This window comes from Eleutherodactylus coqui, chromosome 8 (assembly GCF_035609145.1).
Source record: "Eleutherodactylus coqui strain aEleCoq1 chromosome 8, aEleCoq1.hap1, whole genome shotgun sequence".
NCBI lineage: Eukaryota > Metazoa > Chordata > Amphibia > Anura > Eleutherodactylidae > Eleutherodactylus > Eleutherodactylus coqui.
Genome location: NC_089844.1, coordinates 39,025,341 through 39,097,429, shown reverse-complemented (window position 1 = coordinate 39,097,429; position 72,089 = coordinate 39,025,341). Strand labels below are relative to the sequence as shown.

Here is a 72,089-nt window from a genome sequence, read left to right as displayed (position 1 = left end):
TGTACAAGAATATAACTACTATAATACTGCTCTCTTTGTACAAGAATATAACTACTATAATACTGCCCCCTATGTACAAGAATATAACTACTATAATACTGCCCACTATGTACAAGAATATAACTACTATAATACTGTCTCCTATGTACAAGAATATAACTACTATAATACTGCCCACTATGTACAGGAATATAACTACTATAATACTGCCTCCTATGTACAAGAATATAACTACTATAATACTGCCCCCTAAGTACAGGAATATAACTACTATAATACTGCCCCCTATGTACAAGAATACAATTACTATAATACTGCTGCCAATGTACAAGAATATAACTATTATAATACTGCCTCCTATGTACAAGAATATAACTACTATAATACTGCCCCCTATGTACAAGAATATAACTACTATAATACTGCCCCCTATGTACAAGAATATAACTACTATAATACTGCCCCTTTGTACAAGAATATAACTACTACAATACTGCCCCCTATGTACAAGAATATAACTACTATAATACTGCCCCCTATGTACAAGAATATAACTACTATAATACTGCTCCTATATACAAGAATATAACTACTATAATACTGCTCTCTTTGTACAAGAATATAACTACTATAATACTGCCCCCTATGTAGAAGAATATAACTACTATAATACTGCCCCTATGTACAAGAATATAACTACTATAATACTGCCCTCTATGTACAAGAATATAACTACTATAATACTGCCCCTTTGTACAAGAATATAACTACTACAATACTGCCCCCTATGTACAAGAATATAACTACTATAATACTGCCCCCTATGTACAAGAATATAACTACTATAATACTGCTCCTATGTACAAGAATATAACTACTATAATACTGCTCTCTTTGTAAAAGAATATAACTACTATAATACTGCCCCCTTTGTACAAGAATATAACTACTATAATACTGCCCCCTATGTACAAGAATATAACTACTATAATACTGCCCACTATGTACAAGAATATAACTACTATAATACTGTCTCCTATGTACAAGAATATAACTACTATAATACTGCCCCCTAAGTGCATGAATATAACTATTATAATACTGCCCCCTATGTACAAGAATATGACTACTATAATACTGCTCCCCTACGTACAAGAATATAACTATTATAATACTGCCCCCTATGTACAAGAATATAACTACTATAATACTGCCTCCTATGTACAAGAATATAACTACTATAATACTGCCCCCTATGTACAAGAATATAGCTACTATAATACTACCTCCTATGTACAAGAATATAACTACTATTATACTGCCCCCTATGTACAAGAATATAGCTACTATAATACTACCTCCTATGTACAAGAATATAACTACTATAATACTGCCCCCTATGTAAAAGAATATAACTACTATAACACTGCCCCCTATGTACAAGGATATAACTACTATAATACTGCTCCTATGTACAAAAATATAACTACTATAATACTGCCCCCTATGTACAAGAATATAACTACTATAATACTGCTCCTATGTACAAGAATATAACTACTATAATACTGCTCTCTTTGTACAAGAATATAACTACTATAATACTGCCCCCTATGTACAAGAATATAACTACTATAATACTGCCCACTATGTACAAGAATATAACTACTATAATACTGCTCCTATGTACAAAAATATAACTACTATAATACTGCCCACTATGTACAAGAATATAACTACTATAATACTGCCTCCTATGTACAAGAATATAACTACTATAATACTGCCCCCTAAGTACAGGAATATAACTACTATAATACTGCCCCCTATGTACAAGAATACAATTACTATAATACTGCTTCCTATGTACAAGAATATAACTATTATAATACTGCCTCCTATGTACAAGAATATAACTACTATAATACTGCCCCCTATGTACAAGAATATAACTACTATAATACTGCCCCTATGTACAAGAATATAACTACTATAATACTGCCCTCTATGTACAAGAATATAACTACTATAATACTGCCCCTTTGTACAAGAATATAACTACTACAATACTGCCCCCTATGTACAAGAATATAACTACTATAATACTGCCCCCTATGTACAAGAATATAACTACTATAATACTGCTCCTATGTACAAGAATATAACTACTATAATACTGCCCCTTTGTACAAGAATATAACTACTACAATACTGCCCCCTATGTACAAGAATATAACTACTATAATACTGCCCCCTATGTACAAGAATATAACTACTATAATACTGCTCCTATGTACAAGAATATAACTACTATAATACTGCTCTCTTTGTACAAGAATATAACTACTATAATACTGCCCCCTATGTACAAGAATATAACTACTATAATACTGTCCACTATGTACAAGAATATAACTACTATAATACTGTCTCCTATGTACAAGAATATAACTACTATAATACTGCCCACTATGTACAGGAATATAACTACTATAATACTGCCTCCTATGTACAAGAATATAACTACTATAATACTTCCCCCTAAGTACAGGAATATAACTACTATAATACTGCCCCCTATGTACAAGAATACAATTAACATAATACTGCTTCCTATGTACAAGAATATAACTATTATAATACTGCCTCCTATGTACAAGAATATAACTACTATAATACTGCCCCCTATGTACAAGAATATAACTACTATAATACTGCCCCCTATGTACAAGAATATAACTACTATAATACTGCCCTCTATGTACAAGAATATAACTACTATAATACTGCCCCTTTGTACAAGAATATAACTACTACAATACTGCCCCCTATGTACAAGAATATAACTACTATAATACTGCCCCCTATGTACAAGAATATAACTACTATAATACTGCTCCTATGTACAAGAATATAACTACTATAATACTGCTCTCTTTGAACAAGAATATAACTACTATAATACTGCCCCCTATGTACAAGAATATAACTACTATAATACTGCCCACTATGTACAAGAATATAACTACTATAATACTGTCTCCTATGTACAAGAATATAACTACTATAATACTGCCCACTATGTACAGGAATATAACTACTATAATACTGCCTCCTATGTACAAGAATATAACTACTATAATACTGCCCCCTAAGTACAGGAATATAACTACTATAATACTGCCCCCTATGTACAAGAATACAATTACTATAATACTGCTGCCAATGTACAAGAATATAACTATTATAATACTGCCTCCTATGTACAAGAATATAACTACTATAATACTGCCCCCTATGTACAAGAATATAACTACTATAATACTGCCCCCTATGTACAAGAATATAACTACTATAATACTGCCCCTTTGTACAAGAATATAACTACTACAATACTGCCCCCTATGTACAAGAATATAACTACTATAATACTGCCCCCTATGTACAAGAATATAACTACTATAATACTGCTCCTATATACAAGAATATAACTACTATAATACTGCTCTCTTTGTACAAGAATATAACTACTATAATACTGCCCCCTATGTAGAAGAATATAACTACTATAATACTGCCCCTATGTACAAGAATATAACTACTATAATACTGCCCTCTATGTACAAGAATATAACTACTATAATACTGCCCCTTTGTACAAGAATATAACTACTACAATACTGCCCCCTATGTACAAGAATATAACTACTATAATACTGCCCCCTATGTACAAGAATATAACTACTATAATACTGCTCCTATGTACAAGAATATAACTACTATAATACTGCTCTCTTTGTAAAAGAATATAACTACTATAATACTGCCCCCTATGTACAAGAATATAACTACTATAATACTGCCCACTATGTACAAGAATATAACTACTATAATACTGTCTCCTATGTACAAGAATATAACTACTATAATACTGCCCACTATGTACAGGAATATAACTACTATAATACTGCCTCCTATGTACAAGAATATAACTACTATAATACTGCCCCCTAAGTACAGGAATATAACTACTATAATACTGCCCCCTATGTACAAGAATACAATTACTATAATACTGCTTCCAATGTACAAGAATATAACTACTATAATACTGCCCCCTATGTACAAGAATATAACTACTATAATACTGCCCCCTATGTACAAGAATATAACTACTATAATACTGCCCCTTTGTACAAGAATATAACTACTACAATACTGCCCCCTATGTACAAGAATATAACTACTATAATACTGCCCCCTATGTACAAGAATATAACTACTATAATACTGCCCCCTATGTACAAGAATATAACTACTATAATACTGCCCCTTTGTACAAGAATATAACTACTACAATACTGCCCCCTATGTACAAGAATATAACTACTATAATACTGCCCCCTATGTACAAGAATATAACTACTATAATACTGCTCCTATGTACAAGAATATAACTACTATAATACTGCTCTCTTTGTAAAAGAATATAACTACTATAATACTGCCCCCCTATGTACAAGAATATAACTACTATAATACTGCCCACTATGTACAAGAATATAACTACTATAATACTGTCTCCTATGTACAAGAATATAACTACTATAATACTGCCCCCTAAGTGCATGAATATAACTATTATAATACTGCCCCCTATGTACAAGAATATGACTACTATAATACTGCTCCCCTACGTACAAGAATATAACTATTATAATACTGCCCCCTATGTACAAGAATATAACTACTATAATACTGCCTCCTATGTACAAGAATATAACTACTATAATACTGCCCCCTATGTACAAGAATATAGCTACTATAATACTACCTCCTATGTACAAGAATATAACTACTATTATACTGCCCCCTATGTACAAGAATATAGCTACTATAATACTACCTCCTATGTACAAGAATATAACTACTATAATACTGCCCCCTATGTAAAAGAATATAACTACTATAACACTGCCCCCTATGTACAAGGATATAACTACTATAATACTGCTCCTATGTACAAAAATATAACTACTATAATACTGCCCCCTATGTACAAGAATATAACTACTATAATACTGCTCCTATGTACAAGAATATAACTACTATAATACTGCTCTCTTTGTACAAGAATATAACTACTATAATACTGCCCCCTATGTACAAGAATATAACTACTATAATACTGCCCACTATGTACAAGAATATAACTACTATAATACTGCTCCTATGTACAAAAATATAACTACTATAATACTGCCCACTATGTACAAGAATATAACTACTATAATACTGCCTCCTATGTACAAGAATATAACTACTATAATACTGCCCCCTAAGTACAGGAATATAACTACTATAATACTGCCCCCTATGTACAAGAATACAATTACTATAATACTGCTTCCTATGTACAAGAATATAACTATTATAATACTGCCTCCTATGTACAAGAATATAACTACTATAATACTGCCCCCTATGTACAAGAATATAACTACTATAATACTGCCCCTATGTACAAGAATATAACTACTATAATACTGCCCTCTATGTACAAGAATATAACTACTATAATACTGCCCCTTTGTACAAGAATATAACTACTACAATACTGCCCCCTATGTACAAGAATATAACTACTATAATACTGCCCCCTATGTACAAGAATATAACTACTATAATACTGCTCCTATGTACAAGAATATAACTACTATAATACTGCCCCTTTGTACAAGAATATAACTACTACAATACTGCCCCCTATGTACAAGAATATAACTACTATAATACTGCCCCCTATGTACAAGAATATAACTACTATAATACTGCTCCTATGTACAAGAATATAACTACTATAATACTGCTCTTATTGTACAAGAATATAACTACTATAATACTGCCCCCTATGTACAAGAATATAACTACTATAATACTGTCCACTATGTACAAGAATATAACTACTATAATACTGTCTCCTATGTACAAGAATATAACTACTATAATACTGCCCACTATGTACAGGAATATAACTACTATAATACTGCCTCCTATGTACAAGAATATAACTACTATAATACTGCCCCCTAAGTACAGGAATATAACTACTATAATACTGCCCCCTATGTACAAGAATACAATTAACATAATACTGCTTCCTATGTACAAGAATATAACTATTATAATACTGCCTCCTATGTACAAGAATATAACTACTATAATACTGCCCCCTATGTACAAGAATATAACTACTATAATACTGCCCCCTATGTACAAGAATATAACTACTATAATACTGCCCTCTATGTACAAGAATATAACTACTATAATACTGCCCCTTTGTACAAGAATATAACTACTACAATACTGCCCCCTATGTACAAGAATATAACTACTATAATACTGCCCCCTATGTACAAGAATATAACTACTATAATACTGCTCCTATGTACAAGAATATAACTACTATAATACTGCTCTCTTTGTACAAGAATATAACTACTATAATACTGCCCCCTATGTACAAGAATATAACTACTATAATACTGCCCACTATGTACAAGAATATAACTACTATAATACTGTCTCCTATGTACAAGAATATAACTACTATAATACTGCCCACTATGTACAGGAATATAACTACTATAATACTGCCTCCTATGTACAAGAATATAACTACTATAATACTGCCCCCTAAGTACAGGAATATAACTACTATAATACTGCCCCCTATGTACAAGAATACAATTACTATAATACTGCTGCCAATGTACAAGAATATAACTATTATAATACTGCCTCCTATGTACAAGAATATAACTACTATAATACTGCCCCCTATGTACAAGAATATAACTACTATAATACTGCCCCCTATGTACAAGAATATAACTACTATAATACTGCCCCTTTGTACAAGAATATAACTACTACAATACTGCCCCCTATGTACAAGAATATAACTACTATAATACTGCCCCCTATGTACAAGAATATAACTACTATAATACTGCTCCTATATACAAGAATATAACTACTATAATACTGCTCTCTTTGTACAAGAATATAACTACTATAATACTGCCCCCTATGTAGAAGAATATAACTACTATAATACTGCCCCTATGTACAAGAATATAACTACTATAATACTGCCCTCTATGTACAAGAATATAACTACTATAATACTGCCCCTTTGTACAAGAATATAACTACTACAATACTGCCCCCTATGTACAAGAATATAACTACTATAATACTGCCCCCTATGTACAAGAATATAACTACTATAATACTGCTCCTATGTACAAGAATATAACTACTATAATACTGCTCTCTTTGTAAAAGAATATAACTACTATAATACTGCCCCCTTTGTACAAGAATATAACTACTATAATACTGCCCCCTATGTACAAGAATATAACTACTATAATACTGCCCACTATGTACAAGAATATAACTACTATAATACTGTCTCCTATGTACAAGAATATAACTACTATAATACTGCCCCCTAAGTGCATGAATATAACTATTATAATACTGCCCCCTATGTACAAGAATATGACTACTATAATACTGCTCCCCTACGTACAAGAATATAACTATTATAATACTGCCCCCTATGTACAAGAATATAACTACTATAATACTGCCTCCTATGTACAATAATATAACTACTATAATACTGCCCCCTATGTACAAGAATATAGCTACTATAATACTACCTCCTATGTACAAGAATATAACTACTATTATACTGCCCCCTATGTACAAGAATATAGCTACTATAATACTACCTCCTATGTACAAGAATATAACTACTATAATACTGCCCCCTATGTAAAAGAATATAACTACTATAACACTGCCCCCTATGTACAAGGATATAACTACTATAATACTGCTCCTATGTACAAAAATATAACTACTATAATACTGCCCCCTATGTACAAGAATATAACTACTATAATACTGCTCCTATGTACAAGAATATAACTACTATAATACTGCTCTCTTTGTACAAGAATATAACTACTATAATACTGCCCCCTATGTACAAGAATATAACTACTATAATACTGCCCACTATGTACAAGAATATAACTACTATAATACTGCTCCTATGTACAAAAATATAACTACTATAATACTGCCCACTATGTACAAGAATATAACTACTATAATACTGCCTCCTATGTACAAGAATATAACTACTATAATACTGCCCCCTAAGTACAGGAATATAACTACTATAATACTGCCCCCTATGTACAAGAATACAATTACTATAATACTGCTTCCTATGTACAAGAATATAACTATTATAATACTGCCTCCTATGTACAAGAATATAACTACTATAATACTGCCCCCTATGTACAAGAATATAACTACTATAATACTGCCCCTATGTACAAGAATATAACTACTATAATACTGCCCTCTATGTACAAGAATATAACTACTATAATACTGCCCCTTTGTACAAGAATATAACTACTACAATACTGCCCCCTATGTACAAGAATATAACTACTATAATACTGCCCCCTATGTACAAGAATATAACTACTATAATACTGCTCCTATGTACAAGAATATAACTACTATAATACTGCCCCTTTGTACAAGAATATAACTACTACAATACTGCCCCCTATGTACAAGAATATAACTACTATAATACTGCCCCCTATGTACAAGAATATAACTACTATAATACTGTCCACTATGTACAAGAATATAACTACTATAATACTGTCTCCTATGTACAAGAATATAACTACTATAATACTGCCCACTATGTACAGGAATATAACTACTATAATACTGCCTCCTATGTACAAGAATATAACTACTATAATACTGCCCCCTAAGTACAGGAATATAACTACTATAATACTGCCCCCTATGTACAAGAATACAATTAACATAATACTGCTTCCTATGTACAAGAATATAACTATTAAAATACTGCCTCCTATGTACAAGAATATAACTACTATAATACTGCCCCCTATGTACAAGAATATAACTACTATAATACTGCCCCCTATGTACAAGAATATAACTACTATAATACTGCCCTCTATGTACAAGAATATAACTACTATAATACTGCCCCTTTGTACAAGAATATAACTACTACAATACTGCCCCCTATGTACAAGAATATAACTACTATAATACTGCCCCCTATGTACAAGAATATAACTACTATAATACTGCTCCTATGTACAAGAATATAACTACTATAATACTGCTCTCTTTGAACAAGAATATAACTACTATAATACTGCCCCCTATGTACAAGAATATAACTACTATAATACTGCCCACTATGTACAAGAATATAACTACTATAATACTGTCTCCTATGTACAAGAATATAACTACTATAATACTGCCCACTATGTACAGGAATATAACTACTATAATACTGCCTCCTATGTACAAGAATATAACTACTATAATACTGCCCCCTAAGTACAGGAATATAACTACTATAATACTGCCCCCTATGTACAAGAATACAATTACTATAATACTGCTGCCAATGTACAAGAATATAACTATTATAATACTGCCTCCTATGTACAAGAATATAACTACTATAATACTGCCCCCTATGTACAAGAATATAACTACTATAATACTGCCCCCTATGTACAAGAATATAACTACTATAATACTGCCCCTTTGTACAAGAATATAACTACTACAATACTGCCCCCTATGTACAAGAATATAACTACTATAATACTGCCCCCTATGTACAAGAATATAACTACTATAATACTGCTCCTATATACAAGAATATAACTACTATAATACTGCTCTCTTTGTACAAGAATATAACTACTATAATACTGCCCCCTATGTAGAAGAATATAACTACTATAATACTGCCCCTATGTACAAGAATATAACTACTATAATACTGCCCTCTATGTACAAGAATATAACTACTATAATACTGCCCCTTTGTACAAGAATATAACTACTACAATACTGCCCCCTATGTACAAGAATATAACTACTATAATACTGCCCCCTATGTACAAGAATATAACTACTATAATACTGCTCCTATGTACAAGAATATAACTACTATAATACTGCTCTCTTTGTAAAAGAATATAACTACTATAATACTGCCCCCTATGTACAAGAATATAACTACTATAATACTGCCCACTATGTACAAGAATATAACTACTATAATACTGTCTCCTATGTACAAGAATATAACTACTATAATACTGCCCACTATGTACAGGAATATAACTACTATAATACTGCCTCCTATGTACAAGAATATAACTACTATAATACTGCCCCCTAAGTACAGGAATATAACTACTATAATACTGCCCCCTATGTACAAGAATACAATTACTATAATACTGCTTCCAATGTACAAGAATATAACTACTATAATACTGCCCCCTATGTACAAGAATATAACTACTATAATACTGCCCCCTATGTACAAGAATATAACTACTATAATACTGCCCCTTTGTACAAGAATATAACTACTACAATACTGCCCCCTATGTACAAGAATATAACTACTCTAATACTGCCCCCTATGTACAAGAATATAACTACTATAATACTGCTCCTATGTACAAGAATATAACTACTATAATACTGCTCTCTTTGTACAAGAATATAACTACTATAATACTGCCCCCTATGTACAAGAATATAACTACTATAATACTGCCCACTATGTACAAGAATATAACTACTATAATACTGCTCCTACGTACAAAAATATAACTACTATAATACTGACCACTATGTACAAGAATATAACTACTATAATACTGCCTCCTATGTACAAGAATATAACTACTATAATACTGCCCCCTAAGTACAGGAATATAACTACTATAATACTGCCCCCTATGTACAAGAATACAATTACTATAATACTGCATCCTATGTACAAGAATATAACTATTATAATACTGCCTCCTATGTACAAGAATATAACTACTATAATACTGCCCCCTATGTACAAGAATATAACTACTATAATACTGCCCCCTATGTACAAGAATATAACTACTATAATACTGCCCTCTATGTACAAGAATATAACTACTATAATACTGCCCATTTGTACAAGAATATAACTACTACAATACTGCCCCCTATGTACAAGAATATAACTACTATAATACTGCCCCCTATGTACAAGAATATAACTACTATAATACTGCCCACTATGTACAAGAATATAACTACTATAATACTGCTCCTATGTACAAGAATATAACTACTATAATACTGCCCACTATGTACAAGAATATAACTACTATAATACTGCCCCCTATGTACAAGAATATAACTACTATAATACTGCCCCCTAAGTACAGGAATATAACTACTATAATACTGCCCCCTATGTACAAGAATACAATTACTATAATACTGCTTCCTATGTACAAGAATATAACTATTATAATACTGCCTCCTATGTACAAGAATATAACTACTATAATACTGCCCCCTATGTACAAGAATATAACTACTATAATACTGCCCCCTATGTACAAGAATATAACTACTATAATACTGCCCTCTATGTACAAGAATATAACTACTATAATACTGCCCCTTTGTACAAGAATATAACTACTACAATACTGCCCCCTATGTACAAGAATATAACTACTATAATACTGCCCCCTATGTACAAGAATATAACTACTATAATACTGCTCCTATGTAAAAGAATATAACTACTATAATACTGCTCTCTTTGTACAAGAATATAACTACTATAATACTGCCCCCTATGTACAAGAATATAACTACTATAATACTGCCCACTATGTACAAGAATATAACTACTATAATACTGTCTCCTATGTACAAGAATATAACTACTATAATACTGCCCGCTATGTACAGGAATATAACTACTATAATACTACCTCCTATGTACAAGAATATAACTACTATAATACTACTCCTATGTACAAGAATATAACTACTAGAATACTGCTCCTATGTACAAGAATATAACTACTATAATACTGCCTCTATGTACAAGAATATAACTACTATAATACTGTCCCCTATGTACAAGAATATAACTACTATAATACTGCTCCTATGTACAAGAATATAACTACTATAATACTGCTCCTATGTACAAGAATATAACTACTATAATACTGCCTCTATGTACAAGAATATAACTACTATAATACTGTCCCCTATGTACAAGAATATAACTACTATAATACTGCTCCTATGTACAAGAATATAACTACTATAATACTGCTCTCTTTGTACAAGAATATAACTACTATAATACTGCCCCCTATGTACAAGAATATAACTACTATAATACTGCCTCCTATGTACAAGAATATAACTACTATAATACTGCCCCCTATGTACAAGAATATAACTACTATAATACTGCCTCCTATGTACAAGAATATAACTACTATAATACTGTCCCGTATGTACAAGAATATAACTACTATAATACTGCCCCCTATGCACAAGAATATAACTACTATAATACTGCCTCCTATGTACAAGAATATAACTACTATAATATTGCCTCCTATGTACAAGAATATAACTACTATAATACTGCCCCCTATGTACAAGAATATAACTACTATAATACTGCTCCTATGTACAAGAATATAACTACTATAATACTGCCTCCTATGTACAAGATTATAACTACTATAATACTGCCTCTATGTACAAGAATATAACTACTATAATACTGCCCCCTATGTACAAGAATATAACTACTATAATACTGCCCCCTATGTGCATGAATATAACGATTATAATACTGCCCCCTATGTACAAGAATATGACTACTATAATACTGCTCCCCTACGTACAAGAATATAACTTCTATAATACTGCCCCCTATGTACAAGTATATAACTACTATAATACTGCCTCCTATGTACAAGAATATAAGTACTGTAATACTGCCCCCTATGTACAAGAATATAACTACTATAATACTGCCTCCTATGTACAAGAATATAACTACTATAATACTGCCCCCTATGTGCATGAATATAACTATTATAATTCTGCCCCCTATGTACAAGAATATGACTACTATAATACTGCTCCCCTACGTACAAGAATATAACTACTATAATACTGCCCCCTATGTACAAGAATATAACTACTATAATACTGCCTCCTATGTACAAGAATATAACTACTATAATACTGCTTCCTATGTGCATGAATATAACTACTATAATACTGCCCCCTATGTACAAGAATATAGCTACTATAATACTACCTCCTATGTACAAGAATATAACTACTATTATACTGCCCCCTATGTACAAGAATATAGCTACTATAATACTACCTCCTATGTACAAGAATATAACTACTATAATACTGCCCCCTATGTACAAGAATATAACTACTATAATACTGCCTCCTATGTACAAGAATATAACTACTATAATACTGCCTCTATGTACAAGAATATAACTACTATAATACTGTCCCCTATGTACAAGAATATAACTACTATAATACTGCTCCTATGTACAAGAATATAACTACTATAATACTGCTCCTATGTACAAGAATATAACTACTATAATACTGCCTCTATGTACAAGAATATAACTACTATAATACTGTCCCCTATGTACAAGAATATAACTACTATAATACTGCTCCTATGTACAAGAATATAACTACTATAATACTGCTCTCTTTGTACAAGAATATAACTACTATAATACTGCCTCCTATGTACAAGAATATAACTACTATAATACTGCCCCCTATGTACAAGAATATAACTACTATAATACTGCCCCCTATGTACAAGAATATAACTACTATAATACTGTCCCCTATGTACAAGAATATAACTACTATAATACTGCCCCCTATGTACAAGAATATAACTACTATAATACTGCCTCCTATGTACAAGAATATAACTACTATAATACTGCCCCCTATGTACAAGAATATAACTACTATAATACTGCCTCCTATGTACAAGAATATAACTACTATAATACTGTCCCGTATGTACAAGAATATAACTACTATAATACTGCCCCCTATGCACAAGAATATAACTACTATAATACTGCCTCCTATGTACAAGAATATAACTACTATAATATTGCCTCCTATGTACAAGAATATAACTACTATAATACTGCCCCCTATGTACAAGAATATAACTACTATAATACTGCTCCTATGTACAAGAATATAACTACTATAATACTGCCTCCTATGTACAAGATTATAACTACTATAATACTGCCTCTATGTACAAGAATATAACTACTATAATACTGCCCCCTATGTACAAGAATATAACTACTATAATACTGCCCCCTATGTGCATGAATATAACTATTATAATACTGCCCCCTATGTACAAGAATATGACTACTATAATACTGCTCCCCTACGTACAAGAATATAACTACTATAATACTGCCCCCTATGTACAAGTATATAACTACTATAATACTGCCTCCTATGTACAAGAATATAAGTACTGTAATACTGCCCCCTATGTACAAGAATATAACTACTATAATACTGCCTCCTATGTACAAGAATATAACTACTATAATACTGCCCCCTATGTGCATGAATATAACTATTATAATTCTGCCCCCTATGTACAAGAATATGACTACTATAATACTGCTCCCCTACGTACAAGAATATAACTACTATAATACTGCCCCCTATGTACAAGAATATAACTACTATAATACTGCCTCCTATGTACAAGAATATAACTACTATAATACTGCTTCCTATGTGCATGAATATAACTACTATAATACTGCCCCCTATGTACAAGAATATAGCTACTATAATACTACCTCCTATGTACAAGAATATAACTACTATTATACTGCCCCCTATGTACAAGAATATAGCTACTATAATACTACCTCCTATGTACAAGAATATAACTACTATAATACTGCCCCCTATGTACAAGAATATAACTACTATAATACTGCCTCCTATGTACAAGAATATAACTACTATAATACTGCCCCCTAAGTGCATGAATATAACTATTATAATACTGCCCCCTATGTACAAGAATATGACTACTATAATACTGCTCCCCTACGTACAAGAATATAACTATTATAATACTGCCCCCTATGTACAAGAATATAACTACTATAATACTGCCTCCTATGTACAAGAATATAACTACTATAATACTGCCCCCTATGTACAAGAATATAGCTACTATAATACTACCTCCTATGTACAAGAATATAACTACTATTATACTGCCCCCTATGTACAAGAATATAGCTACTATAATACTACCTCCTATGTACAAGAATATAACTACTATAATACTGCCCCCTATGTACAAGAATATAACTACTATAATACTGCCTCCTATGTACAAGAATATAACTACTATAATACTGCCCCCTAAGTGCATGAATATAACTATTATAATACTGCCCCCTATGTACAAGAATATGACTACTATAATACTGCTCCCCTACGTACAAGAATATAACTATTATAATACTGCCCCCTATGTACAAGAATATAACTACTATAATACTGCCTCCTATGTACAAGAATATAACTACTATAATACTGCTCCCTATGTACAAGAATATAACTACTATAATACTGCCCCTAATGTACAAGAATATAATTACCATAATACTGCCCCCCATGTACAAGAATATAACTACTATAATAGTGCCTCCTATGTGCATGAATATAACTACTATAATACTACCCCCTATGTACAAGAATATGACTACTGTAATATTTCCCTAGATGTATGAAGTCCTATTTACATTGGGCGAATGTCAGGCAAAAAATATCCCGCACATACTAGCTCCCATGCTGCTGCACAGGAGCAAGTATCGCTGACTCTCAGACAGAGCGGCCAGATGGGGGTCGGGGCGGCTCACTCTCCCCCGCCCTCTCCATTTATTTAACACAGCGGCCAGTTTAGTACTGAACAGAGGCTGTGTCAAGTGAATGGAGCGGGGCAGGGGAGAGCGAAGAGTGAAATCTCCTCCAGCTGCCCCGCTGTGAGCCAACGATATCCTGTGCAACAGCATGAGAGTGAGTACACGCAGGGAAAAGTGTCAAGCATCGTTTGCCCGACATTCGTCCTATGTAAATGGGCCTTAAAGGGGTTGTCCCGCGAAAGCAAGTGGGGTTCAGCACTTCTGTATGGCCATATTAATGCACTTTGTAATGTACATTGTGCATTAATTATGAGCCATACAGAAGTTATTCACTTACCTGTTCCGTTGCTAGCGTCCCCGTCTCCATGGCTCCGTCTAATTTCAGCGTCTAATCGCCCGATTAGACGCGCTTGCGCAGTCCGGTCTTCTCCCTGGTGAATGAGGCCGCTCGTGCCGGAGAGCTGGTCCTCGTAGCTCCACCCCGTCACGTGTGCCGATTCCAGCCAATCAGGAGGCTGGAATCGGCAATGGACCACACAGAGCCCACGGTGCACCATGGGAGAAGACCCGCGGTGCATCGTGGGTGAAGATCCCGGCGGCCATCTTGCTAAGGTAAGGAAGAAGTCGCCGCAGCGCGGGGATTCGGGTAAGTACTAAACAGTTTTTTTTTTTTAACACATGCATTGGGTTTGTCTCGCGCCGAACGGGGGGGCTATTGAATTTAAAAAAAACCCCGTTTTGGCGCGGGACAACCCCTTTAACCCTTTCCAATCCACTGTCTGACGTCTGAAGACATTATGATTTAAGGCTGTACAGCTCCGATGTTGTAAGATGTCCGTCGGGGTTCTCTTACTGTATATTGCCAGCCTCTCTGCTGTCGGAGCCTATCCAACGTGTCACCTTTACTATATGCAGTACTGGCTTTAGCCAGCGTATAACGGCAGAAAAAGAGTAAGCCCCCTAGGAAAACCAGGATGCAAATTGGATTGGAAAGGGTTAAGACTCTAGGAGAAGTATTAAAGCATATGTGGTGTCAATCAGCTACTTACATAATTAACATAAAATGTGCAGTTATGTTTATATACATGGTACTTGATATGGTACATAAGAATGGGTGGAGACAAGTTGCACACCCACAACCAACGCCCACAACTTCATTGGCTGGGCAGGAGAATCCGCTGGTCTGTGCTCCTAGCTCCGCTGTCATAATTGCCCCGGTGACCTTCTTACCTTGCAGCTTTGGTGGTGTAAGTTTCCCCCCCTCTTCCTCATCCATTGCATATTCCTGCTGTTAATATCCCCGTCCGACACCACTGTGCGCTCGTAGGTCCGCAATGATACTTTCCCCGACGATCTTCCCTGCCTGCGTCGGCGCTGTAATTTCCTCTCCGCTGCATTCGACCGCTGTCACTGCCCCCGGCGCTCTGCCTTCTCCCGTTCCTGCTCCGGTGAAGTCGGTCACCCACTGTTAGTCTCCTCACTGGCATTGCATAATGCTTGCAATATGTGATGGCACCGAGGAAACTGACAGCGTAGGAGCCGGGAAGGGGACAAGGGAGAGCGGAGTGGGGTCAGTGGCACGAGGTGGGAGAGGACATAATGGAAACCCATTCTCTGGCCCAGCCAATCAAGTTGTGGGCATTGCTTGTGGGCGTGCAGCTTGTCTCCACCCATTTTTCTGGTGGAGACAAGATACAACACTACCCTTTGATATTTGAGCTTTGGGGTGGCTCAGTGGTTAGAACTGTTGACTTACTGTCCTGGGTTCAGATCTGATCAAGGGTAACATCATCTTAAAAATTGTATGTTCTCCCTGTATTTTAGGGTTTTCTACCCCATTACAAAAACAGGCAAAATATATCAATTGTGTAGCTTATTGGGACACAGCATAATACAGGGTGGCCACAGTACAGCAAGTCGGCATCACACTGTTATGAAACCTATCTAAAAGAAATTCTGATTTATCTGTCCTTGTTGCCCATAACAACCAATCACAGCACAGCTTTCATTTTTTTTTTACTGCTGAGGTAAAATGGAAGCTGCACTGTGATTGGTTGCTTTTGGCAACTATGACAGATAAGACAGATTTTCTTTTAGACTGCTTTCATGAGGCTTCATTCACACAGGTGCATTTTCGCCTTGTATTATGTGCAAATTTTTTATGAGCATAATACTGACGGCATAGACCCTATTGACTTGTATTTGCGTATTCAAAAATAAGTTTTTCACTGTTTTGGTCTGTATTAATGAGTCAAATATATGAGCTAATTAGGGTATATTTTCCTTACATTCATTCTATACGCTACGTCATTTCCATTTATTGCCACTAGGTGTCAGTTATGTGCAAATATTCATGCCTTATTTTTACTGACGTGTTGAGTCTCACAGTGATGGGGCTGTAGGGTATACACAGCTCTGGTGACAGAGGAGGTCCAAAGGCTCCTCTCTCACTTAGGACTCCGGCACACTTTCCGTGTGGGAGAGCTGCACGCGAGAAGCTCGCGTAGGACAGCACATGGATATCTGCCCATCTGCTGCCTGGTTTACACACCGGCAGCACCTTGACATGAATTAGCGCGTCCTATTTTTCATTGGTGATACAAATAGGAATAGAACATGCAATGAGCTTTTTCACAAGGACCAGCTGTTCCCGTGAAAAAAAACGCCCATGTGCATAGCCTCTTAAAGGGTAGAACGACCTTTTTGTCAACCGCTGCCCGGGATCCCCTTCACCAACTGATGATCCGGTTCGCTGTCAGTGTAGCAGGGCCAGGCAGCAGCAGCAGCGGACAGGGAATGAAGCAGAAGAGCTGGCTTCACCCTCATTTAAATCATTGCGAGCGCCACACTGCCATTCCACTTCCTGCTGCTTGTTATGGACAGGACAGGTCATCGGTTGAGAAAAGCCCAGACTGACCCTTTTAATATATATGACTGACAACATCCCCTCTATTTGTATTGAAGCAGTGTGTGATAGAGATTTTATTGAAGTGGAGCCTAATTCCGTAACTTATGTTATTGGGCATGTGCCAAATTACATACGAAAGAGAGCGCCCTGCATTGTGAATGCCATTTACTCTCAGATAACAAATGCTACATGTGCGCTTCATTATGTGCACATTATGGGATCTGTCAGGGATCGAATCTCCTGCACTCCAGTCAGCAGCTTTCTCCACTGAGCCATCCAGTCCTTGGACAACTCCCCTGCTGAACCTTAGCCTTGTTCCTGTGTTACTGATCCAGTCCCTGTGTTGGCTCCACCCTACTTGCTAATTGGACACGCTATAAAAGCCTGTCCCTTCCCCCAGTATCTTGCGTCATTATTGTGCTCCACTGCCTTGATCAAGCTTCATCTCCCTAACCTGCTCCTCTCCTACAAACTGTGACTACCTGTAAATGACCTCTGGCTCTCCTCCAGACAGCGCTACCCGCCTCCTTCATTTCTACTGCAAACCGCGACAACCTGATGACGATCTCCGGCTTTCTCCTGACTACTCTCTGATCCCACACGGCTACTACACCCACGGCTCTAATTAGCACCGTAAACACTACAGGATCACTAATGTACTTGCGTGCGCTTATTCTTCACACAAGTGTGCATATTTTTTTTCAATGGTGGATACTGCGGTAGGACATTGCAACTGCACTCAAAATAGAGGGCGCATGCGTGTATTTCTTGATTCACTGGTTATACCACGTATCAGCAATCGCAATTGCCCTCACGTTTTCTAGTTAAACCACACTCTTACTACTTTGTATGCAGCCGGCTGGGGCTGATTTTATGGTCTTACATCCTCCAGGAGCCGTGAGTGTGTCTCATCCTGAGTAGACCCAATACGTGGTTTTTCTGATATCCTATTTACATTGTTTACTTTAACTTTTCTTTAAAATGACTCTTCCTGGAATTTCCTTAGGATGTTTTATTGTATACATCTTACAACAATGTTGTCTATTTGCTCTTTAGTATTTAACACTTTCTATCTAAGGTGGTGGTATGGTCTGAGGATCCACATCTTATAATCTCTTTTTCTCGTGGTGATACCTTTATTTATCAGGACGTGGGAATTTAACTTTTGTTCTTTTTCATAGCAATATCTACTTTAAGTGGCAGTGTGATTTCAGAAGAAGTGACTGTATTTCGTAACTGTGACACTGGTCTGCAGTTTGGGTCCCCGATGAGCCAAAGTAACTGTTTGGTGAAATGTGTGGATGTTTCTGATACTTTTGACTACATATGAGTGCCATAGATTATCATCTGAAGTGTACTATGGCCATACGTGAATATTGGTCCTACCTTAGGGCTCAGTCACACGGGCGCATCGGCACCCGTACACAGACGCCGATGCGTCCGTGTGACTGAGCCCTCACTACAGGAAGAAGACGGCCGTACCTCAAGACGGACATCTCTCTGCAGCGCTGAAGAAAGAACACATGACCGGCAATGAAGCCGGTCACATGTTCTTTCTCCCGGCGCTGCAGAGAGATGTCCGTCTTGAGGTATGGACGTCTTCTTCCTGCAGTAACACGGGCGCCGATGCGTCCGTGTGAGTGAGCTCCACAAGGAGGTCATCCTGAGATGTCGGAAAAATTCTCCACAGATTGATCCCACTCTGTGTGGATTCTGCTCTTCTCTTATGGTATATCTAATAAGACTATTGATATTATTTCTTTACTTTGAGTCCTCTTTGTTTGTTTATTAGAGATATATAGGGTGAGTTTCCAGAACAGGGTTGCCCTTTTCTGGGCGGGTGCCCCTTAGTGTTGGGGAAAATCATAGGGCACTATAGGATATTTTTTTTAGAGCCCTCTGCTTTTCTGCATAAATCTTTTAAAAGTTTTTTACTGGTCTCTCCCTCCTGGATATCTTAATTATTTAATAAAAGTTATGTTTTATTCTGATTATGTATAGCTGTAACTTCTGTGATTCGTGATTAATTTTTGCTGCACGACTAATTATCTCCCTTCCAAGGGGTTGTAATTTCTTGAATTCTGTGACATAGAACATTTCAAACAGTAAGAACAAAAATTAGCAAAAAGCGGCGAGGTGCAGTGACACTTGGTTTCCATCATGTAGAAAAGCAGAAGGATCTTTGGCAGGAATAGACACAGACATGTCCTCCTTCGCACAAGTCTCGAGAGGAAACTAGAAGTCAAATGTTAATTGAGCATCCATTAGAAGCTGTTTGACCAGCGTGGGAGAGAAGGGTGCTATTTTGCTTCTGTTGTCATAGTAACCAGATACATGGCCTCTATGTAATGAGTGGCTTTTCCTTTACACACATCCGATATTGTTGTATTACATGTAAATTTATTCTTTTCATATTTCTTCTAATTGTCTAATTCTAATAATCCTGTTAAGATTTCAACTGACCACAGATTAAAGGCCAACCATTGTTATCCCTGACTCCTTTGTTAACCTACCCATTCTATGGGATAAGCGGCTGCCAGGCACTTATTTCAGGGGGAAAAGATCAGATATACAAAATGTTTGTCTCCCACAGGGGGAAAGTTGAATATTTGGATTGTCAGTAAATTCCATTAAAATTAGTGTGATCTGCCAATATCTGTTGCCAGTTACATAAAATAGTTTTGCCTCTTAAAGGGACCCTCCAGTTGCAGGATAAAATTCTATCTGGAGACAGGAAGGTCAGGGGGTATATTACTTGCAGCTGTTCTTCTCTACCATCCCTCCGATCCTCCAGTTTTGGGTTCTGTTTTCATCCCTCAAAGATGGCTGCAGCAATTTTCTATATACCTAATGCACACTATGCACTGCTCTGTGATTGGCCAGTGGTGATCACAGGAGCAGCTCTGGCCAATCAGAGAGGAGGTAAAGTGCATTCGTAGTCTAACACTACCAATACACTGTGAGGATTAGGTAGTCTAAAAATTGCATTGGCTATCTTGGATACTGGAAAACAGGACCTGTAATCTGTGGACAAGAGGGACAGCAGAGAAGAACAACTGCAAGTAACATACCCCTCTCCTCCTCCGGTCCTGGGGAAGAATTTTGTCCTTAACATAGAGAGTTGCTTTAAAGGTTATATCCACCTCCACAAACAATTTCTCTTTATTATCCAAATGCTTGTTAAACAACCCATGTGAGTGCCAAAAAACTTTTTTCCCAGCCCTGTGTTAACGTTGCACCCTTCTCTGCATGGGAAGCCTCCTGTATAGCATGCGTCTCCATCAACCACATATTTGCAAAAAATGGCAGATCGCTTAAAGGGACTATATCAACAAAGCAGTACAGAAATATAAATCAATAATGAGATGTAAAACATAGAAACATATAAGACAAAATATACCCGGGGGCCTGCAGGTCCTCACTAATCAGCAATGAAAAACCAAGCAACTTTGCAATAGGGCTTTATTTTAAAAAAAATTCCATATCTTTTTGTTTCTGCGGTCCCTTTGCAGTCATATTCTCTTCCATCTGTCCTCTACTTATTGCTAACTTTTATATGTTAGTGGGAGGAATGAGAGAGGTGGGAGGATTTATATTTGCAAAATTGGAATACATGAGAATTTGCTTGTAGTCTATTATCATGGACACACATAGGTCTACGTAGGAGCTGTAGAAATAAAATGGCAGGACATTTCTACCCAACACCTTTTGCAAAGTTGCTTCATTTTTAATTCTAGATTAAATAAAAGCAAATAAAATGTGGTTGCAAAATTGACCATTGCCCTTAACTTTCCTATTTTTAAATGGACCCTAGAAAGTGTGCTTACCTCCTAAAAACTAAAAATATTTTATACGTGTCCTGGTTTGCCTCTATTTTTTTGTCATCCTTCTTTTTCACCTATCAAATATTTGTGATAGGAAGTATGGAAAGGGGTGGAAACTAGACAAGCTAAGCCCTACCCCTTTATTGAAGCTCCACCCCGGTTGAAGATGTTGTTGAACATAAAAAGTTGGACCCCAGTTTGCTGTTTATTGTTTTAAGCTTTAACTCTAAATGAAGATTTTTCTGGCACATTACTCCCAAATTGCCGTAGATCAGACCCAGCATACACAGTAAAACCCAAAGGAAGCAGCCAGTGTTGAAGGTGAGAGCAGGGGTTGTGCATTTCTATGAAGCCTGGGTGACTCTGACTAAATGATAGCTACACAGCTGTTGAAAATGACTGCTACTAGTTAGCTACGGCCAGAAGCTAAAGAGGTAAAAGTCAGACACATAACTGGCTGATGTAGCGGGGGTGGGGATATGGCCCTTTAATTCGTCTATAAGTAACTCTTTTATTATGGGTGGACTTACAGCGGCCTCTGCTGGAGAAAGCATTGTATGCTGAATGTCAATATAATGATTCTGGATTGGTCAGCAAAGGGACGTGATGTCTCAGGCAGACTGCGCAGGTAGAAGTTCAGAGTGTTATATGTGACTTCCCATTGACTGCAGAGGTCAGGTGGGAGATCTGGAGGACTTGAAACCATAGAGAGCTGCAAGCTGGGGAGCAATTCCAGCAGTACTGAGCCCTAAGAGAGACTGCATTGCCGGCAGAGAGCTGCCTGAGGAGTTAGGAGTCGGCTTGGGGAGCCATGTTAGACGTGTCCTGGAGAATCTCTGCCTGCACAGGAAATGAGGCAGCCAGTATTTGAGAAGTGTAGTTCCATAACACGCCAGAACCAACATCACTGAGAGAACAAAGCTACAGGGACTACAGCCGGAGAGACTGCTACAAACACAACCCTTTTTTTTGCAAGCTAAACATTCCCAGTTTCTTTAACCGTTCCTCATAGGGCATAATTTGCAGACCGCTCACCATCTTGGTAACTCTTCTCTGAACTTGCTCCAGTTTGTTGATGTTCTTTTTTAAATTGGAGTGCCCAGAACTGGGCACAGTATTCCAGATGAGGTCTGACTAAGGAAGAGTAGAGGGGATAATGACCTCACGTGATCCAGACTCTATGCTTCTCTTAATACATCCCAGAATTATGTTTGCCTTTTTTGCTGCTGCATCACACTGTTGACTCATGTTCAGTCTGTGATCTATTATTATACCCAAGTCTTTTTCACATGTACTGCTGTTTAGTCCAATTCCTCCCATTCTGATGCGCCCTTTTCATTTCTCCCTGTTAAATACCATTCTGTTAATCGCCACCCACTATTCAAGCTTGTCTGAACTGGGGTTGCCAGAACTGGACACATTATTCCAGATGGGGCCTGTATAGCACCATTTCTGTGGGCACTGTATAGTACTCTTGGGCACTGTACCACACTGCATTCTTATGGAAACTGGCACAAGTCTTGTAGGCACAGCATGGCACTATATTTGTGTTTACTGTATTGCGCTATTCCTGTGAGCACTATTTGTACAGCACTTTTCCTACATCATTTTGAATTGCAGTAGTTTTGGAAAATATGGGACACATTAGTGAAGAGTTGAAATAAATAACTTTAATGAAGAATTGGGTGGTATGTACAAGAGACATGGGGGGTTTGGCACAGATAAAAATATTTTAAACCAGAAAATGTCTCCCTCCCATAGGAGCTCAAGCGAGCGTCTTCTCACATGCAAGCCAAAATCCTCTCATCCACAGACACAGCTACACAACCGGTGAGGCCCGTCACATTATTTTCTCCCATGTCATAAAGTGTGCTGCTGACAGACGGTAGAGGAGGCCATTTTGTCAACCTCGATCTGTCGCTGATCTAAGAAACGATGTAGGTGTGTTTATGATTGCTACTCATACGTGTGATCACGTCTGTTGTAACCTCATGAATGCCTACAAAATAACCGCCTGTTCATGGGACTCTTTAAAGGGGAAATCCACGTAAAGTTACCTCACATAGACTTGTCAGAAAAATGACACTGCTTGGGGGTCCAAGTCTTGAAAGGGGCCTAAATAGCTTCCTACACAATGATAATCACGGAAAATGGCCGTTACTTACTGACTGAGGAGTGCATATAGATGCATCCTCCTCTCACCATGCAGGTAGCTGACTACCAAATGGAGGAGCCAATAACACCTGTGGTTCACTGCAGTAAATGCAGGGCATGTATGGGAGTGTACACCAAGCATCCACCCCCCTCATTATCAGGAGGCAGTGTGAGTGGGCGTTTTATCGGTGCCCTCACAGGTGTTATTGGCTCCTCCATTTGGTAGTCAGCTACCTGCATGGTGAGAGGAGGATGCATCTATATGCACTCCTCAGTCAGTAAGTAACAGCCATTTTCTGTGATTGTTTTTAATTCTTGATTTCCCCTTCTGTGATGCATTTCTACACAATGATGTTCCAGCCCATAAAATGGCAGCCTGCGTTGTGACTTAGGCTATGGGTTAAGGAATTCTAATGTACATATTAGTGACCGTTCTTTCATCTTCTACATCCCTGAAATGTATATTTACTATATAAAATAACAGTTTTTTGATTGCGCCGTTTGAGATAAACACCGTGATGGGGGCACTTTGGCGAATATTCCCTGCAGAAATATGTGATGACGTGACCAATGAAATCTAACTATGAGCTGAGGGTGTCGGCAACCAATGAGAGTTCTACTTTCATTTTGTAAACTGCATTGGATTGGTTGCTATGGGTAACAAGGCACATTGGCCTCATGTATAAAAAGTAGTGCAGACTAAAAAGGGATCATGTTGCCTATAGCAACCAATCAGACTTCTAATCCTGCTCTACGTGAAAAATGGAACCTGACTGGTTGCCGTGAATCCCTTACACGTTTTATAGCAGTGTTGCATGTTCGCTTTCGGTCATAACCCGTAAGAATGGTGACATCTCTACTGTTTTTAAATTGAAATAAAGGGGTCCAGGTTTTCAAATGAGCAATGAAGATTTAGGGAATAGACTGTTTAGTACATCAATCCACTTTTTTGCAATCTGATATATCTGAAGAACGTATTAATGGATAGGGGTCTATGAGGTGAGACCCCCCATTGACTGTTTAAATGGACGGGCCTGTCCTCCTATGGCCTATAGCTGGGGAAGCTCATATCACCAAGCTATGTTGATGGCTTTTGGTTCAATGGGGATGAAATGTGTTTTGGCCAAAGGTGGAAGTCCCCGAACCAAGGACCCCTACTACCGATGCTATCAATGACAATTGGAGTCACTCTGAAAGCTGGCCATTGTCAGTCCAGTAATGTGGTCCATTGGATGAATGACTGGAGTGGTAAAATCCTAGAATGGATATGTTTCGAAAAGATTGTTCTTCTGATCATGACCAAATCTTTATGTCTATGGTAACCGAGACCCAAGAAACAAACCTCAACCTGTTGTCACAACCTAACTGGTTCCAGTTAAAGTCCTGGTTCAAGATGCAATATACATATAAAGCAGTTGCACAATTACAGCCTAAAACCAATGGAAAAGAATGGCTATACGCACGTATATAGCAGTATACACAAGAGGAACCCAACAGATAGTCAACAGCTCAAAGAGAACATTTACAAGCCACTATTGTACATGACAATTCATATTTCCTCCCTTCTTCATGGGGGGGGGGAGTTATTACTGAGGGATTGCTATAAGAGGTTCTCCATCTGAAAATGTGATTAGAGATTTGATTTTCCCCATTAATCCTTTCATCTACGGGAGAATACATTGACATGACAAAAGTCATGGGATAGCAGTACCTACCATTCTACACCTGTGTAAGTTGTAAGGTGTTATCTTGTGAGTGAGGTTAAACACTGCCCAGCCTGCTCATGGCGAGGCGTCGTGAATTATTGGAGTTTGAACAAGGCATGATAGTGGGTGCTAGACGGATGGGACATTTCATATCCGAATGATGAGCTATTCCAACAGGATAATGCACCGCGCCATCAGGCCCAAGCTGTCCAGAATTGGTTTGAGGAGCATTCTGGAGAGTTCCTATGAATGGTGCCGCCTACACATTCACCTGAGATAAGCCAAACTGAGCATTTATGGGTTGTGATGGAGAGGTCTATTTGCACCCAGGATCCTGTATCTACAAACGCCATGAAGCTGTGGGTGGCTATCCAGATGGCATGGCTCACCTTCCGTCCCCTTGTGCTATCGATGCTACGTTGAGTTGCTGCACTTGGCCGGGCTAGAGGGGTCTTACACGATATTAGTTGCTGTCCCATGACTTTTGGTATGTTAGTATATTTCGTTTATGCAGCACTGCAGGCGGCACCATACAGAGGCACATGAAGTCCCTATGGCTCTGTAATATGATGCTGTAGGGACTCCATGTGCCTGTAAATGGCAACAGTAACTTTGGAATGGGTCATATGTAAGAATAATAAGTGTGCTGCTCCTTTAAAGGGGCAATTTCAGTCACATAAGAAAGTTCCACTACCCACTCATATCCATTTTTTTCCCATAGGGGGGCAGTGTAGTTGTTAGTGTTGTACATATATTTGCTAAATGGTGCTGCAAAGTGGTAACCACTAGAATAGGCTCAGAGCAACTGCTACTTCCTCCAGAAGGGGGTGACAAAGAGCACTTAAAAAAAAAAACACCTCCCAAGGTAAGTAGCACGAGCACAAGATTACCAGTAACCACTATCCATTACCATCTCAGGCCATACACATTCATATAAGATGTAGAATTGTACAGAACTGTGCTCTCATTGGACATAATGCACAAGTTGATACATTGTTGCACTGCATGACGAGGCCATAGACTCATTATATCTACAGGAAAATGAGAAAGAAGAGTATGAGACTGGTGACAATGACAACCGTGTCTTCATCCTTCTGTCATGCGCTATTACCAAACATACCTCAACACACATAAGCCGCTCACTCTGTCACCCACCCTCACCCCATAACAATAAGTTAAAAAACATCCATTGAAAAAACTTCAGAAAATTCTAATTTTACCAACCAAATCAGTCTTGTGGCTTTTTTTTCCTGAAAATGATGTTTTTGAACCTCTCCCGCTGGATCTTAGAATTCCTATAAATTAAGATTTCGTATAATTTAAATAAACTTTTCTTGACTCGTAATATACACAGCAAATCCATGTCCGTACATCTGCACATGAGAAAAAAAAAAAACATGCCCGGTTGTTCTTGAACTCGGCCACTAGCCAACACTGGAACAGGCTCTGTATAGGAGTTAGAGGGGGCAGACGTAGGTTAGTTGGGTCAATTCCCATTGTGGTCTTTCATCCGGTGGATCCAGTTCTCAAGGAGAGAGGTAATGGAGGTCCATGTAAGGAGAGATCAGAGCTTAAAGTGGGACCACAGGGAGGTAGGTTGGAATGTCTATGTGTGTGGTTTTTGTAGAGAGGTAGGTGGGAGTCATCGCACAGTGTATGCAGTGTTTGTAGCGTCTGCCCACAGTCCTGCTATGTAATATGTCATGTAACTCCAATGGGTTCTCAGTGTCACAGTGTTGGAGTTTTTACAGCGCAATGTCTGTGTGTCGTTGGGTTTCCCTTTCCTCCCGGGTCTTCCTTCCTGCTCTTCTCGCTCTGTGCTATACTCGTACAGCTGTTGCTGCTCCGGAGGTTAGTGGTACCCTGGAGCCGCAGTCATAGTCCAAATCCACCACTGTGTGAGCACCGGTCATCCGGCCTCGAGATGAACCCGACTGCTGGTCCCGAAAACTCTGAATGTAGCTCTGTAGAAAGATGGGATCAGGTTAACCATGAATCAGGATGAAAGAGAATTCCCCCAAGGCAAATATAATCTACCTGGCCCAAAAAGTCTGAAGAGGTGAGATTGAGTGGTTCCCAAAGATCTCTAGCATCACTTACAACAAAGGTTCAAGTTCAGGACCTAGCTACTGGTGGTGCAGAAGTTGCAGCAGCTCCAAGGACCTAGTGCCATAGCAGACCCGAAGGTCCCTCTGACATTTAAGAAGACACCAGTATTATAAATGACACATGGTAGAGGCCCTATTACACTTTTTGCATGAGAGCCCAGGAGCTTCAAGTTACAACTCTAGGTCAAACATAGCAAACATTGTTTGACACGCACCCGCACGGCCTCCATAGATATCAGATTATTGGTGGATCCACCAGGAAACAGGCATTTGAGTGATTCGGTTTCTCAAGAAACATCACAGACCAATGAGACATTGGTCATTGCTGAGATTATAGTCCCTCACCTGAATGCCTCAAACAAGTGGGCCACTTTTTTTCCATAGAGGTTCCTAACTTCTTCACGCATGTGTTATGAGACTGTGATAGACATGATGATTGGTTGGTGTAAAATGTCTATCGATTTGCACTAGACGTATTATGTGTGTTTTGTGACTTCAGCCTAATGTGAAACTCTGCTGCATAAGGAAAGAGTTAAATCACAGTGTTATGTTATTGCTTATGTATTCATCTTGAGTGTTTTCCCAGTCCTCCCCATCCCCCACACAGTATCTTCTTCAACAAAGAGATATCTACTTTCACTTTCAGGTTCGAGCACATGTTTGTGAGACAAAGACTTGCTTATACATTGGACTTGAGAGAAGGTTGGCAGGAAGGAGGGGGGATTCTATATGATCCGACAAATGAGAATCCTATATGTTACTGATGAAACCTGTTGCACGCCCATTGTGTGTCTGTACAATAAAAGGCCCTGTCTGGCTGTTTCTGGGCAGAGAGCCATTTTGGATATGAGGCTGATAGCTTGTGTCTGATTTGCTCCACGAAGTGTGCACACGATACAATTCGGAAGCTACAAAATACCCCAAAACCTGCTGGAGAAAACTATAATCCAGATCAAGACTTGGGTGGGATTCCCTTTTAATGGACATATTACATTGTTAATACTCACTGGGGAGATCACATCGCCATCAAATCGTCGAATAGGAGTGGGTTTTCTTCTAAAGGCTGGCTCAGGTGGATGCGGTGTTTTGTGCTGTGGGTGAGGATGATGATGGTGAGGTCTCTTTTTCTTCTTCTTTTTCTCCTTGCGCTCCTCTCTCTGCTTTATTTTCATAAGTTGGACCCGGCGCTGTTGCCGACTGATGATAACTGTTGGGAAGGTAAAAATAAACAATGTAAAAGGTTAACATGGCATCTATTATATGCAGAACACGTTAATACAAACGAAACAGCACATAGGCAATTGGAGTAAGGGCGACGTCTTCAAAGGAACCAACCTAGGTTCCTTCAATAATATCAAAAAGCAGAAAATGTAGGCAGCACTTCAAACATAAAATTCCTAATTATTTCACCAGTGCAAACTTTCAGTCCAATTGACAATGCTTGAGAAAGGTCATTTGGATTGAAATGTTGCATCGGTGAATTAACGCTTTCCAATCCAATCTGTATCCTGGTTTTCCTAGGGGGCTTACTCTTTTTCTGCTGTTATACAATGGCGCTATCTGCTGGCTAAAGCCAGTACTGCATGACATGTTGGATAGGCTCTGACAGCAGAGAGGTTGGCAACATAAAGTAAGAGAACCCCGACGGATGTCTTCCAACATCAGAGCTGTACAGCCTTAAATCATAATGTCTTTAGATGTCAGACAGTGGATTGGAAAGGGTTAAAGATAATTTTTATCTTGTAAGTGCTGCCTTCATTTTCTGCTTTTTGATATTATATACAGGAGATGCCCAGGTTATACCAGCATGGTCCATATCACTATATATGGGAGATGTATAACTTATACCAGCTGTACATATATAATTATATACAGAGGATACCTAGGTTATACCAGCATGGCAAGCATCAGTATGTGGAGGAAGATGTATAATCTACACCTGGTGTACATACAGAAGATACCCAGGGTATACCATGTTGATCCATATCCCTGTGTCTTGCACTGGCTTTTTAGACTCTGCCCTCTGCTTTGAAGGAAAAGTAAATGTAGAAAATGTAGAAAACCATGTTTAATTCCTCTTAGCTTGTAGGAATGCTACCTTGTGATAGGTGGCGCCATTGTAACCTCTCCCATATAAATAAATATTCTGAATGAAGATGATGTCCCTCTCTATCCTCCTCTCAGTCCGGTGTCTGTAAAGGAGGCCATACACAGGAGGCCAGGCAACGATTTTGGCCAGGACCAGCTGTGTATCGGGGTGTCCGGGCTCTTCTCCAATGAAAGATGCCGGAGGAAAGAAAAATGAGGCAAGTTGGAATTTAATATATCCAATCTTTTTTACCGCAGGTGAGAGACGACCATCAGAGGTGTTTGGTTTGGCTTTTCCCTTCTCTCATTAAAAACCCACATGCTCAGCTAAGCCAAACTTTCATGTATATGGGAAATCGGGAGGGATGGTTTTCTTGTGAGTATGGGAAAAATATTAAATCAATGGAGATCTGACCGCTGGGATCCTCAGTGATCCCAAGACCGATGCATGAAAGCATCAGTGCACACATGTATCCATCGCTCTATTCACTTCTACGGGACAGAGGTATATTGCTGAGTGCACTGACCTCCACATGTCCAATAGAAGTGAATGGAGCGGTGGTCACACATGTGCACTGATGCTCTTTTCTCATACATCTTGGCATTGCTGGAGGTCTCAACTGGGTTCCAACTAGCCGATTGTTTGCTCTTGAGGCCAGTGCCGTTACTCAGGTTTTAATGGCCATGTTAACGCCCGTCAAAAGACAATTTCTTGCTGCGAGCCCCCCGCCCCGGCTGGGCAACAACCTTGTCAGCTAGCACTTTAACTCACCCAAGTTCTGCCTCCGGTCTGGATGGCACCGCTGTATTCAGTGAAGGCCTTGACTCATCCCCACGGCATCTTGGTTTGGATGCTGCTACTGTATTCAGTGAAGCCCTGACTCCTCACCACAGTGTCTCTGGTGCAGATGCCGCCTTAGTATTAAATGAAAGTCCTGACTCCACCTCCTGGCATCTGTGTTCCTGCACGTAGTGTACGCAGGGCAGATGCTGAGAGGAGGAGTCTGGACCTTCTGAAAGAGAGACTCCAGGAGCAAGAATCAGGGCGATCACTGAATACAGCAGCAGCAGCATCTGGCCCAGAGGTTGAATGTGGAGCTTGGGTGAGGTAAAGGGCTTGCAGGGTTGGTAGCTGCCCCGCTGGAGGTTTATTACTATTGGTTAGCGCCAGTGATGGGAGCATTATTACTTTTGGCTGGGGCATTAATACTATAGGGGCCACTGAGAGGGAGCAGTATTACTATTGTGGCCACTAATACTGTTAGAGCCACTGAGGTGGCACTATTATTATTATTGGAGCCACAGAGAGGGGGCGCTATTACTATTGGGGCCACTGAGAGGGGGCACTATTACTACTGGAGACTCTAGAATAATGGAGGTATAACCATACGGTGTGATGAGCCATGCCCCAACCACACCCCTAAACCATGCTCCCTTTTACCTTGGCCAGTGTTTTTGGTGACAAGGGTCGTAACCATAAGTCCCTACAGTTGGACCCCCAGTGCTCAGACATTTATCCTTTGTCCCGTGGATAAGGGATAAATGTCATTAGTAGAACAATCCACTTAAAGGGTTATAAAGTTATACTCATATCTATCATTCATGTGAGGACCTTCAGGACCCCCAATCTCAAAATTACTGGGGGTCCCTGTGGTCAGACCCCCACGATCATGAAGTTATCTTCTTTCCTGTGGCTAGGAGATAACTTTATAACTTGCGACAACCCCTTTAAGACAACTGGCTGCAGCAGGAGCTATTAAAGTCCCAAGAAACCCCCTTTTAGCCCCGCCTCCTCATCTAAACCACACCCCATTCCACAGTTTACCAACTGAAAATGGTAGAGATCATCAGAAAAGCAGGAGCTGTTCTAGGCAGAGAGGCATAGCGCTAATGAATAATAGGGCCGGTCGTCTGATGATGGAGAATATCTGAGTGTGTAAGTTCGTTTTCCACAGTCGCTTTCATTTAATCATCACTGTGATAAAACACCTTTTAAGTCAGTCCCCATCAGAGAGATAGCGCTATCTCATTTATGCAGCGTGCTGACGCCTCTTCTATCAGTTCTTACTAAGTGATGCTATCAGGGCTGTCGGGAGGGGGGGCCATAACAGAGCAATATGGAGGGACCCAGACAAAGTCCTGCAAATTGAAAATCCACAAGTCACCCGCAGCAGCAGGAGAGACCGCTGGAGTGTAAAGACTAATTAAAATGGGATTGTGATTGTGAATTAATGCTCTCGTTTTAGGAATACGTCCAATATTACCCATGTACTAGATTAAGAAAATATTCCAGGAAGTCAAATGCACCTTTATCCTTTGCTGGTATTTCTCTACTTAATGCAAGACATAGAGCTCCGGTAGATACCATTAGTAGTTCAGTAAGGGCCCTTTCACTAGTCCATGTTGTAAAAATCGCATAAATGAAGAATTGCCGCAATAAAGTCCTGATCTTTAGCCGCATATCTTCTGCCATTCACACGGGCGGCTACAGCGTATCGGCAGAAATCTCCGGAATGACTGCTAATGCTTTAATAGAGCCAGCTGTCTTCTTTTTCCAGCATTGAATGCAGCTAAACTCCCCCCCCCTTTTTTTCAGCTCTCATAGGAGTCTATGGGAGTTTCCCATAAAGATAAAGATAGGACAAGACCTATCTTTGAGATTGGTACAGGAGATTGGTACACAATACCGACCCACTCGTGTGAGCTCTGCCTCAGTCTTATCATTTCTGTAATATACATGCATTAAAAATGTTGCTGCTTTACCACTGTAAATCATGTTTGAAATGGCTGCCACTAGAGGTCTCCCTTCCAGCTTTTCTGCAATCCACTCTCTGTTGTTAGGTACAGAGCTTTCGTAGTAACAATGACACAAGGATATTTCCATAGCAACAGGGGCAGGGGATATCTTTGCAGGTAACTCCTGTGCCCTTACAGGCTGACAGATCTGCAGACACTGTAATAAGGATCTCCACGGTCTCTGTCTCTCCTGCATGTGGATGTGTGTGTACACACATTACACACAACCATTATAATGGATTTACTAACCATTTGGCCAGAATGTTTTGAAATGCCTGATCGTCTATGGAAAGCAGAGGGGTGGGCATTCAGATACTGCCCCCTTGCTGACTGGACCACAAATTGTGCAATGTAGCATGAGAGGTTAAGGTAAGGAAGTGCAGGACAGGGAACTGCAGGCAGAATGCTAGGGTTGATACACGCCCCCTCCATGATACTGGATTGCAAACAGCAGAAAAATGAGTAAGAAAATCAAAACTTACAGACATGAAACAGGGTGGAAACAATAGTAGGAAGCGGCAGAGACTTGTTATTTGTATAGCACCAACTTATTCCGCAGCGCTTTCAGATAATTTATTTATTAACCCCCCCCCCCCCCCCGCCCCCCATCAAGCTGGGTACTCATTTTAACTACCTCAGAAGGATGGAAGGCTGAGTCATGAACCTTGAGCCGGCTACCTGAACCAGTGGGGATTAAACTCCCAACCTTCAGGTCGTGAGCAAGAGCTTAGGCTCTTGCCTAAGGTGGATAAGGAGAACCTGGTGTATTTTATAAAACTTGTTGAAAACTCAGGTACGTATTAAAGGGAATGTATGTTGTATGTATTATTTATTAATTAAAACTAGGTAGTGAAACACATTCCATTGTTCTACCGGACAGAATCTTGTGTAGGTTGGGCCACCATAAAGTAGCCTGCCTACAAGCCTGGCACCACACTCTTATGAAAGCTGTCTAGAAGAAAATCCATTTTGTTGCCCATAGCAGCCAATCACAGCGCAGCTTTTATTTACTTTAGTAGTATAAAAAAATTTGAGCTGCGCTGCGATTGGTTTCTACGGGCAGCGAAGACAGATTTTCTGTTGGACAGCCTTCGTAAATCTGTCCTCCTGCAAAAGTGAATATTTATTGTGGAAGGCTGTGTGTGAAGTGGACCAAACGCAAGAGGCCTTCACCAACAAGTACCCTGGTATAAAACCACCTGCTAAACGTTGTACTAAGAGCCTGGTTCAGAAATGGCGCCAAATTGGGTCTGTCACAAATATGAAGAAACCGAGGCCTCCATCAGTCCAGATGTCCAAAGTCATCCATGACATTCAGCAGCTGATTGCAAATAGACCTCGAAAATGATCTAGTAGACTATCCCAGCAAGTTGGTGTATCACGAACAACGTGTCGGGGATTGCTGAAACCAAACCGAAGAACGTGTGCAAGAGCTGATAAAGCTCTGCAAAGCTAAATGTGTAAATTAGGCTAATTTCACATGGGCGAGTGTGATATTGGGCGGTTAAACTTAACACAATGTCTCGCTTGGGAGCGTGCGATTTCCCCACGGATGCAAGGCGTTTTTGTGTCAAAAACGTCTCGCATCATTTTAGGGAAGGAGCGATCCTCCAACGCGGCTGAAAGGATCGGCAAGTGTTCCCCATTGTGTTCAATGCAATGAAAACAATTGGTGAGGCGTTCCAAGGGAATGGCCAAGATAGGACATGCTGCGACTTCAAAAGAATCGGGTTCATATTCATGTGAGCTTGTGCGTTTGAAAGCGGCCTAACTATACCTGGTTGCTGACTGGATTGCTAGAGGACTCTTGGAGCCATTACTGTACAGAATCCAAGTTACCAGAATACTGAAACACCACTGCACACGCGGAAAATTGGCGTTTGGAACATGAAGAGCGGGCCCAATTTTCTCAAATGAAATGTGAATTTTGTGGTCTATCTGGACGTTTGAACAGTTTTACAACCAACTGACGGAAGACAATATAATTCAACAAGATGGAGCAACATGCAGCACCTTCCTTGACTCAGTGGCACGAGCTTATGAACTGTTTACGGAACAGTGAGCTATGAGCAAAGGGTTATGGCCGCCACGTTCCCCAGACTTTTCCACATGTGATTTTTATCTGTGGGGAAATTTAAAGCAGAACGTGCATTCCAATAATCCGCATACCCTTGATGAACGCAAGGAGAACATCACGAACACTATCCACAGCATCAGAGGTGTAAATTGAAGCTCCCCGGGCCCCAATACAAAACCTCTAACAGGGCCCCCAACTATAATGCTTTACTTATAGTACTGTGTTCCCTATATGGAGAAGAGAGGCCTTATGGGCCCCCAAGGCTCCTGGGCCTGGGTGCAACCGCATCCCCTGCATCCTCTATAGATACGCCCCTGTACAGCATCACCGTTGAAGAGCTGCAGGCAGTATCACCCAACATGTTGTGAGGTACCAAGAGGTGCATAGAATTGAACAGCTAACAGGAAGCAGTCATCGATTTATGCTACTTGCGTCAAATTCTGACCTCCCATCAGCACGGTGCAACAGAAATCTGGAGTCATCTGACCAGGAGATGTTTTTCCACTGCTCTGTGATACAACTTTTGCGCTCTTTTGCCTGCTGGAGTCTCATCTTTCTGTTTCTCTTAATGGAAAATAAAAAAACCAAGGGCAGAGCTCAAACAGTAGGATTGAAAAAATGGATTAATGCAAGGTACGTGGCTTATATGCGTGGTGGATGATTGGTATGCCCCATGTCATTGAGGGAGGTGCTTTCAGACAAAGTTTCACCATCCACAAATTGTGCAATTGGCATCTGGTATATGTGAGTCAGGGATGGAAAAAACTTGGTGATGGCGCCACCTGTTGAAAGAACATGATTCAGTCAAGAAACTAAAGCCCCATTTGCATGCAACAATATCGCCCAAAATGTGTTCAAGCGATGGCATACGAGCGATAATCATTGCATGTAAATACTACCATCTTTTACTTTTCGGCTGAACGATGATTTTAAGGTGAGCTTAAAATCCATCTTTCAGCTGGAGAGTAGATAACACAGACCACACGCTGTGTTCTCCACTGGACTCAGAGATTACAGTGTAGACTGGGAGAACAAAGAAGCTGTGTGCAGAGCTCAGACCAGCTCCTAGAGGCTCATTTACACACAAATGAATCTGATAAAGTGCTAATGGATATTAGTGTCCATTAACACTTTATGCAAAATGATCACTAAAACTCAATCTTTCAATCCTTTGAAAGATTATCTATGTCTTTGTGTGTAAATGTACTACACTCTCTGTACTACACTGTTAAATGTACTACACTCTCTAATAAGGCCCATTTGGACACAACGATTATCACTCAAAATTTATTATAACGATCAAAAGTGAGTGTTGGTTTTGCTTTTAAAGACGGACATTTAACCTAATGAAAATAGTTAGAAAATGGACGTAGCGGATGGGCGTTGTATATTGATAGCCTGTTTGAAAGACGTGTGCATTACTGAAGGGAGAAAAAGAGCTTCTTTGTATCGGCTCGTGAAAATCGCGGCTGCGCCTATCTTGTCTTTAGGAAAAAAACTGGCTGTTTAGCAGTGACAGAAAGAAACTAGATGTATTTAATATAAAAGAGATCTATGTTAAGGAATTGCGAAAGAGTTATATGAAAGTAACTAGGCGGTACAAAGGATGGCATTTTTGTCATGGGAATGTAAATGATCTCTTGGTCATCCGTGTCAATAATACCTGTAGTTTTGTGTATTGACCTATTAGTGACCTAAAAGAATCTGCAGTTGTATTTAGGGAAAAAAATGTCCTCCCGACAGCCGATCACACATGACAGCCGATCACTCCGCCTTTACCTGGCTGAATGTACCCCTGCCAAACAATTAAACACTCCCCTCAAATCGCTGAATGAATGTCATTTTAACCAAAGGAGAAGCGAACTGCCAAATGACGGATTTTAAGGGGACTGAAAGACAACGATGAGCGAATCGTTAACGATAACTGCATGACGGCCGAGCATTTAGGCACAACGGTTATCGCTAACACGATGGCTTTTGGGTGAGTATTGAGCGACAATCGGTGTGTCTAAATGGGGCTTTATTCTGAGGAAGAGATTTACATCTTGAGGGCTTATTCAGATGTGCGTATATCGGTCGGGTTGTCACGCCTGGCTGATATACGCTGTTCCTCTCTGCAGGGGGACGTGCCAGGAGCAGTGCACTGAGCTCCCCCCCTATTCCGCCCCTCCCATTGCAAATAGTGGCGAGGGGCAGAGAGGGGGCGGGAGCTCAGTGCACTGCTTCCGTCCTGTCCCGCCTCCTCCCCCTGCAGAAAGGGACACCGTATATCACATATATCGTGAAAACCCAGACGATATACGGACATGTGAATAAGCCCTACAACATATCATTACTGGTTTCGTAAAGAGAAGCCAAGTCTTACTTTCTTGACTTTGAGTTATGTTCTTTCCAGAAATCTAGTCATCGCCTAGTTTTTTCCCCCTTAGTTTACATATGCTGTTTCTCCTAGACACAATGGCACTGGGATTGGTCGTCTGTTCTTATAGTCCATTCACTAAGGAGTTATAGGTTGTGCGTTGAGATACGTTGCATTTGGCTGCTTTTGACTGTTCCGCATGTGTTGGACAGAACGAATCCTGACATCCTCCTCTGACCCCTTTCGGCGACTATTTGCTTTTGTCCACAGGATCCTCTTTTGCTGAATGTTTTTCCTCAATCACGCCATTCTCTGTATACTCTCTACACCATTACATGAGAAAGTCCCGCGTGGTTAGTAGTAAAATCTCGGCCTCGGATAGTCTTGCTCCGATGACCAGACCTCATCGGAAGTCGCTCAGATCGCTGCATTTTCCCATCTAATGTGGATTCACACTGAAACTGATCCATGTGCGTGTCTCACCTCTCAGTGTAATCCTGCCTGTGATGATAATGAGATGACTGCTCAGAAGTTTTCTCTACAGAAGAGGAAGTGTCAGACTATTATTAGGTTCTGAAGTCAGTGTGAAAACTAGGATTTTAGGATTTCTTTTAACTATAGATTGTAGCATCAAACATAATAAAACAATCACCAAAAATTCATAAAAAATATGTTTAACATAACAAATTCATTTACTAAATAAGTCATGTTCTAATGCTTTAGTTAGGACTAGAGATGAGCGAGCATACTCGCTAAGGACAATTACTCGATCGAGCATTGTCCTTAGCGAGTACCTGCCTGCTCAGAAGAAAAGGTTCGGCTGCCGGCGCGGGTGAGAGGTGAGTTGTGGCAGTAAGCAGGGGGGAGAGAGGGAGAGAGAGATCTCCCCTCCGTTCCTCCCCACTCTCCCCCGCTGCTCCCCGCCTGCCCCCGGCAGCCTAACCTTTTCTTCCGAGCGGGCAGGTATTCGCTAAGGGCAATGCTCGATCGAGTAAGCAACCTATAATAGGTATGACAACGGTCGTAATGAACCATCCAATTGTACTCAGCTACTTCCATCAGCCCTATCAAATCAATGACGCAGTAGAGCTCACGCACGGCCAGTGCTATATTTGATGTGAGATCACAGTAGTCAGTGCAGTGATTCAGCAGTGACTAGAAGAGGCGGAAACGGGACCCCACATTCAGGATCAGTGGAGGTCCCAGCAGTTGGACCTCTGCCGGGCAATCAGTTTGCACTAATCCAGTAGATGAATGAAAACTAGAAAAAAAAGCCCCATCTTTGAAATACCCCAAGTTCAACAGTATACAGTGTGCTCCTGAGCCCCCTCTAGTGGTGACTACAAGCAGGCAGAATTTCATTTTTTTGACTGTGTCTATGTAATGAATTTGGGGGGCTGAATAAGAAAATCTACGATCTGACAGCTATGAAGGTATAAGAACATATTAAGCATAAAATTCAAGGGCGCACATCCACTTATTGAATGACAGTTTTACCATCAGTTTCTACAAACATTAGGAGAAATGTCAGAATTCTTCAATCTCAAGAAGGGTTTTAGCACGGAGCTCATGGCATTCATCTACGAGGTGCCGTATGTCCTGGGATATTCTCCCCTACACCTCTGTACATATGGAATGCGATGAGGCATAAATTATATATCACTAATAATGTTGGTCATCAATAGGAAAAGTTAACAAAGTCTAGAAGGCCAACTTCTAGTGTTATAAGGGGGTCAACAGATTCTCCTCCGACTGCAGATGTCAAGTGAAAGAAGGATCAGACAAGGTGGATTTCAGCATGCCGGATCTTTGACTGCAGCTTTTCTCCATCTCACCACGGACAAACCATCCGAGCCAAGTGTGCATGTATACGGAGAAGCAGGAACGAATAGCAGTCAGCGTTCGGCCAATGGCTAATGCATCTGAAATGTAGGGGGACCTTTTGCAAATCCACCTTTCTCTAATTCCTTACAATTGCTCTACCTGCAGAATTAATCTAAACACCTAATGCGATTATCACAATCCTCAATCTAGATGGGAATCATTATCTCATTTGTAATCCTGAATCAACAGTAACGCCAGAAAATCTACACCGAGGGCTCATCCACACAGGCTACAAAATCATGCAGCTATTAGCTTGGTGAAAAATTTTTAAAAAAGTGTCTAAATGGAAGATCTTCTGCAGCGCTAGTTGTGAGGGACAGGGCCGTTCACACGGCTGGGACTGACCGAAAAGGGGTGCTGCTCAAGAGAGAGAGATGGAGGGAGTCCCCGGGGCATCCACCTTCATCTTTCTCTCTTCAGTGAAGGGAAGCCCTGCTGCGAAGAAGAAGGGGGTTCCCTCAGGGCTTCCCTTCATCACCGGGGACTCCCTTCATCTCAGCATAAGGCCGGGGTTTCCCTGCAGGGGAGAATAAGGAATTCCCCCGCTGCTGGGGATTCCTTATTCTCCTCTGCAAGGAAACCCCTGCATCACGCTGCTGGTGAATTCCTTATTCTTCCCTGCAGGGGAACCATGGCAACGCGCTCCTAGGGATTTCCTTATTCTCCCCTGCAGGGAGAATTTTTTAAGCATGTAACTTGCTGCAGAAGATCGTCTATGTGAAGGAGGCCCCAGGGCTCTTTCACACAATCGGATGCGTAGGTACGATCGCCCGTACGCGCTGTAAAATCGCAGGAATGAAGAATAGCCGCAATCAAGTCCCAGTCTTTAGCTGCATAGTTTCTGCCATTCACACGGATGGAGATCCCGCAATTGGCAGAAATCCTCATGATGACTGCTGATGCTTAAATAGAGCAGCTGTCTTCTTTTACCGGTGTTGGACACAGCTAAACTCCCTCCCTCTCCCTTTTTTCCAGATCCCATAGGAGTCTATGGGAGCTTCCAGTGTATCTTGGCCAAAGATAGGGCAAGACCCATCATTGGACACAGCGTATAAAATCGGCAACTGAAAGCGGCCACTGATGTTCTATTTTGCTGGCGGAATTTTTTTACGCAGCTAAAAATCTCTCATCTGAATAAATACATTGGAGTCCAATAGTTCAGACGGTCGCCATGTTTGGATGCAGCTAAATAGCTGTTTATATACGGTCGTGTCAATAAGGCTTGAAGGTGCTTTTAAACTGAACAATTATTGTTCAAACGGGCGAAAGTGAATGAGAATCGTTCACTTTACGTTCCTCGTTCATTTAAGGGCTCTTTTTTTACATGAGCATAGGCATTGTTACGTTTTCACGTCCGCGCAATTTATTGCCATGTACTGACAGCGTTTTCTCACCCATTCACACGACTGTGAACATAATTTTAAAGCGAAAAAATACGTTACACTCCGGAAACCCTCGCTCTGCAAAAATCTTCGGGATCCCTTCCAATGCCTATACAGGGGGACCTGTAAGCTTTTTGCAGCGTTGCATGCTGCTAAAATGCCTCCACCTCCCTTTTTTTGTCTAGCTCCCATAGGAGTCTATGGGAGCCGCAGCCGTATATCGGGCAAAATATAGTTCCACTATCTTTTTGCCCAGCGTATATGCGTCGGCGTGTATTTCGGTCACGCATGTTCCATTTTTCCCAGTTCAACGTTTTTACGCGCCGTATATTCGCCTGTGTGAACGGATAAATTGTAAAGCATGGTCGCGTATATTGGCAGGACGTAAAAACGTCGCCATTTATGTGCTCGTGTAAATGAAGCCTAATGCAGGCATAAAAACCATACTTCTACAGGGACTATCTAAACAGGTTGCATGAGAGCGAATGAACTCGCGGTAACGTCACTCGCTCGTCCAAACGAGAATTGGCTCATCTAAAAGGAGCCTAAGAGAAAATGAACATTGTCGAGTTTTACAGCTTCTGGTCTTGTGTTGTTACACAATATATTGCCAGGAAGCAAATGTCAGATTAACAGATTTTGCTGGATTATTGTATGCTGAAATCCATCCAATGAGTGGATCATCTCCAGCAGTGGTCCTGGCTCTCTTGACCTTCTTCAGTCCTTCCAAGATACCGCGTGTTTTAAGACACTCTGCCCCTCGGCGACACTAGTTGATACGGTGCATATGCAGTGACTCATTGGCAGCCATCCACATCATAAATGACATCACATGCATGTGCCAGATTGTAATAGACTTCTCCTGTGGTGCAATTGGGGATGTGGTGCATGTACGTGACGCCATTTATGATGTGGACAGCCGACAGAGAGTCACTGCACATGTGCTGGATTCACTAGTGCAGTGCAGGCACAGATGATCTTGCAATGCCCCACAGGGTCATAAATAGACTAGACATACCTAGACATACCTAGGTGCGTAGAGCCCAGACCACTGCAGGAGAAGACTAATTTTCTGTTATTTGCATACTGCGCAGGAAGCACAGTAAACAGGATATTTTTGCCTCGGAGTATCTGTTAAAAAATGATGGTACCGTTATCATCATTCACTTCTGACATGATCATCGTTCCATCATCAGGCTTTGTACGACGGACAACAATGGGCTGATCGCGGCTTTCTGGCAAGCATAACAGTTCTGGCGGGTCAGCTGTATATATCTCATGTGAACAGAACGACATGCAGCCAACCGTCCTCATACCAGCGATTCTCCACCAGTGCCATGAATGTAAATGAGCGCTGATAGATAGAGCGCTTTGTTGATTGGTGCTTGTTACATGTAACAGGGCCGTTATTTGTATTTTAATGAAGTAAACAACATTGCAGATTTAAATTTAATTACCATTCCGCAAATCCCCTTGCTGGGTGTACAGGAATCCACCAGGGTGTAACAACGATTCATTACACACAGGCTAGTACTACTTAATTGCATTTCTGCAAATTAATTAATTAATTGCAACATTTATTAGAATTTACGATGCAGGAAAAACACAAAAATGAAGGTAATTTTTTTTTTGCTCTGGGTTATATTCATGGGATAAATTGTTTTCTTCACTGTATGTATTACGCCAATGACCAGGGTCCTAATGAGAGCAAACGTTGGTGAGGTTAAAGGAGACCTCCCAGAAGAAATGCATAAAAATGAGAAAACTGTTTTGCAATATCTTACTACTGTGCTGAGGTATGATCACTCCACTTTACAGGCCTAAAGCGAGAGATTCAGGCTACAGATGTCTCAGGATCCCCCAGCCATGCCAAAAACTACTATCATGGTAGGAAACCTCCTTTGAAGACAAAGTTCATCCTCTAAATTTAATTTTGCTTAAAAAAAAGCAACTTCAAATAGTCCAAATTAAAAAATCTGTCTTTTTATGCAAATTAGGTTTATTTGCCAAATTTAAAAATAATTTAAATAACTACTGTAACAAGTGCCTCATGTGGCACAGAGTGCTAAGGCAGCAGAAATGCAGTCCTAAGCTCTCGCTCACGACCTGAATGTTTCAAGTTCAATCCCTGCATGGTTCAGGTAGCTGACTTCCCTTTAATAGCATTTAAATATATGGTTTACAGCAGCCTCATGGGCCACAGACACAAGAGAAAGGAGGAGCCCCAGTGACTTCTATGGGAAAGTGCTGTGAGTATGCTCTGTAACCTGTGCAGTGAGGGGAGGGGAGGAGGGGAGCTGTGAGCATCACCTATTGTAAATGGTGGATGCTTTGTTATTTATATATAGGGATTACATTGTAATCCTGCTTGTGATGATAATGAGATCATGACTGAGAAGTTATCTCTACAGAATCGGAAGAGTCAGACTATTATTAGGCTTAGTGGACAGAGTGAGAACTGCAGGATTTTAAGATTGCTTTTAATATAGATAATGGCATGGAAGATTTGAAAAAAAAGTCACCCAAAATTCTTAATAAAAAATATGTTTAACATTAAAACGTGATTTAACTTTTTAGGTACACTTCCCCTTTAAATAACAAAAACTAGTTGGGCACTTACCTTCTGTGTGTGAGTAGCCCTCTGCTGTAACTTTCCATTGGACCAGGACTCCCAGTAAACTAAGTACGGGCCAGATGCCAAGAATAACCCAGCTGTACCAGCACATGGGCTGCGGAGGGTCCACCTTCATACGCTGGTACACGTATTGCACCAGCAGAAAGAGCTCGATAAAGTAATCAACAGTCACTGTCATGATGGCACTGCCAAAGACGGCGGTGGAGAGTGTGGTGAAGAAGCGCTGCCACTGTAAGGTCAGCACTGCAAACAGCATCCCAATCCCAAGGAGTAACGCCACCGGTACCCAGACAGTGCGCGGGTGGTAGAACTGCTCCATGACAATCAGCGTGGCTATGGCTATTAGCAGTCCGAGCAGTAAGCCCACCATGAACAGTCCCACGCTCCTCACCAGCATGGTCACCAAGCCACATAAGACACCAATCCCAAGGCCAATGCCCACGCTGGCTTCCACACTTAGTTGTGTGTCAAGAACCCGTTCCTTGTAGCATAGCATGAAAATGACCACTGAGCCAAACATAAGACCCGTCAGGAACATAACAGCCTTGAAGCATCGGTAGCCTGGAGGGACAGAAGAGGCAGATGATAAACTCATTGGAACTGAGACATGGCCAAGAATGGCGCAGATAGTCAAGTTACATAATAAGGGCCCATTTAAATGGGTGTATTTTCATATTTTTTACAAACTGAGAGCTTATTTCGACAAGTGTGGGCGCAACTATGCTCAGCGGCACGGAGAGTAGTTGCGCCTAAACAAGGGGAATCTCTTCCCCTTTGCTGGCTTTTCAAACTCTGTACCAGAGCCTCTCTATCCCTGTTTCTGGGGAATTCCTTCTTCTCCACTGCAGGAGGACCCCTCTCTCCCCGCTGCCTGGGAATTCCTTCTTCTCCCCTGCAGGGGAACCCCTCTCTCCCCACTGCCTGGGAATTCCTTTTTCTCCCCTGCAGGAGAACCTCTCTCTCCCCCCGCTGCCTGGGAATTCCTTCTTCTCCCCTGCAGGGGAACTCCTCTCTCCCAACTGCCAGGGAATTCCTTCTTCTCCCCTGCAGGGGAACCCCTCTCTCCCCGCTGCTGGGGAATTCCTTCTTCTCCCTTGCAGGGATACCCAGGCATCTACACTGCTGGGGAATTAATCACCCTTTGCTGGCCGCCTCGCATAGTCTCCTATAGGAGTTTTTGGAGGCTTCTGCGATTGTCAAGACCTATTATGTCATGCAGCAGGGAATTTCAGTTGCTGAATTCTGCCGCTGATATCCTATCTTTTTTGGTGCTTATTTTTTTGACGTGGCCACAAATTGTTCATCTGAAGGTTTCCAGTTGGTTCTATTAGATGCGGTTTTTTGATGCATGTAACTTTGCTGCTGAAAATCGTCCATCTGAAGGAGGCCTGACTGTATAGTTTTCCAACGGGAGTCCAGAAACCTCCTGGCCCTCATAATCACTACACTATGTCACGTATCTCCAGTGTGGAGAACCTCCAGGACTGATATCAGCAGCTTCTATAAAAATGTATCTATTCATATTATGGCAAGTATATGTTACCCATCATCCCTCAGTTATATTTAAATATACATTATAGGGGTTGGGTCCCTTTAAATAATTTCAATTACTCACCAAAGAAACAGTAGATAATTCCAAAAAGGCAACACATCGCGCAGACCACCGAAGGAACGACTTGGTACCTGCGCTCTATCTCCTGTTCACAGGGGGGAGGCCAGTCCTGCCCCGGCTCAGGGGCAAACTGCTTAAAGTGAAAGGCTTGCATAGTGGTGGTCATATCCTGAACAGGAGAACCCGGAAGTCCTGCAGCCGACCTCAGTTTCTTCTTTGCATTAAGTCGTCGGTTCCATGCAAGGACTTGTCACCAGTCCTAGAGAGAGGAGCACAGCAGGGAAAGGGTTAGGCTTCCATAGAAGCACAGTGTACAATGGCAGCAGTCAGGATGAGCCGTACATTAGACATGATTTCCAGGGACAGGAAGCTCCAGATGTTGGGGATGTAAAGAAGCTCAATGATTCTAATACTATGGGCCGGAAGGATAAGCGATTGTATTTCTAGCCATTTTTGTTCGACGAACCGGTGATTGCGCCATTTATGTAAATGCCTTACAAAGGAACCGTATAAATCTATGTAAATGTCGATTATCTTTACATTCACTTTGCTACTACTCATTGTGTACTACGTGTGTGGGCTACATTGTATCTTATTCTCCAGTCACAACCAAAGCCACACATTTGCGCACTCAATACGCAGAAAATAAAATCCATTGGTTTCCTTTTTTTGTGCACTCAAAAAAAATTAGGACCTGCTCTGTTTTTTCGTGCATTTGCGCATCAAAGGTCCCCATAGAAGTCTATGGGAGGTGTGCAATACGCTGCGCAATTTCGTGAAAAAGGTACACATCTGGAATTCTATTAGGTTAAATAGCCATTTAAATCAGGTCGTGCTCCTCTGCACTGGTACGTGTGCAACAAAGCCTCATACGTAGGGCAAATACGTTGCACTGACGCATGTGTAATAAACGCATACGCCCGTCTGCAGGAGCAGAGACTGGAACTCATGATTTCAATGCGTACTTTTCTTTTTTGCGCGCACATTTAGTGATCGTGGAGAAAAAGCAGCATCACTTGTTTATTGCGCATTTGCAGACCAAAGGTTCCCATAGAAGTCTATAGGAGGAGGGCAAATTCACACTCAAAATACGTGCAAAAGCGCAATACGCTGCGCAATTCTGTTAAAAAAAAACATCTGGATCTCATCAGGCTAAATAGCTATTTAAGGTCTCTTTTACACGAGCGTGAACCCCACACCGTAATCACCAGGGCAAAAAATTGCGACTAAGGGCGAGCACCCACTGGCGTTTTTTTACCTGCGTTTTGCGTTTTTCCTGCACAGGCATAGAGATAACATGTGTTCCTGTCCACTGGCGTTTTTTTTGCGTTGCATTTGTGTTTTTAACATAGGAACTGTCAGTTGCATATGTGTCCTTATTTTTCTCCTAATGCACCCATGAAAGTCAATGGAAATTAATGGAAAAGCTGCGAAAACGCCGCGAAAAACGCGCGGAAAAATCGCGGGAAACGCAAACGCCAGTGGGTGCTCGCCCTTACTGCGCAAAAAATAGCGTGAAGGGGCGATTTCCAGCTATCAAGTCCCGAGTTTAATTAGCAGTGAAATTGCCCGTTCACAACTGCGTGTTGCGTGTTATCCCGCTCCCATAGTAGTCTATGGAAACTCCTGCGCAGCTCGCACCACGGATAGGTCAGGTACGATCTTTTTGCGCAGCAGGGATTTGTAGTTGCTGGATTTCAATCACGCGCGCCCCATTATTTTAGGTGCGATTTTTTTTTTTTTTTTTTTTTCTACGCGCTTAAAATTGTTTCGTCTGAACGTTTCCATAGGAAACCATTGGCTCTAATGGTCGCAATTTTTTTAAGCGTGTACTTTTTGCACACGTAGGTCCCCATATGAAGGAGCCCTAAGAAAAGCAAGCTAAAAAGCCTCATTCGTAGTACAAATCAGTTGCGCTGAGGCATGCGCAAAATAATAAATACGCCAATGTGAAGGAGCCCTAAACACAAGCCAACGACCGAATGACAAACGATAAGTGCGGCTTCACACGGGTATATTTGCGCACGCATAAAAATAGAACATGCCCTATTTTTATGCAGTTTTGCGCACCAAATGTCCCCAAAATCTATAGGGGGTGCGTAATTGCGCATGCAATACTCTGCGCAATTCCGTGATAAAAAAAAACAGGGTGGGCCACTGAAACGTAGCCCACTGCCGATCCTTTAATAATAATCTTTTTTTATATAGTGCAGCTTTTATTTTACCTCAGCAGTATAAGAAATAACAACCAATCACAGTGCAACTTTCATTTTACCTCAGCAGCATAAGAAATAACGACCAATCACAGCACAGCTTTCAGTTTACCTCAGCAGTATAAGAAATAACAACCAATCACAGTGCAACTTTCATTTTACCTCAGCAGCATAAGAAATAACGACCAATCACAGCACAGCTTTCAGTTTACCTCAGCAGTATAAGAAATAACAACCAATCACAGCGCAGCTTTCAGTTTACCTCAGCAGTATAAGAAATAACAACCAATCACAGCACAGCTTTCATTTTACCTCTGCAGTATAAGAAATAACAACCAATCACAGCACAGCTTTCAGTTTACCTCAGCAGTATAAGAAATAACAACCAATCACAGCGCAGCTTTCAGTTTACCTCAGCAGTATAAGAAATAACAACCAATCACAGCACAGCTTTCAGTTTACCTCAGCAGTATAAGAAATAACAACCAATCACAGCACAGCTTTCATTTTACCTCTGCAGTATAAGAAATGAAAGCTGCGCTGTGATTGGTCGCTATTTCTTATACTGCTGAGGTAAACTGAAAGCTGCGCTGTGATTGGTTGCTATTTCTTATACTGCTGAGGTAAAATGAAAGCTGCGCTGTGATTGGTTGCTATTTCTTATACTGCTGAGGTAAAATGAAAGCTGCACTGTGATTGGTTGCTATGGGCCTAGTTTTCCGCGGCCGCCCTGTATATTTCACAATACCTCATGGAGAGTCATATTTAGGCCTTCCATCAGGGCCATCAACCAGTTCACTGCTTTATCTGAACACTTGGGCCTAGGCAGGGCGGCTTGGTGGCGGCCCCCTGACAGCACCAGCCCCCCAAGCATCTCCTAGCTATACCACTCACATGTGCCTAATGAATTGATGGGCCGTTTATCAATTGTACACAAAGGAGGGATCCCAGATCGCCAAGAGGGATCACCATGAGATTAGAATCCTTGTGGGTCCCTTTCCGGAGGTAGTATGTGAGGTTTGGGCTGGAATTCCCTGATTGGTTGCCCCTTACAGCAACTAGGCAGTTTTGGGGCTCCCATAAGCTTCCTATACAGAGGTGAGAGCTATAGGGGGCCGTGAAACGCGGCCTGATATCGCACTCGTGAACGTGCGATCTACCAGCGGATGTGAGGCGTTTTATGTCAAAAACTTCTCCCATCACTTCTGGGAAGTTGTGATCCGGAGATCAAGGGACTGTCTGACCGCTTCAGCAAGAAGGCAACATCCGGTTCAGCATTCCCCTCCCTCCGTTTCTTTGTATTTCAGGTATTGTTATTATCTTATTGTCGGAGCCTCTTTGTTAGACGATGGGGAGGTCTGCGTCACGCGGGCGTATGTGTATGCTGACTACGCAGAGGATAGAACCCGTTGATTTCAATGGGTTCGTTCACATGCGCATAGTGTTTCTGCGCGTTGCGGTTGAGAAAATAAAAGCGCAATATTTTTCGAAAATGCGCAGCAAACGTTCCCATAGAAGTCAATGGGGATCTGTAAACACGTAAACACGTAAAATATGCTAGGAGAAGCATTAAAAGCTGCAGAATTGCGCAAGAAAAAGAACACATTTGGAACTTATTGGACTAATTAGCCATTTCATGTGGTGCATTTTTTCCCACATGCAAATGAGCATGCCCTCGTGCGCCACAAAAGTACAGTAAAGTACAACGATGTGTGCGCAAAAAAAAGCATTGTTTAGGCGTCTTTCACACGGGGGCCTACATGCGCAAAAAACGATTAGAGCCAATGGTTTCCTATGGGAACGTTCAGATGAAGGAGTTTTAAACGCGCAAAAAACATCTGAACCTTCCCATAGAAAACCATTGGTTCTAATAGCCGAACGCTTTTTACACGTGTGATTTTCGCGCACGTGTGAAAGAGGCCCTAAGGGTCCATTTATACCAAATAATTTCTCGTTTAAACAAGCGAACAATGTCAGCGTTCGCTCATAAAGCCTGTTTATACGGATACATCGTTGGCTCGGTCAAATGAGAAATCGTTCAGTTGTTCACATTGGCGGTACGCGAACGTATTTGTGTATATTTTGCGCGCGCATTTCGTTTGTGCATAAAAATACGCCGCATGCTTTATTTTCCTGCACATTTACGCATGAAAGCAGCACATATTAGACTATATGAAACTAATTGACTTAATCGCCCATTTTAATGAATGGGAGCATGTTTGCGTGTTTTTTTTTGTAATCTTTATTTGTATACAAATAAAGATTATTATAAATAGAAGCACCTGTAATGTTTTCGCAGCGCTAGCCGCTCCTAAACTCCCTCCCCTCCCTTTTTGTTCACCTTTTAGAGCCACCAACATATATTGCCGGAAATATCGGATAAGACCCATTTTTTCCAGCTGTGTATACAATCGCTCGCCGTATTCGGTCGCCGATCTTCTATCTTTTCCAGCGTAACGTTTTTTAAGCAGCTAAAAAATGAGCATCTTAATGAATGCGCTGGAATCCAACGCTTCAGATGGTCGCGATTTTTTTGTCACGGCTAAATTAGCCACCTAAAAACGCCTGTGTGAATAAGGCCTCAGGCTGGGTCTAACCGAAGGATTTACTGCTGGATTCCATAAGTAATAATGCCCATTCCCGTGCCTGGCATTCATTATTTTACCGCTGCTTCGCTCTATATCCTCTGTACATCTCTCCTCCTCCTTCTTCAGGATTACACATTAAAGCCTCCTATGATGTGATGACCAGAAAGCCTCTTGTGTGGGGCACAGCTGTGAACTGAGCTGGCACAGTACAGAGCTAAAGCGGCTTCTTCATGCCAACCTTGAGCCGCACATAATATGACCGTTTACAGGGCGGTTAATGATAAGAGAGTATACATCATACAGAAGACCTGCTGAGGAATACAATACTCTGTCAGTGACTTATGAGCCCCTCAACCACCGGGTGACCCAAGCCTCATCATCCATTGTGTCCCTCCTTGCCCATCACCCACTGTCTGTGGGAAGTAATCCATCACATTGCAACAGCATGCACTACAGATAGATAGGTAGATAGATAGATAGATAGATAGATATGAGAAAGATAGAGATATATGGGATAGATAGATAGATAGATAGATAGATAGATAGATAGATAGATAGATAGATAGATAGATAGATAGATAGATAAATAGATAGGAGATAGAAGGATAGATAAATAGATAGATATGAGATAGATAGATAGATAGATAGATAGATAGATAGATAGATAGATAGATATGAGATAGATAGATAGATAGATAGATATGAGATAGATAGATAGCTATGAGATAGATATGAGATAGATAGATATTATATAGATATATATGAGATAGATAGATAGATAGATAGATAGATAGATAGATAGATAGATAGATAGATAGATATTATATAGATAGATAGATATGAGATAGATAGATAGATATTAGATAGATAGCTTTTAAACGCAGCAAAAACTCGTACAGATCGTTCAGTGTACCAGTGAATGAGAATGACTGAATGATCGGTGTGAATGATTAGCTAACAAGCCAACTATAATTTTGAGGGTTGCATAAAATGAACGATAAGCAAACAAATAATCATTCATCGCTGGCCATGTTTACACTGAATGGTTATCGTTCAAATTTAAACGATCCAACGATTTTTTTGAACGATAATGGTTTTGTGTAAAAGCACCTATAGATAGATGAGATACGGTGCATTTATGCAATTTTCCAATACAAATTTCATCTGATTATGATATAAACGGAACTTTTGTGGGACAATTATTGATTTCAATGGGTTAATTAATAGTGTGAAATTGAAAAATCGCTGCATGTCCTATTTTTGGGTGATGTTGTTTAGAAATCGCCAATTATTCCCTACGTGATAAGAAAAAGTTCCTGCTGCACTAACATGTAAATGTGAGTTTCATGCGAGTGCAATGCAATATTTTTAATTATTTCTATTGAAAAATGCGATTTTCAGGCTTGTGAAAATGGCAGGTACCATGTAGCATTGCACTCACATGAAACAACGCTGATTTGTAAATGCAATTTCAAGTTCCCTGTAGATAGATATGAGATAGATAGATAGATAGATAGATATGAGAGAGAGAGAGAGAGATAGATAGATAGATAGATAGATAGATAGATAGATAGATAGATAGATAGATAGATAGATAGATAGATAGGAGATAGATAGATAGATAGATAGATAGATAGATAGATAGATAGATATGAGATAGATAGATAGATAGATAGATAGATAGATATGAGATAGATAGATAGATATGAGATAGATAGATATGAGATAGATAGATAGATAGATGGGAGATAGATATGAGATAGATAGATATGAGATAGATAGATATGAGATATATAGATAGATAGATATTAGATAGATGATAGATAGATAGATAGATAGATAGATAGATATGAGATAGATAGATAGATAGATAGATAGATAGATAGATAGATAGATAGATAGATAGATAGATAGATATGAGATAGATAGATAGATAGATAGATAGATAGATGGGAGATAGATATGAGATAGATATGAGATAGATAGATAGATAGATAGATAGATAGATAGATAGATAGATAGATAGATAGATAGATAGATAGACCATATACATTATATAAACAACATAGTGTATACCATATGCACCACGAAGCATCGCGTTGTATACAAACATCCTGCAGAAACCTTACATTTACATACACAACACAGTAAATAATCAGCCAATGCAAAGCCATAGTATATACTCCTCATCCAACAGACTGTTTGCATGGATGGTACAAAGCCAACACTGTAGATATATTACATGAACAGTGCTGTATCGAACACTCTGTAGATATATGTGTGCTACAAGTATATAGTACAGTACCAGTCACTGTAGATATATTAAGCTACACATATATAGAACAGTACAAGATGCTTTGTAGATATATAATGCTACAAGTGTACAGCGCTGTATCACACACTAAATATATATTATATGATGCTACATGTACACAGTGCTGTATCACAGTCTGTAGATATAGTAAAGGATTATAAAGCAATTTATTACACACTGTAGATATATTATATAATACTACACTACACAGCACTATATCACACACTGTAGACACATGATACTACATGCATACAGCTCTGTATCAGTTGTTATTTCCCATCTGAGCTCATAACAGTCCATATTCTTGCACCTGTCACACAAGCATCAAAATTGTAGATATATTACATGATGCTACATGTATACAGCATTGTATCACATGTATATAGCTCTGTATCACACACCGTAGATATATTATATGAGGCTACATGTACACAGCACTGTATCACACACTGTAGATATATTATATGATGCTACACTATATTTGTACTGTATCACACACTGTATACTATATGATGCTACACTTTAGCAATGAATCACACACTGTAGATATATTATATGATGCTATACTATATAGCATTGTATCATATACTGTAGATATATTACATGATGCTACATGAATAAAGCTCTGTATCACGCAGTCTGAAGATATATTGCATGATGCTACATGTATACAGCACTGTATCACACACTGTAGATATATTACATGATGCTACATGTACACAGCTCTGTATCACACATTCTGTAGATATATTACATGATGCTACATGTATACAGTACTGTATCACACTGTAGATACAACACACTGAATATATATTGCATGATGCTACATGTATACAGCACTGTGTCATACACTGTATATACATGATGATACATGTATACAGCTCTATATCAGCAGTTGTTTTTCATCGGAGCTCAACTCAGGCAATATAGCTTCACCTGTCACACAAGTATCAGCATTGTATCACACACTGTAGCTATATTACATGATGCTACATGTATACAGCATTGTATCAGCTGTTATTTCCCATCTGAGCTCATGTCAGGACATATCCCTGCACCTGTCACAAGCATTAGCACTGTATCACACACTGTAGATATATTACATGATGCTACATGTATAAAGCACTGTATCACACACTGTGGATATATTATGCTTCATGTATACATGTCCATATCACACACTGAAGATATATTACATGATGATGCATGCATACAGCACTGTATCACACACTGTGGATACATTATGCTACATGTATACAGCTCTGTATCACACACTGAAGATATATTACATGATGCTACATGTATACAGCTCTATATCAGCTGTTATGTCCCATCTTAGCTCATGTCAGGCCATATCCCTGCACCTGTCACACAAGTATCAGCACTGGGTACAAATCCTCCCATGTGCATCTGATTCCAGGTATAAATGGAAGGGGCAGCTAGAGAGGAGCACAGAGGCCTCCTTCATCTTCCACAGCAGACCTCACCCTCATCACCAACACAGACATGGCATCAGCTCAGGAGGGGATTTAACCTCTTGCCTCCCAGGCTCTGGCCCAGCTGGTACATCATGGTGTGGGCACTGCCAAGGGGGTGGGCTGCAATCATTGGATTAGTAATACCAGGGGGCAGGTGGGAATGGTAGGGTGGGGTGAGTCACATCCGTGGGAGGTGTCCTGGGACACTTACCATGATGGGGAGCTGTCACAAGATCCCTGCAGCAGTCTCTTGCTGTCACTTCCTTGATCTGGACTGTCTCTTTGCAGTCTCTTCTCATCCTATAAATTCTGATGCGGTCTCTGATGTGTAGACAGGGGGGGTCTCTGAGGGTTGGCAGGCACTGTCAATGGCTGTCACAGGGCTTCCTGCAGTCTCTGATGCATGGTGTCTGTCTCCTCCATGCCTGCACTCTCATGGTCTCATGTAGATGTGATTGCATCGCTCTCCTCTGCCATCACTCTCTTCCTCTCTTTGTCCCCATCTCTATTCTCTCCTTCCTTCTCCCTCTGCGGTTGGAGGGGCTTTGTGAATAGAGACCTCCCCCCTGCTCCCCTCCCTTTCCCCCTCACCCTTCCCTCCCTGTGTCTGCTGTCTCTGCCTCTCACACCTCCTGCCTTCCCTTTTTGCACTCTCTTTAGTCTTAGCAAGAAGTCTATGCACTACCTTACCTCTTGGTATTTTGTCGCAGCTGATGCCCACTCTCACCTCTTGGTATTGTGGCAGCTGATGCCCACTCTAACCTCTTAGTATTGTGGCAGCATTGCCCTCTCTCACCTCTTGGTATTGTGGCAGCTGACGCCCACTCTCACCTCTTGGTATTGTGGCAGCTGATGCCCACTCTCCACTCTTGGTATTGTGGCAGCTGATGCCCACTCTAACCTCTTGCTATTGTGGCATCTAATGCCCTCTCTCACCTCTTAGTACCCTGGCAACTGATGTCTTCTTTTATCACTAAGTATCCTGCTAACTGATACCCTGTTTCACCCAAAGGTATCCTGACAGCTAATGCCCTCTCTTACCTCTTGGTATCCTGGCAGTGGTTGCTGATGCCCTCTGTTACCTCTTAGTATCCTGGCAACTGATGCTCTTTCTTACCTCTTGATAACCTGGTAGTTAATGTCCTCTTTTACAGCTAGGTATCCTGGTAGCTGATGCCCTCTTTTATTTCTTGGTATCTTGACAACTAATGCCCTCTCTTACTTTTTAGTATCCTGGCAGCTGATGCCCTCCTTCACCCTGAGCTATGATGATACCTAATGCCCTCTCTTACCTCTAGGAAGCTGATGCCCTCTTTTTTAATACCAAGTATTCAAGCTCGCAAACTGTTCAAGCTTCTACCAACTCTTGGGGATACCACTTCGCTAACAGCTCATGCCCATGCTTACCCTGGGTATACCACCTAGTTGCCCAAACCCACACCTATCACTGACTATCCTAGTAACTTAGCCCTTTTTTATGTTTTTTGGATTCTGCCAACCTCCATTAGTCCATAACCATTTTTACCCCTGGGTATATCAGCTAATAGCTCATGCCCAGTCTTATCTCTGGGTATCCTAACAGTTATGCATACACTCCTAGCATTTAGTACCCTAGCTAACAATACATGCCAATTCCTTCCCTTGGGTATCCCAGCTACAATACTGAACAGCTCGTGCCCATCTTACCCCCTGGTACTATAGCCTGCACTCTTTTAGCTCTTTGGATCCTATCTAGCACCCATGTTCTGTGTACCCTAGCTAACAGCCTTGGGCATGTCGGCTACCCATGCACTCAAATGCCATGCCCATGCATTTCCTTGCCACTGACTATCAGGCCATGCGCTCTCTTACCACTTGGTACCCTGGCTGGCAGCTCATGTCTTACCACCTGGTATCCCTCCTACCAGGTGCCTGCCCCCACTCTTACCCCTGGCACCCTCAGTCTCCCCTGCTTTTGCCCCTTTGTTTTGCTGTTAGTCTCCCTGCAGCTTCACCCTCCTCCTCCTCCTCCTCCCTTCTCCCCTCCTGATGCTGCTGGACAGCTCCAGACTAGAAGCAGCAGGCGGGACAAACCAACCACTGACAGGGGAGAGCAATCACTGGGAAGAAAACACTTGGGCTGTACCACTGCCATGCACAGTGTGGCTTATAGATCCCAGCTCTGTATCCTGACACCTCATGTGTAATGCAAGAGGAGCAGCAGCAGCTGTGGGGGCAGGAGCATGACTTCTTCATTGCGCCTCCAGTAGCACGCAGCAGGCCAGGCTTATAGAAAACATTGATTCCCAGCATTCACAGCCCACCCACAAGAGTGTATTTATAACATGGCTGGGGGGAGGCAAGCGCTGGCTGCTAATTGGATAAATGTATCTGTATTATTATCAGAACCACAGCCAGACATTTACATCCTGACACTATTTTTACACCAATAAAATCCTAATTATCGCTCATGGTGTGCATGTAGATGGCTAGAAGGGGACATATAGATATATGCGTATACACCGGCGTGCCAAAAGTCATGGGATAGCAGTATGAAAATTGATTGAGTGGAGTTAACTCAGTTAACGCTTAGGAACGCCCACACCTGTATAAGTCAGCGAGCTCATGGTCAGGCGTTGTGAATTATCGGGGTTCAAACGAGGTGTCATAGTGGGTGCCAAACAGATGGGAAAGCCTATTTCTTAAGTTGTGCATTTAACATTCTTCGATCCTCAGTAGCATGTGTGAATACGTCATAGAAGGCATCACCACCCACAGGGCACAGCACAGTGGTTGCCCACAGGTGCTTAATGATCATAATCATCAAAGTCTGGCTAGAATTGTCTGTGTGAATAGACAAGCGACTCCAGCAGAAATCACATAAACATTCATGGGATATGGGAGCAGAGGGCCCACCAAAGGGCCTCTAATAACACTATGACACCGGACACAGCGCCTCACATGGGCTTGTGAGATTGCTAACTGGACCCTAGAAGACCACCAACATGTGACGAGGTCTGATGAGTCACGATACCAATTGTTTCAGGCTGATGGTGGGGTTCATGTGTGACGCAGACCCCATGAAGCCATGGACCCAAGTTGTCAACAAGGCACTGTACAGGCTGGTGGTGGTTCCATACTAGTGTGCGGGGTTCTCATGGCATGGGTTGGGTCTACTGGTCCACCTAAACACGTCTTTGACCAGTGTACATCACGTTTCACTGCTTGCTGACCATTTGCAGCCCTTCCTGTACCCCACAATGATGGGATATTCCGGCAGAATAATGCACCATGCCATTGGGCCCAAGTTGCCCATGATTGGTTTGAGAATCATTCTGGGGAATTCCTATGAATGGTGTGGCCTGCACATTCACCTGATATGAGCTGACCAATCGAACATTTATGGGATGTGGTGGAGAGGTCCATGTGCACCTGACATCTTGTACCTATCGTGGAGCTGTTGGTGGCTCTCCAGACGGCACAGATCAACATCCCTCCAGACGTCTTCCCTCCACTTCTGGCATTGATGGCACGTCAAGTTGCCGCATGCATCGGACCAGAGAGGATCCTACATAATATTAGTTCTTGTTCCATGACTTTTGGCATGTCAGTGTACAATATAATGAATCCTGTCTGGTCCAAGTTTTGGCCACACATCTTCTAATTTGTAGCTTAAAAAGGATGTCTACTTTGGGCAACCGCTGTCCAACAGGTGCTTCTTCAGATGATATATGATTCAAGGGTCTTTCAGCTAGGAAACGTGGCAATCAGTTGTTAGAGCTGGTGTACACAAGCTGTAGACAGCCCTGGCCCGGCCCTATTGGTGCTATATGGCCAGTAAGGAATATGGAAGTTGGTTGTCTGAAGTAGACATCCCTGCCCATCACAGACCGTTTTAGAAATGACATTTTGTTTTTCATCCTTGCCTTCCAAGAGCCATAAATTTTTAATTTTTCTGTTAACATAATAGATTACACAGAGGGCTTGTTTTTTTCTGCACGAGTTGTATTTTTAATTGCACCAATTTGGGATATATATACGGCTTTTTGAACACTTTTTATTCCATTTTCTGAGGGACAAGGTGATCAAAAACTGCAACTCATTGTTTTTTTCTTTTCTGGCATTCAGCATGCAGGACACCAATTATGTTTATTTTTTATTGTTTATATCCTTTACATAATTAATGAGAATTTTTTTTAGGTTTTAATCTTTTTAATATTTTGAATATATTAGTAAAATTTCTTTTATGCTTTTCTTTGGTCTACTAGGAGATTTAAATATGCAATCACTTGTATAATACATTGCACTACTTCTGTTTTACAGTGCATTGTGCTTCCCAGCATTTGCTTATTAACCCCTTAAGGGTGGCTTCACATGAGCATGTTTTTGTGCGTGCATAAGCGCGCACAAAAACACGCATCTATTAGAACCAATGCATTCCCTATGGTGTGTGCACAAGTCCATGCTTTACAGGCATGCGCCTGCAAAGATGGGACATGCGTGCACCATAGTGAATGCACGCATTGTATTCAATGGAGCCACGGCTGCTGCCGGCGGCTCCATTGAAGGCAATGGTCTGCCAGCACCCCGTAATTTATTTTCAGGGAAGGGCTTTAAATATAAGTAAACTAGTGTAAAAATTCAAAAAAAACAACATACTCACCTTCCTTCAGCTGCCGGGGCTCAGCCGCGTCCTCTCTGTGCTGTCCCCGACCCTGCAATGCAGTTCTTTGGGCAGGCGGGGATTTAAAATCCCCGCCTGCTGAAAGAGCTGTTTCTGATTGGCTGAAGTGCACAGCCAATCACAGGCAGCTCTCGCCTGTCACTCATTCAGCGAAAGCTGCCTGTGATTGGCTGAGGTGCTTAGCCAATCAGAAGCAGCTATCTGTGATTGGCTGAGGACCACAGCCAATCACAGGCAGCTCTCACTGAATGAATGACGGGCGAGAGCTGTCTGTGATTGGCTGAGCGCCTCAGCCAATCAGAAGCAGCTCTTTCAGCAGGCGGGGATTTTAAATCCCTGGCTGCTCAAAGAACTGCATTGCAGATCCGGGGGCAGCGCAGAGAGGACGCGGCTGAGCCCCGGCAGCTGAAGGAAGGCGAGTATGTTTTTTGGGGTTTTTTTACACTAGTTTGGCTTGTTTTTCAGGGAGGGGCTTATATTTAAAGCCCTTCCCTGAAAAACACTTACAGGGTGCCGGCAGCCGGATCCTCCACTACAGCTGTCATCTGTGACAGGTGTGGTAGGGAATTCTTCATCCCCTCCGGGGACACGGCAGCGGTGGACAGTTAAGTACATATCTTTTTTTAACACTGAAATGGTTGTTTTACAGGGAAGAGCTTATATTTAACCCCTTAAGGACCAGGCTGTTTTGTACCTTAAGGACCAGACACTTTTTAGGGATTTTACCCATGTGGTGGTTCTACTGCTCTATTTTTTTTCTTTTAGCTATCAATATTTTTGCTGTGTTTTTTTTCTGTGACATATAGGGTGATTTTTTTATATCTTTTTCACAGACTTCTTTTTCCGTTTTTTATTTTTATTGGGGTAAAAAGCTAAAAAAAATTTTGTTTTTTTAACATTTCTAGTTATTTTTGTTTAACTCCTTAGTGACGGAGCTTTTTTGCTTTTTTCCATTTTTGTTTTTTCCTACTCCCTTTTAAAAAACCGCAACTCCTTAATTTATCCATCGACGTCGCTGTATGTGGGCTTGTTTTTTGCGGGATGAGTTGTATTTTTCAATGGCACTATTTTTTGTACCATATAATTTACTGAAAAACTTTTAAAAAATTCTTAGCGGAGAGAAATGGAAAAAAAACGTCATTCCACCATCTTTCGGTGCGTCCTGTTTCTACAGCACACAAATTGCAACAAAAACGACCTGATATTTTAATTCTATGGGTCAGTACGATTACTACGATACCAAACTTGTATAAGTAATTTTTGCTGTAGTACTTATTTTTTTTTAAAGATATTTAATTTTTTTCAATTATTTTCTGCGGTCATTTTGTGCGCGCAATACCTTTTTTATTTTTTCGTCGACGTAGTTGAGCAAGGGCTCATTTTTTGCAGGATGTCCTGAAGTTTCTGAGAGTATCAATTTGGAATACATACGACTTTTTGATCGTTTATTGCGTTTTTTCTGGGAGACAGGGTAACTAAAAAAGTGTATTTCTGCTGTTCTTTATTTTTTTTTTCAGACGACGTTCACCGTGCGGGAAAAATAATGCACTACTTTGATAGATCGGACTTTTACGGACGCGGCGATATCAAATACATATTTTTATTTTATGATTTTGATTTTTTTAATAATGGATATGGCAAAAGGGGGGTGATTTAAACTTTTATAACTTTTTTTTTTTTTAACAATTAAAAAAACTTTATTGATTATTTTTTTTACATTACTTTGAAGTCCCCCTGGGGGACTTTAACATGCGATGCTTTGATCGCTCCTGCAGTATGACGTAATGCTATAGCATTACATCATACTGCTTTTTTACAGGCAGTCTTTCAAGCCACCCTGTGTGGATGGCTTGATAGGCAGTCTGCTAAGGCACCCCTGGGGCCATTCATTAGGCCCCCGGCTGCCATGACACCTGCACGGCTCCCCCGATCTCACCGCGGGGGGGCCGTGCGGGACCCCCGAACAGCGTTCGGGGGATTTAAATGCCGCTGTCAGAATTGACAGCGGCATTTAAAGGGTTAATAGCTGCGATCGGCCGAATGGCCGAGCGCAGCTATTGCCCGCGGGTGTCAGCTGTAATAAACAGCTGATGCCCGCGCTGATGGGGGGAGATAGCGCTTCTACCTCCCTCCATACACGCCCTGCAACAGCAGGACGTAGTTTTACGATAGGGCCATCACTAAGGGGTTAATTAGTATATTTATGCTAAAATAAAGTTTGGGAACAGGTTCCTCTATTTGTTTCAGACGTTTTGATATATAATATGTATGGTTTTGGATTACAGGGTGCTTATAGCGAAGTTTTTGGTTGGCGTCGGTTTTGGGTTATTTTCTTTCTTATATTTTGTATATTTTGTTTTATTTGTTTATGTAATTATGTTTTCTACTATCTGTGTCCCCTATGACATCATATAAGACTTCTTGGGGACATTCACATATTTTTTTATTTGACACTTTCTCTCTGTAGCTGAGGCATCCATAGGAGCCCCAGTTACAGGGGAAAGCAACCCCAGTAGTGACATTAGTCACTGGCAGAGCTAGCCAGTGTCTAGTATGACCCTCCAGCTCTGCTGTAGCAGGGGATCCCAATGGTCATGTGACCCCCCCTGGGCTCCCGTAGTGAAAGTTACACTTTACTTTCACTTTTGGAGAACACAGTGCTCATTGAGCGCTGTGTACTCGGAGAAGGAAAAGGCAGAAAAGGTTAAAAAACCATCCTGCCTTCTCTTCCGGGTTATCAGCTGTCACAAACCGGCAGCAGCCCCGGCTCCATTAAAGGCAATGCGCACCAGCATACACGCGTGTTTTTGCACATACAGGGGTGCGCACATATGTACGCACCTACGTACGCACATGCTCGTGTGAAGCCACCCTAAGGAGCAGACTGTTTTGTACCTTAAGGACCAGAAACTTTTTAGGGATTCTACCCATGCATGGTTTAACTGCCCTACTTTTTTTCCTTCAGCTACCAAAATTATTTTTATTGTGTTTTTTTCCCCGTGACATATAGGGCTATTTTTAAATATCTTTTTCACTGACTTTTTCCCCCCGTTTTTTTAGTTTTATTGAGGGGTTAAAAGCTAAAAAAAAATGCTTTTTCTTAACATTTATAGTTTTTTTCTAATTAGTATATTTACGCTAAAATAAAGTACAGCAGAGGGTTCCTCATTGTGTTTTGGACGCTTTGATATATAATATGTTAGGCTTTGGATTGCAGGGCGCATACGACGATGGTTTTGGTTGGCATTGGATTATTTTCCTTTTTATATATTTATTTTATTCTGTAATTTTGTTTTACTTATTTATGTAATTATTTTTTGCCATCGATGTCCCCCATGACGACATATAGGACCTCTGGGGGATATTCACATGATTTTTTAAATTTCTTTTGACACTTTCCCACTGGAGCTGAGGCATCCATAGGAGCGGCATCCATAGGAGCCCCAGTTACCGGGCAAAACATCTCCTGTAGTGACAGTAGTCACTGGCAGAGCTGATCAGGGTCTGTTACAACCTTGCAGCTCTGCTGTAGCAGGGGATCCCAGGGGTCACGTGACTGCTCGCTCATGTAGTGGAAGTTATACTTCCACTCTCACTTTTTAGTACATAGCACTCATTGTGACTAACAGCTGACAACCCAACATGCTTCTGATTGATTGCAGAAGCAGAGGCTTTAACCCCCCCCTTCTTCGCTGTATTTTCACTATTGGCTGGGTTTAAAGACCAGGACTAAGCGCCGTAAATTTACTGTGCTTGGTCATTAATGGGTTAAGGCCTGCCTCTGCCAGAGACTACCAGCAGACTACATGTCAGACCTTCATTAGGCACCCGTCTGCCGTGCCAACCCACCAGCACCCCGTGATCATGTTGCAGGGTGTCAGTTGCTCTGGAAAAACCATTATGCTCATTCATGTTGCATAATTTCAACAGGGATTTGCGAACAGAGTCAATGCCTAAATCTGCAACAAAATGCACACTTTTTAGCACTCTATTGAATGCTATAAAAATCCATTCTGTAGGGTAAATCCGCATGCAGATCCAGATGACAATCCACAGCAGAACTTCAAGGCTCGGATTTGGATGTCTAGTGCGGAGTAAAGTGCCAAATCCATGTTGAAAAATTCTAACGTTAATTTATACTTCCAAGGTCACGTGAACAAGGCCGTTGATGCTACAGTCCCTACTGACCATAGCCTTTAAGGGTTTAAAAAGCCATGATCAAAGCCCTCTGATCTCGGCTTTTGCAACGGTAAGGCTGCCTGTCCACGGGCGTTTTTGAATTGGGTTCCCAGCGACGATAATCCGGCCACGGGGAACGCAATGCACGCTTTCCATAGCGTTGCTATGGAAAGTGCAGCCCCCCTGTCCACGAGCGGAGAATCATAGCGATTCTCTGCTCGTGGCCGGCAAATCGCAGCATGCTGTGAATTGCCGTGATATCTTATCTGTCAGATACGCTGACCGCGGAGATCCGTCCGCAGGCTCCTGCTCCTGGGCGGCGGAGATACCGCAACGCCCGTGGACAAGCAGCCTAAGTCAGCTGTAATATGCAGCCGACATCCTGATCCTATAACATTTTCAAAGGGGTTAAAGGGTTTCCCGGTTGTAGGTAAATAGAGCTTAAAGGGGTTGTTTCATCAAAACATCTCCATTTCAAAAAGGGGAGAGAGTCCCGTGATCAACAGCCGACTATGTAATACATGTATGGACAGGGTCTGGCTAAACAGAGGGGGTCTCAAGTGGGCATTCTCCTCTCTATTAAGACCCATTTACACGGAGCGATGTTTGCTCAAAAATTGCAAAAAAGCGTTCGTTTGAAAAATCATTGCGTCTAAACAAGTAGCCATCGTGCACTTTTCGTGCACTGCTAGCTGATCGTTAAATTCAGTCCAACCTAAAAATCATCCTTCAGCCTTATCAGCAGTTCTCCATGGGGAGTACTGTTAGCATTGTTTCCCGCTGGAGAACAAAGGAGCTGAAAGCAGATAAGAGCCCTTGGGCTATTTCCTGCTTTCAGCTAAGTCTTCATTTGCACACTTAATTGCTATTAAGTAGCTGGGTAGCTACTTAATAGTTTATGCAAAATGATTGCTCAAAGCGGTCACTCAAACTGTCATTTGAGTGATCTTTGAGCGATCATCGCTCCGTGTAAATGTGCCTTAATGTATATCTCCACTAATAGGGCTTATGGAAACGAGTCTCCTTCATGGAAGATCATTGCATCATGAAACGTTCTGCAACTTTCCATTTCAATTCCTCGCTATTTTCCAAATCTCTGTTTGCTGTCACTAAATCAAACATTCAAATTTGCCTACACAAGTCTAAAACCCATACAGACCTGGATACAAGGGGGTGCGGATATGTCCTTGGCTTCGTGATCTTCATTTGTTTTCACATTAATGAAAAATTCAAACCTCAATCTTTGCAATATTTTGCGAGCAAATTTTAGCATGATCTCGTGTGATTCTTATGTTGTGCGGGTTGGTGGATAACTTGGTGGAGTTTGCAACAGATTTCCCTGCAAAGGAAAGCATAGCAACGATGAACTTCCTGGTTCTGGAAAGGATGTCTGCCAAAGACATTTGTAGTGACATTGTACACACATTAGTTGACCAGCGCCCTTCATACTTCACTGTGAAAAATTGGGTTGCGAAATTTAAAACCGGCCACTTCAGCACCGACGAAGACCATTCTAGGAGACCTCTAATGGTAACCGTTCCAGAAACCATAGGCACTATCCATGACGATTCTGGAAGACCAAAGAATTTCTGTAAAGAGAAAAGCTGAAGCTCTAAACGTTTCCAGAGAAAGAGTTGGGTCCATAATTCACGAGCATCTGAACATTAGGAAAGTTTGTCTGCCAAGTGGGTCCTGAAATGTTTGTCAGCAAATCACAAGCGTTCCTGAGTGCAATCCTCCTGGGGAATTCAGCAGCATTTTCTGCAGGAAGCTTTTGCTTTCCTCTCTCAACTGGTGATGATGGAAGAGATGTGGATTTTTATGTATGATTCTGAGACAAAAGAGCAGTCAAAAGAATGGAAACACAGTGGATACCCACTAAGTTCAGAGTGTGGAAGTCATCATCCAATGTGCTAGCATCTATTTTCTGGAATAAAGATGGGATACTGCTTGTGGACTTCCTTCTAAAGGGGTCTACTATCATGGCTGTGTATTACACAACACTTCTGAATAAACTGAAGAAGGCATTGAAGTCAAAAAGGCGCAAAAAGTTAATCCGAGATATTGTGTTCTTACATGATAATGCCTTGTTCCACACAGCGGCCATTACCAGAGCAAACTGGCTGACCCGGTGTTACGTCCAGTTCACAAAAGAACTCAGGAACTCAGACGGAACACAGAAACTGCAAACTGGACTCATGGACAGACATACCACACGCACAGAGGAGGAGCCCAAGCGACACACATACCTCCCACCTGAAATGTGTACATTCTGTTACGTCTTCCACAACCACGAACTGGCGACCTCAGGCTGAACTGCAGAACTGCTAACTGGACTTCATACTCGCGGACAGACATAAACCAATGACTGACAAGCACTCACCTGCATACATGTCTAGATGGCATAACTATAGAATGTACGAGGTATAAGTTCATATTTTGGCCAAGATACTTAAGCCCGCGAGCCCACTTTAAGGTTCCTCGTTGTCTTGCGGGTCCCTACTCTAACGAGACAACTAACTCAAGGAAACCTGCCTACATACAGGGTAATCGTCCTGACAGGGACGACCTTGCCCTGGAATCTAGGGACCTACTCATCCTAGATGACAAACGATCACCAGCAAGACACAGTTCACACCACACAGAAACCTGTAGAGACATGCAGGAATGTGACACTGTTCACACCTAAACACACTGAACATGACCTTCACAACTTATGTCCAGCCACTTGCACATACATGCAGGAACATGGCAACTAGGCTTCGAGCTGCTGGATCATCCTCCTTATTTACCTGATCTGTCACCCTCGGACTATCATCTGTTTTCTAATTTGAAGAAACACCTCAAGGAAACCAAATTGGTCTCCATTTCGGCCGCAATCAGCAGCTGACGCCTGGTTTGTTGCCCAACCAAAGGAATTCTATCTGGATGGATTGAAGAAGTTGCAACAGCACAGTCAGAAGTGCATTGATATCTGAATGGAACTATGTAGAAATTTCATTCTTCTACGTCAATTTTTGTGTGATAAAAGCCGAGGACTTAGCACCCCTCTTACGATATTATCTAATCTAGAGAAATCTCTGAAGTCAGCTGATGTATTTTAGAAGCACTAATATGTGAGGGATTCTCCTAAAAGGTTAATAAATTGCCATAGGGACAAACTGTAAAGTGTGCCAAAAATGGCACCAAAATCACTGCATGTGCCAAAATTTATGCCAAATTTTGGCGCAGTGGAACTGAGCATGTTCAGTGGATGCTTGTTGATTCGCTGAACCTCTCACATAAAATGGGTCATTTCTTGCTGTGCAATGGGAGAGTGCAGGGGCTAAATGTGAGTTAAATCAGCTGCTGGTGATGTGCAGAAAGGCTTTAGAGATTTGCTGATGTAGCTAGGAACACAGAGTTGCTACAGGACTGTGGTCCCAGAGGCTGAGAACAACGCTGCTTGTGACAATGAGGAACTGCCACTAAACGAGCCCAGAGTGAGAGTACCACCATGACGACTACCAGCACCAACAAAGATATGGACACAGGAGCAGAGAGGAGCACTTGTGAGCCTGGGCATTGGTGAAGGATCTCCCGGTTTGTTGAAAGGTGCGGAACCCTCATGACAAACCGTAAGTGAGGCTAGCCTCAACCCAAACACTAAAAGGGACACAAACAGTAAGTCAACAGGCCTGTTTCAAAAGACATAAACTGCACTGAGGACATTGTACTGTTTAACAACCTGCTGTTGCTTGAGCAAGCCTTAAAGTAACAAGAGGTTCTTTGAGTGTTTTTGTACACAGTAGCGCTATATTGACTGCATAGACTGCATTGACAGCAGTGGAGTGTTAACCCTTCAAGAGGAACTGTGTGCTGTATTCCAAGTACTGTAGTTCTATGAAACAGGACTGGTAATAGCGAAGTGTTATTGAAATTGTTCTTAAGGTATTGCCGTTATCTTATATTGTGCACAAAATAGTCTTACTTCTATATTACAGTTAGCAGTATATAGTGTTTAGATAGTTTAAGGTAAAAGATTAATCATTTATTATCACTTTATAAGCGCCGACTTGAACGAGGGACCTCACCGCTAATTCGTTCACACTCGTGCAGCGTGTTCAGACGGCATATGCATCGTTGGCTCATTCAAATGAGAATCATTCAGAATCGTTCCGTCCCTGAATAAGCGAATGAGAGGGAGTGAACAATTGATGTTTAAACAAAGCGATAAACAAATGGGCCAATGATGGTTTTTATGCCCGCATGAAATAAACAATGAACGAAAAGTGAACAATTCTTGTTGATCGTTCAGTCGTTGGCTCGGATTTAGACCGAACGATTATTGTTCACTTTAGCTTGTTTCTTGAATGATAATGATTACGTCTAGAAGCACCATTAGGCCTAGTGCCCACGGCCGTGACGGGCTCTGCAAGTGGAATTCCGCAGCAGAGTCTGTCACAGCACCCCCCAGAGACCCCATATTCACCTCCGGATCTGCTGCCCGATGTCTCACATCCCGTGCCGGCGCGCATGTGACGCGGGCGTGGGTGGGCGAGGAAGCGTTTTCACGCTATCTACCGCTGTGCTACAGCGGAAGATAGTGTGACGGACGGCTTCCATTGACTGCAATGGAAGCAGTTCGCGCGTACGCCCGCGGCAAATAGAACATGCCACGGGAGATTTCACGGGGCGGAATTCCACGGTGGAATTCTGCACCGTGAGCATTCCGCTATTAGGTTCAATATTCCACTGTCCACTTCTTTTCCTGTGTTCTTAAACAAATCGTGTATATTTCTGTTACTCCTTCTGCTGCAGGGCACCCTGAATCCTACATCACCGTCCACGACAGATACATTGTAGCAAATTATCACTACAGGAGAAAGACTTCTAGTCTGCTGCTGATGTGCTCAGCTCATAGGATTGTATACACTGGATACAAATGTAACAAACCTTCAGCAGTGAGAAGTGTAGGGTATGTTTAGATGATAAAACCCGCATTGTCAAAATCCAACACAGATTTTAAAAGAAAACTGCGGCAGAGATCCGTATGTTTAGAGTTGATTCATCTGCAGATTTGTTGGACTGTGGTGTTTACTTTTCAGCAGTGTAACAATGGAATGACCTCTGTCATATGATAACGAGTTATGGCAGGGTGTTACAGGCGATCATAACAAGTTGTAAGCAAATGAAAATAATCACATGGCCCTCATGGGGCGCTCTTGTGTCTGCACAACCTGTGACGCCTGCAGGATCCTGAACATCACAACTAGTTTACAAGAAGTCCGTTATCTCTATTCAAACATGGGGGTCAGCAAAGAAACCCTACATGTCATTATGATAAGGCATTGTAAGAAAAAAAGGGGGCCTCCTAATTAGAGGGGGCTTATCAGACAATCCGCAAACAAGAAGAGTCTGATGCAGATCCCATCAGGTTTGCAGGATTTATATGTCCTTTGTATAGATATTAAGCTGAAGAGCGGACTCCTCTTATCTTTGTGTAAGGCTGCCTGAACACGAGCGGGATTGAACTGCGGAATCAATGATCATGATCCGCGGCATTCCCCACCATATCAAACCAATAGGGCATCTGCATGTCCGCTCACAAAGAAGACAGTGACTGTGAGCTTTCGCTCACGGGAAAAAAAAATTGCAGCATGCTCCATTTTTGCATGGATGGCTTCCATCACCTAGCTATGACACGGGAAGAGCAGGAGTTAAAAAAACTGTACTGCGCATGTCCGACGGCGAGCTGTGCGGACCATCTGCACTACAGATGAAGAAGCCAAATGACAGGTACATGTGGGCGCTGGGCAGGCAAAGGGTTGGATTTTGCTGCAGGCTCCTGCATGCAGAATCCGAAACGTTCCTGTGCAGGCGGCCTAAGGCTGCCTTCACATGGGCGGATTCCAAATACGGAATTTGCGACCAGAATCCACATTGAGGATCCGTGGCAAAACCGGGGCATTGAGAAGCATGCATTTTCGAGTTTTTTGCTCACACTTGCAGATACAAATTGCATATTTCGCACGCAGAGGAAAAATCGCCGCAACCTCTATTTTGCCACGTTTTCTGCACCGACAGCCTCCATTGAAGTCAATGGAGGCCGTCCGACCTGCAGGTCATATGCAATTAACATTGCTTATGGGCTGCCGGTACCGGCGTTATTGCTAAGAGATGGAACGGGAAATAAAAACATATTAAAAAAACTGTACTGAACGAGCCACCGTAGTCATACACATCACAGAAAATGCAGGTACGGGGGTCGCCATCCGGGCTGAATCCGATACACCTGTGTGAATGCGGGCTAAAGGGCCATTTAAATGCAATTCGTTCAAATGAACCAAAATGCCCGATAATCGTTACTTCTAACTACAAAGTCATTGTATACTTTTCGTTTGTTGCTCACCTTCAACTAGCATAAAACTCATCGCTGACTTCTTGCGTCGTCAACCTATAATGTGAAGCGCTGAGCAAGAAGTGAGCGATACTCAGAGTTGATCTGCCTGTCTAAACGCTCTGCACGGGCGCTAACAACTAGCGGTGACATCACCCGCTCGTGCAGATCGTTTAGCCGACCGTCGTCCCGTGTAAAAGGGAGTTAAGGTGCTTTTAGATGGAACGGCTATCATTCAGTCCAAATATGAACCGACGACTGAACGATGAATGAGAATCGTTTGATTTAGTTCGTCGTTCATTCTATGCAGCATAAAAATCATTGTTGGCCCGTTCACTAATTGTTCGCGTTAAACAGCGCTTGTTCAGTCCCTCTCATTCGCTTATTCAGCGACTGAACAATTCGCAGTCTAAATGTGGATTTTGATTTGGAATTAGCGGCAGAATTACCGTAAGCCATTTTTAATTCCACATCACAATCAGTAAGGAGTCATGTGGATTTTGGTGCAGAATTTTTTACGTGTTTTGGCGCCAAATTCCACCCGTATGAAAGAAAAATGTATCAGTCTGGAGTCCTGGATGCTTAAGGCCTCATTCACAATGGAGCTTTTAGATTCCATTTTACTGCTACATTATGGAGCAGGAAAACCGGATTGTCATCTGACAAAATCGAATAGCACCGGACAGACCCTACTGACTATAATGGGGTCCGTTCCGTTTCTGGCGGAGGTTCCAGAATTTTACAGAACAAAATAGTGCAGCATGCTACTACACTGCTTTATAGCACAATTCAGCAATGGAGGTTCTGAATGGAACTTTAACTCATAAAGGATTGTCTATATTGGATACAATTGTTGCGAACCCTCCACTGTGAGACATATTAGGCCAGGCTTACACAACCGTAATTCACAACTTGCCGTACGCAAAATACGCATGTGAGCGCATCGAAAGTAAACAATGACACACGTATTTGCTGCATGCCACCAACCACCAACGCGCAATACGCTGCGACCATACGCTCAATAGTTCATTAGCGGGGGTCCGCTGCTCAGGATCCTCACCGATCAGCTGATTGAAGAGGCCACAGAGATTGAGTGAGCGACGCGGCCTCTTCTCTGGCATGTAACATCTCGTTCATCAGTCATGTGGCCTGAGTTCACCTCAATCGCATTCAAGTGAATGGGACTGAGCTGCAATACCGGGGACAGCTGCTATACAATGTGCGGCACTGTGTCTGGTATAAACTAAAGTGACAGCGGTACTCACCAGAGCGCCGCTGTCACTTCAATCAGCTGATCAGCAGGGATCTCGAGTGGCGGACCCCCAATGACCAATCAGGACAGGCCATCAATAATTTACTGCTGGAAAACTCCTTTAAAGACTATATACATGCTGTAAATGTCACTTGGAAAGGATAAATTTGACTATTTTTTCCAACCTGTCACCCATACTTCTATCAAATATTCTTCTGCAAATGACCCATAACCATCAATCAGGGTTGTCAGATGGCCAGAAATTCCTGGACAGTCCGTAAAAATAGTGGAATTTTTTCCAGTGTCCATGAAAAAAATAGATGCGTGATTTATTAATTTTTTTCACGCGGCTGGTGCCTGAGCAGGTAATTATGCCTGTAATTATCATCACTCTACAGCTCACAGTAAATGCTGCTAATTGTTCATATCCGTATCTGACCTATAGACATCTATCACTTAGGCCTCAACTGTATGTGTTTTTACGTTTGGCTGTATGCGCTTAAAAAAAAAAAAAAAAAAAAAAATCGCATGAATGAAGAATTGCTGCGATCAATGTTTAGCCACGCATTTTTTGCTGTTCACACGGGCGGCTGCAGCGTATCAGCAAAAAAATACGCTACAGCGTGAAACCTCTCGATCGGCAGAAATCTTGGGAATGGCTCCTAATGGTTAAACAGAGCCAGCTGTCCTCTTTCTCTTTAGCTGTGTCTCAACTCTTTGTAGAGTTGGACACAGCTAAACTCCCCCCCCTCCCTTTTTTCAGCTCCCATAGGAGTCTATGGGAACTGTCAGAGTATCTCGGCCAAAGATAGGGCAAGACCTGGCTTTGGATGCAGTGTATAAAATCAGCGACTGAAAATGGTCGCCAATGTTCTATTTTTGCCGGCGTGATTTTTTTGCGAGGCAAAAAAATAATCTGAATGAACACATTAGAATCCAATGCTTTGGATAGTCACGATTTTAGCCTGATTTTTGGACGCAGCTAAATAGCTGCGTATATACAGTCGTGTGAATAAGCCCTTAGGGTGATCTTACATCTGCGCTGAAACCTCCGTTCAGAGGTTCCGTCACAGATCCAGAACAAAATACCCCTCCAGCTCTACCATTCTATGATTCTAAGTATAGTGCCATACAGTGCCCACAGAAATAGTGCTATATAGTACCCATAAGAATAGTGCCATACAGTGCTCACAGCAGTAGTGCCATACAGTGCCCACAGAAATAGTGCTATATAGTACCCATAAGAATAGTGCCATACAGTGCTCACAGCAGTAGTGCCATACAGTGCCCACTAAAATAGTGCTATATAGTACCTACAAGAATAGTGCCATACAGCATCCAAAAAAGTAGTGCCATACAGTACAGATAAAATAGTACTATACAGTGTCCATAATAATCGTGCCATACAGTACCTACAAGAATAGTCCCATGATGTGCCAACAAGATTAGTACAATATAGTGCCCATAGGACGAGTGCTACCATACGTAGTGCCACACAGTGACT

The 72,089-nt window shown here is 41.2% G+C and overlaps 1 protein-coding gene across 2 annotated transcripts; it reads right to left on the bottom strand.

Annotated features, from left to right (window-relative positions):
* Positions 1–24,366: 24,366 nt before the first annotated feature.
* On the bottom strand, positions 24,367–54,640 carry TMEM198 (transmembrane protein 198). Of its 2 annotated transcripts, none has more exons than XM_066575527.1 (5): positions 54,324–54,640; positions 45,523–45,778; positions 43,893–44,468; positions 29,694–29,893; positions 24,367–28,542 (listed from the first exon to the last, which is right to left on the bottom strand). In XM_066575527.1, exons 2-5 carry the CDS (start codon positions 45,683–45,685, stop codon positions 28,399–28,401), a joined length of 1,083 nt encoding a protein of 360 aa, XP_066431624.1. In that variant the 5' UTR covers positions 45,686–45,778; positions 54,324–54,640; the 3' UTR covers positions 24,367–28,398. The 2 variants fall into 2 exon arrangements, with proteins under 2 accessions (XP_066431624.1, XP_066431625.1); XM_066575528.1 differs by lacking the exon at positions 54,324–54,640 and adding an exon at positions 54,122–54,151.
* Between the last annotated feature and the right edge of the window lie 17,449 nt (positions 54,641–72,089).

What these genes read in the sequence shown, in the direction of transcription:
- TMEM198 (XM_066575527.1), bottom strand. Translation starts at nt 45,685, where the DNA reads ATGACCACCACTATGCAAGCCTTTCACTTTAAGCAGTTTGCCCCTGAG. An exon ending in GGGCTACTCACACACAGAAG is followed by an intron (nt 29,894 to 43,892) that starts GTAAGTGCCCAA and finishes CCTTCCCAACAG; the next exon opens with TTATCATCAGTCGGCAACAG. An exon ending in ATGGCGATGTGATCTCCCCA is followed by an intron (nt 28,543 to 29,693) that starts GTGAGTATTAAC and finishes ATCTTTCTACAG; the next exon opens with AGCTACATTCAGAGTTTTCG.